This window comes from Ricinus communis, chromosome 5 (assembly GCF_019578655.1).
Source record: "Ricinus communis isolate WT05 ecotype wild-type chromosome 5, ASM1957865v1, whole genome shotgun sequence".
NCBI classification, from domain to species: Eukaryota; Viridiplantae; Streptophyta; class Magnoliopsida; order Malpighiales; family Euphorbiaceae; genus Ricinus; species Ricinus communis.
In genome coordinates this window covers 9,530,676-9,602,764 of record NC_063260.1, presented here as the reverse complement: position 1 = coordinate 9,602,764, position 72,089 = coordinate 9,530,676, and the positions used below count along the sequence as shown (strand labels likewise).

At 29.4% G+C, this 72,089-nt stretch overlaps 2 protein-coding genes and 3 long non-coding RNA genes across 13 annotated transcripts; 2 read left to right on the top strand and 3 right to left on the bottom strand.

Annotated features, from left to right (window-relative positions):
• Positions 1-8,343: 8,343 nt before the first annotated feature.
• Positions 8,344-9,488, bottom strand: LOC125370054. Its single transcript, XR_007215733.1, has 2 exons — positions 9,005-9,488; positions 8,344-8,716 (listed from the first exon to the last, which is right to left on the bottom strand). It is a non-coding gene; the product is annotated as an uncharacterized LOC125370054 (long non-coding RNA).
• Positions 9,489-26,446: 16,958 nt separating this feature from the next.
• Positions 26,447-28,270, top strand: LOC125370057. The gene is made up of 2 exons (XR_007215736.1): positions 26,447-26,583; positions 28,063-28,270. It is a non-coding gene; the product is annotated as an uncharacterized LOC125370057 (long non-coding RNA).
• A 3,376-nt stretch (positions 28,271-31,646) lies between these two features.
• LOC8262013 (receptor-like protein kinase FERONIA) lies at positions 31,647-34,819 on the bottom strand. The gene has a single exon (XM_002534283.4). It carries the CDS (start codon positions 34,698-34,700, stop codon positions 32,004-32,006), a length of 2,697 nt encoding a protein of 898 aa, XP_002534329.3. The 5' UTR covers positions 34,701-34,819; the 3' UTR covers positions 31,647-32,003.
• An 8,166-nt stretch (positions 34,820-42,985) lies between these two features.
• On the bottom strand, positions 42,986-49,213 carry LOC8262012 (probable zinc transporter 10). Its single transcript, XM_048374746.1, is given in 4 exon segments — positions 42,986-43,368; positions 44,572-44,721; positions 48,517-48,644; positions 48,647-49,213. Coding segments are annotated over 4 exon segments (1,050 nt in total). The 5' UTR covers positions 49,113-49,213; the 3' UTR covers positions 42,986-43,062.
• Positions 49,214-52,102: 2,889 nt separating this feature from the next.
• On the top strand, positions 52,103-57,669 carry LOC107262408. Of its 9 annotated transcripts, none has more exons than XR_007216079.1 (8): positions 52,103-52,415; positions 52,772-52,836; positions 53,144-53,238; positions 53,316-53,436; positions 54,621-54,675; positions 56,065-56,866; positions 56,964-57,060; positions 57,154-57,669. It is a non-coding gene; the product is annotated as an uncharacterized LOC107262408 (long non-coding RNA). The 9 variants fall into 9 exon arrangements; XR_007216076.1 differs by having other exon boundaries at positions 53,316-53,970; XR_007216074.1 differs by adding an exon at positions 53,941-53,970 and having other exon boundaries at positions 53,144-53,436.
• Positions 57,670-72,089: the final 14,420 nt, after the last annotated feature.

Genomic DNA, 72,089 nt, shown 5'->3' with positions numbered 1-72,089 from the left:
TTATCTAAATATGCTATATGGATTCCATTTACAAGTGTTCATGTGACTCTGAAGTGTAGAGGTGCCATTCCTTTTGGGATCACAAATTCATAATTGTTTGCCTTTCCCCAGTAATCATACTTGCCCTTTCTTGTACCTTATTCAGTGAATGTCTTAAAATGATCCCACACTTCTAACCTTGGTTTTGAATTCTTCCGCTTCAACTTGGAAGTTGCGTCAGTATTGATTTGGCTTGAAGCAGGAGGTACTGAGGATGCTGCTTGAGTATTGGTTGCATCTTTTTATGAAGTATTGTCCTATTGAAAACAGAAATCAATTTGTTATTGCTAATGCAAATATAGTAGGAACAAGTATAGGTATTGGACCCTTGTCAATTAGTTCTAAACATGCTCATAAAATATTTCAACTTAAGAAATCAACTAAACAATGACGCAAATGAGCAGTCTGTTCCTAATTAGCAACAGTCAGAGTTGTGATGGCTTGTTCAATTGTTCATTATTTAATTATTAGTGATAACATAGCGATAGACAGGTGAGAGTAAAAAGCATAAATCACTGCAAGAATTATTAACAGAAGAGACGGAAATATTTAGGGAGTGCATGTGTTATTAGTAATAATAAGTTGAGATGGTCTTACGGCATGGGGGGATCAATTGGAACTTTGAATTCCCGGTCTAGGCCAAAAGCTAACTATGATTTGTTCATTTTTGTACCCTTTTGAATTTATATTTCCAAATGTTCTACGGAAATATATATATAATATTCATTTTAAAAATTAAATTTGATAATATTTAAAATATAAGTTGATGGTAGATTTTTAAAAATTTAAATTAATAATTGATGATATCCAAAATAATAATGTCGAAAGGATTAATTTTTCATCTAACTGAATCCCTTTGTCAATAAAAAAAAAAAAAAAGACCTGAACTAATGGCTTAGGAGAACCTCCGATATTTAAGTAAGCAATTATGGAGTAAACTGCGATTAGAGAGAAATTATAGTAATTAAAAAATGTGTAAAATCATATTTTTGTTAATGGCAAACTTGTGATATATATTGATATGTAATTATTGTCTCTTGATATGCTCTTAAACCTTCTATTTCTTTTACAATGATCAATAATGACGTTGAGTGTAATTTCCATATTTAAGACTTATTTAAATACTATTTTGTTACGGTCTATTACTTGTAGTCTGTTTGAGTATCTAAATCCGTCAGGATCCTTTCTAGACTTGATCATTATCCCTTATCTTAATAAATGTGAGATTCGTTAAAATGAGACATCATTATTAGTCCTTGAAAGTCTTAGAATATGATATTTTATACGTATCGAATGAAACTTCTCTAATTTTAATCAAAGCAAATTCTTTACAATTGAGACGGATGAACATGTGTCACATTTATAAGACTATTACTTTCTTGAATTGTGGCATTAACTCCCTACTTTTAAAGAGTCCTGCTCTACAAATGACGGTCAAATCATACAATATCCTTAAAAAATTTTAATGTACCATAATAGCTACTGTTTTTTAAATTACTGCGTTAATATTTACTAATAGTATTATTTAATTTGAGTGTTATTTGCTAACAATTATATTCACAGTATATTAAAATAAAAAATAAATAAAATAAACAATAGATTTTAAAATAAAAATATATTAAACCATAAAATAATTTTTTAAAATTTTTCATAAAAAAATAATAAAATAATTATAAAATAATTTTTAGAAAAGATATTAAAAATTCATCAAAATACAAGTTTAATTTTAACTTGCAATTTTAAATAATGATTATGAAGTAGATTTTTTTGTTAAATTTAATAAAATTTTAAAAGGATATGAAGTACAGCTGGCAATTAAAAGATGGCATTCCCGTTGTAGCTGCTTTTTATATATAGAATGGGATTTCTAATTGAAAAAAAGAAAGGAAGAACATAGAAACTTATAATGTAAACAAAATCCGTAGTACTTTTATATGGAGATCTAGATTGTACTAGAAGTGTACTTTTCTCATATATTAAAATTATGATAGTTTAAATTATGAATTCATAATGTATATATAGATGAAATGAATATAAAATATTTATACAAACTACAATTATAAAAAGGCATGCTAGGGTCATTACATAGTGCATGTTATCTTATATATTGGAAATAAATAAAATATAAAATATATATTTGTGAGGTGATTATTAACTGAAGAGATTATATAAATTGAAAATTGGGTATCGTTACTTAGCCTGATCCATCCTTAAAAGGTGAGATTGACTAAGTATTTAATGTATACTATGGCTTTGACTTTAAAAAAATATATTTTGAAAGAACTCTACTCGTGGAGTCCGATCCAATCTTAAATTTTAAAGATAAATAAAAATATAAATTCTAATATAATTATGACGACATATATATATATATATATATGAAGTTCTCACCTAAATAGACTAGAAGACCTTTAAAATCTATATAAGGAATAGAAACGTCACACATCAGATACAAGCAATCTTACACACTTAAACACTTTAACCACCATCACACAAATTATTGACTTTATAATTAGAGTGAGTGGTCGGACAACCCCGTCTGGTGCTTTTTAACTTTTCCTTATAGATACTCCGGAGATCGAGGTCAGCCTTTAAAGATCTTTGTTGGTAGCTCGTCTCGGCCTACCGAGTTATCATAAATACTTAAATTACTTGAGTCATATTCATCAAACAAACATATAATAATATATTTTGAGAAATAAGATTTCAATAATAATTATTAAGATTATTAATGACGATTTTATTAATTTTAATTTAATAATAAATTTATTTTTAATCATGAGATTTATAAGTTTAATTATTTCAAAATTCACAAATTAACTTAGCTAATGCGTTTATCAAAATAACAAATCATATTATAGATGCAATTGTAAAAGTCTTGATAGAATCGTTCTATAGGAATCATCACAGTTCGGAGCCGTTGGCCATTTTTAGAAACTTAACCATATATCAAAATTTAAATTCATTAACCCTAACCCTAAATCATTAGTATCAGTTAATCGGTATTTATAATACAGTTAACCTAATTTTTCAGTTTTAAACCATATTAAATTTTTTAAATTATTCTAAAAGAATTTTTAATTATCTTAGTATATTTCTTGTTTTTTTAATTAGTCAATAAATAAATAATTAATAATGAGAATATAATTAATATATTTTTTAAAATTTGACTTACTTTTTAATAAGAAACTTTGTTATTAATTAATATATTAAATATATTTATATAAATCAATACTAAAGTAATTTCTTAATTAATATATTAATTATATTTATATCAGTGAAGTATATAATGAATATAAACATTACACATAAATAACAAATATAGTAAATAAGATAATTACACATATATATTATGATGTATGTAATTATTACGTACATTTGAGTTGACTTTTAATGATGTGATTGAACATGTTTCTTTTATTAATTTGATTTTCAGTTAATTATATGAGTTGTGCTTATTTTATGTTTTTCTTATTAGCTAGCTTGGTTGCATGTTTACGGGTAAATTAGCCAATAAGAGTTAGGGAAATTTACTAACTTAAGACTCATAGGAGTTAGATCACTTGACCACGAGAGTAGGAGAGCTCTTCGAGAGTAAAATAATTATTAAGGAGCTTAATGAGTTTTGATTAACTTCTTAATCATGGAACTTTAATCTTAATATGCTTAATTAAGCTCGAGAGAGTCTTTAGGTATTCTCGAACAGTTACCCTTAACTGAAGTCATAGTATTTAATAATCTAGATATTCACGATTATATTGGAATAGTGAAACTAAGCCTAAGCTCTAAGCTTTAATTTTTTGAATTTCTTATATATGTTATTTGCTTAGTCATATTTATTCAATTTTCTAGCTAAGAATATAAGTAGGAATATTAGTACTCAATATATAATCCTAGAGGGAAGGATAACTTTTTATATTACAATTTATGATTCATGTGCTTGTGGGTTTAAAACACAATAAGTTTTTAATGCCGTTGTCGGGGATTTGGCAATATCGATATTAATTTAATTTTGACTTCTCTTAGAGTAGTATTTTTCTTTATTGTTTACTTGCTTTATCTATTGATTTTTCAGCCTTTTACTAGTTTATGAACATTCGATCTCAATGAGGAAACTTGGAAGAAGCACCGAAAGGTAAAGTGCAAGAAAGACAAGCAAATTATGGTTGAAGATGAAGAAGCACAGCAAGCAAGAAACCGTGCTCTTCAAGAGTGCACGATGCTTAATTCAGAAGACACTCAAAATAACATTGTGAGACTAACTATAGAGGCCAACAACTTCGAGATCAAACCCGCGATCATTCAAATGGTTTCACAATTTCAGTTTAGAGGTCTATCTAATGAAGATCCTAATGCCCATTTAGCTCAATATTTAGAAATATGTGATACATTCTGAATTAAGTAAAATTTTCCACATGGAGCCATTGAATTCGTAGACAAGCCAAACAAAACCTTAAAGTCAATGAACAACGTCTTAAGCTCTTTGACCCAGTAGAGTATAGCCTAAAGAGTGTCTCTTGCACACTCAATGATTCTGATTAAAATCATAGCAGTTTGGTTAAGCTAATGACTTTAAATTAGCATTAATTGGGAGGCAACCTAATATTTTCTTACTTTTTTTTATTTCTCTTTAATTTTTATGCTTTATTTTTCTATTTTATATTAATTCTCAATGCTTTTTCACTTAGAATCATCAGGCATGAAGAAAGCAAAGCAAAAATATGAGGAAAGCAAGCATAGGAGCTCGACATGCCTAGTCGCACGACCATGTCACTAGCTATGCTCAAGTATGAATCATTTTGTATATTTTTCTGAAAGGCAACATGGTTAGGACATGGTCGTTACCAGACCGTGACATAATAAGCATCATATTCATAAGGCAAAGTCTCTAGTATAGGCATACTCTTACCGTGCTTAAAATTATTGAAATTTTATATTTTGTACTGACCACAACATGTCCTGCAACATGGGCATGACACGACCTTGTCATATAATGCCCAAAATTGACTGAAATTCCAGTGGGCAACATGCCTCACACATGAGCGCAACATGACCTGTCCTTGTTTCTTACTGTTGCCCAATACCCCACATGGCTTGACGCACCAGCTCAACATGGTCGTGTTTCACTGCCAATTACTTTCTCAAATCTCATCACATTTTTTGACACGATTGTCACATAGCCATGTCACGAACCGTATTTACTTTTGTTATTTTTCTTCTAATTTTACAATGGTTTAAACAAAGACAATTGCTCGTAAGGACATTATTCACACCAAAATGATCTCGCATGGGTGGTGATAAACCAGAATATTTTTCTAAAAAAATAGCAAATTAACTATTTTTAAACATTTTTAACTTTTTTTTAAAATTTTAAAATTTTATTGATATAAAAATTAATTAGTTTTAATATTATATAAATTAATAAAGTAATTTAATTGATATTACGATTTCTAGAATTAAAAATTAATTTATTATTTAATATACTATCAAAAATATAATTTAAGATATTATTCTCTAGACTTAAAATTATTATGTAATCAAAAAATTAATTTATTAGTCAATATAATATTAAAATATAATTAAATATACTAATTTTTAAAATAAAACTAGTATTATTATCTGATTAGAAAACTATTAATTAGTTAATATAATATTAAAATATATTTATTATGTTATTTATTAGAATTAGAGTCTGTATTTAGTTAAAATTATAACTTATTAATCAATAAATTAATAAAAAATTATAAAATTATATATAAGCTTAAATATCCTATATGTCAAAAATAGTACACATATCAAAATAAAAAAATCTTACATGTTAAAAATTAAATACACATATCAAAAAATTTAATTTCAAAATTAATATATATATATATATATATATATATATATATATATATATATATATATAGTCAAATACAATTCCAATTAACAACAAAAGGAGTATATAACACGGTCATAGCTTATAGAAGATCAGCAGCGTGCAACACGGTCATAGCTTATAGAAGATCAGCAGCGTGCTCTTATTAATGTATAATTATTAATAAGTAATTATTAATAAGTTTATAGTATAAATTTTTAGTTTAAAATATTTTATTTTAATAAAATTATTATATTATAAAATTAATTTTAATTAATGATTATTTTATTTTAGTAGCATTTGATATTATTATTTTTTATATAATTTTGAAATTTAATAATATAAAAATAATTAAAAAATTTATAATAGATATATAACAAATTAGTGTCATTGTATAATTATTAAATTTATTATATTTAGTTATTATTTTATTTTTAATAGATATTTAATAATATTATTTTATTTATTTTGCTAATGTACAATTATTGATGATTTTATAATTTAAGTTTTTAGTTTAAAGTATTTTATTTTAATAATAATATATTAATATTATAATAAATAATTATATATAGTTATTATTTTATTTTAATAAGTAATTAATGTTACTATTTTATTTTAATAATTTAAAATTTAATATCAGAAAAAATAATAAAAAATAAATATATAATAAATTAATAGCTTTATACAATCACTAATTTTTTATTATATTTAGCTATCATTTTACTGTAATAAGTATTTAATTATATTATTTTATTTAATTAATATTTAATATTAGAATGCATCTAATATTATCATTTTATTTGTTTAATATTTCTAATGTCATGATAAAGTATTATATAACCACATTACAACTATTTCTTTTATTGAAAAATTATATATAATGTAATTCTTTATCAAGTAGAGTCATACAAATTTTTTTGCCTATATATATATTATGAATATTATAAATATGCTCATTTCAACTCTTGAAAATTCTCCACTGGCCATACTTCCCAACTAACCAAAACGTGAGATAACTTCACGTACCTTTCTTTTTATTCCTTAAATTTTTAAAATTTATTATATGCATTGAATGGTTTTATATAAAAAATAAATAAATTTTTAAAATTAAAAGACCATTGTTATACTATATTTTATTTTTTTATAATATTATTTTTATTTTATCAATCTTATATATGTAATATGATAAGATAATATATTTTATTTATGTTTTATATCATTTCATTTATAAAATTAAGTATTAAGTTCAAAAAAAGTTTAATACTCGAACTTTCATTAAATTATAATTTTTTATAGTCATAAATTTATATGATTTTAAGTGTACGATTATAGAGAAGTTTTACTATATATATATTATAGTAAATATTACGATTGCAAAATATTTAGTTGAGTGCTAATGTACTTAAAAAAAATTAGTTTATTCAAAATTTTACTTTATTAAAATTTACAATATAAAAATGAAAAGAATATACTATACTTAAAAAGTGTTTATAAAAGAAACATATTTTTCTTTTGATTTAAAAAATATTTTTATTTTTATTCCTTAAACATAAAAACGTGAAATCACATCTTTTAAACTTTATCCTTAAATTGTTCTCAACTAAACACAACTTTCTTAACCATCATTGCTTCCTCCTCATCCCAAGCTATTTTCCTATATATTTCGACATGTGCATCTCAACTTGCTATTTTTCTTGAAAAAGTTCAAAAAATACACCTGTGGTTTCACATTTTTTCAAACTTTCCTACAAAATATATTTTCCAGTGATGGAATGCAGTTAAATCTTTAGGTCAAAATTACTACTTCAATTAGTGCATATGTTGAAATTACTAATGATTTGAAAGCTATTAATGGTTTGAAACACAAATAGCAGTTTTTTTTTTTTTTTAAAAAAAGCACAAATTTAAAATTGAAAAGGCACAAAATTATAGACTTTATTTTTACATTTAATCCTTTTTTAATTGTAATATTTCTATTAACTTCTAGCAATTTCGGGTGTAATAATGTATTGCTAGTACCAAATCTTTGTACAAACTAGTATCAGCTCTTTAATTTCTTTTGGTACTATTATTTCTATTTTTATTCCAATTTTAGGGTATCTATTATATTTTCAGTCTTATTTTTTTCTAATGTGGCTATTGCAAATGAGATATTGGTGATTGATTTGTCATATCAACAATGTGAATTAACTAATAATTTATTCTAGAGATGACTCCATAAATTTAGTAAAATAAGTTATTAGTGAGTTGGTACTGCTGATGTGATAAATTAATTAAAAATATTACATTTATAATAGTTACGTCGTTAAAAATAGACCAAAAAAGTTATAAATATTTAAATTGAATCATAAAGAGATACATCAATACTAAGAAAATATTAAAATATGAATACTAATTAAATACAAGGTCTATTAAAAAAAATTTAGATGTAAACAGAAGAAAAATAAAGAAATCCGCATATACATATGTAAAACAAAAAAAAAAAAAATAAAAGAAAAAACCCCTTATACATAGTTTGGCACCAAATAATTATCGAGGGAAGCATAAGCTAAGCTTTTCCTCCGTCTGTTTCTTTTTTCCTTGAGCATGGAAGGGTTAATTTTTAAGAAAAACACGAGAAAGAAGAACTCTTGGATACAATAACGCTTGGATAGAACCCATTAAGAAGACAAGAGAAGGAAAGTTCAGCATTCATAAACTGTTTGGCTTCGAACTGATCAATATCACATAGATTTGCAGACATCATTAAATTAACAACCAAAAGCATCTCTCATACTAACCACTGTAGTTTTGATTCAAGCGTAATATCTTCTCATCCTGCAAAATGAATCCACCATTGCGAATAATGATATTTAGCTCTAAAGCGTCAGAGTCAGAAAGTCACTGATATACTTGCTTGACAACATCAAAACAGGCACTAAAATTTGGATAATGAATGACCAAGACACACGGACAAAGACCGAACAGTAATACAGATATATGTGTTCTAGCACTTTGGACGATAGATAGGGCATTTGCAGTGGAAATATGATGGACTCTGACCATCCTTACACACAATTGTTTCGGTAGCAACCTTGGCAACGGAAGTGGCGCTGTCTGACTTACCACCAAGAATTCTGGTGATGTAGGAATCCATCACTAACTCCAACTCCATATCGCTGGCAATGAGGCACTCGTCGAGGTGGCCATGTTCACACCGGAACGTTTTGTTGCTCTTGCTCTTATGATCAGGAGTCGAAGCTTTGCAATAAAATGTGGTGCTGCATACTGTTAAAATTGCCAACAACACAAAAGGGAATCCTCTCTTTCTAATTTTAGCAGCGTACATTTGCTCTTTCAAAATTTCCTCTCCTTTACTAATTCATTACCCGCTCGGTCACTGTATATATATATATATATGTGTGTGTGTGTGTGACTGTGGGTTAGTTCCTCATCATATAGAAATATGGAAAATAGGGTAGCTACAATCGGCAAGTACTGGGTTAGGTAAAAGTAATAATAGCAATGAAGGAAAACCCTCCAGTAAGCCTAAAAGTTCCCTGCCAATCAGAAATAGATTCTAATGAATAATGATCTTTGTTTCGTTGGGGCAAACATATTAAAATATAAGTAATATGCTTTATGTTCTCCATGTGCATATAAAAGTAGAGAATTATATAATCAACCTGATCTTAATGTTTCATTAGTATAAAGATACCTAATAAATTGCATGAGAAGTGGCGTAAATAGCTCTGTTGGTATCAAAAATTTGATAGATGTTTCTAATTGGTATTAATATTTTGATTTTTTTAATAAATTTTAATTTATGTTACAAGCAATGGTATCTATTAGAAATTTGTTTATCTACTAGAAATTTGTTTAATTTTTTATGACGTGGCGCAGAGGTCCATATTAGCATTCCATTCATTGTTCGTGTCAACTTGACTTTAAATAAATTGTCTAGTTGGTACCAAAGCTTTACCATTTATGTCAAAATGGTACAAATTCTTCAATTTGTTTCTTTTTAGTACCATAATCATTATTTTTATTTCAATTTATAGTACCTATTGAGATTCCAATGATTTTTATTAATATCTTAATCAGTGTCATGCTTAGATAAACTTTTGGTTATCCTGTCAGTAAAAAATACTTTGAATCCCAATGAATACTGATGTCACTAAGAGTATAAGGTAACAATAATATGATTCGTTTTAAGCAGGAGTTTAAGGAATATTGCATTAGCATCCATCAATCTTTCTTTGGTGTTTTAGGCTGGTATAGAAGAATTGCTAGTTATTCCACATTGGATGTGGTATTAAAGATTAGGAATTATGATTTTTCAGAAATAGTGCTTTGTGGATATATAAAATGGTGGTTCGCCTATTAAGTATGTTAGTGGTTTAGGTAAACTAGCGAGTATTGACGAGTTCTTAAGTCATATAGGAATTCACTTTTAGGTAGGGGTTAAAAACGAGTCGAGCCGATCTGAACACATTATTATTTAACCTCGATTCGGTAAGAATATATTAGCGATCGAGATCGGTTTGAGTTTGAGATATTTTGAACGAGCCGAGCCCGAGTTAAGCTCAACTTATTCAGAATATTTATATTTTTTAATATTTTACTTGTTTTTATTATATATATGAGAATAATAAAAATAAAATAATTTTTTTATAGAAAAAAACCAAAAAATAATAAGCTCAAAATGATGAAAAAACTCATTTAAAGAACTAAATAAGAATATTCTGCTATATTGAAAATAAAAAAAGAAATAGTTCGTAAAAGAAGATTATTGCATGCCATTTGTTCTTTTCAAATTTAGTTTATAAAAGGAATTACAGATTTATATATGAATGTAAGTGTATAAAAGATATTTTCTAGTTAAATACAAAATCTTCATTGTTAATATAAATAATATATTATCTATTGTTAGCATTAGCTATCTCTTACTGTCAATAGGACTGATTGCTGTAATTATGGAATAAGAATCAATCAGTCTCTAAAATCATGTATTACCATTGTTCTAGCCTAAACTTATATAAACTAGTTGTCTATTTCCATAGTTGGTAGTATTGTATATATATATAAATAGGGAAACATGTATTTTAGAAAATATAATAAATAAAATTAAAAATCATTTTTAACATGGTATCGAAGCAAGAGACTCTAGGACCAGTGTAATTCTTTTTGTGGATTACAAAAAGAAGGAAACGAGTAGGAGGGAAGAATGGGAGATCATACTCCAACAGAAAGTTCCCAAGCAGACCCCTCTATGCTTGAGGACTTCATGACTAAGATATCACAGATGTTGAGTCAGGCACCAACTCCAACGATCCATGAACCTGTTGCTATTCCAATTGGTATTACATTGGATGACACAAACTATGGACTTTGGTCACAAGTTGTAGAGATGTATATCTTTGGAAAAGATAAGTGGGGATACATATATGGGGATTTCTTACAACCATTAGAATCATATCCCAATTTCAGAAAATGAAGAACTGAAAATGCAGTGGTAAAGGGATGGCTAATTAATTATATGGATCCAAAACTGATTGGAAGCTACATCAGATTTCTAATAGCCAAGGTAGTATGGGATGCTATTGCAGCAACATATTTTGATGATATAGATACCTCACAAGTCTATGATCTCAAGAGGAAAGTGACAAGATTCAAACAAGGTGAACCAATTGAGACGTATTACAATACTCTTTAAGGCCTTTGGAGAGAAATCGATTTTCGGTGTCCAAACCCTATGAAGTGCAAAGTCGATATACAAAAATATAACTCTATAATTCAAGAAGATAGAGTTTATACTATTCTAGATGGACTTGATGATCGCTTAGATAAGATTCGAGTTGATATGCTTCAACTACAACGTTTCCTACAATTGAACAAGCCTATGCCCATATTCATCGAAGAGACTTACGGCAAATGGTGATGTTAGCAAAAGCAAAGACAACACCAAGCATGATAATGGTATCAAAGGGAGGATAGAGATCTCAGCCACCTTTTCTTCAAACAATGTCAAATGGGAAGTTAAGCACTTCAACGAAGCCAAAGAATCAAGTTAATGAAGGAGGCTGCACACATTGTGGGAACACGAAGCACACTAAAGAAACTTGCTTCAAGCTTCATGGATACCTAGATTAGTGGCATGAACTCAAGGCAAAGAAAAAGCGTGATGGTGGACGCGTTCCTCTTGCTAACACTGAAAATAGTGCCACCACTGAACTTCACCTTTCTCTTATACCTCAAAATGAATCTTCATCAGCTATAGTAAATTGTTCTTCTACCATAAATGAATCAGGTAATCTATGTTGGATCATTGATTCGGGAGCAACGGATTACATGACTTTTGATCTAAGAGATTTCACTAAAACAACTCAACCGAGGAGAACACACGTAACCAATGCAAGTGGTGCACAATATCTAATTACAGGAGCTGGAACAATGGCCTTCTCTCCTGCCCTTTCTTTATCAAATACTTTGCTTGTTCCTGATCTTTCAAATAAATTGTTATCGATAGGACAAGCCACTGAAGAGCTGAATTATTGTGCACTAATCTATCCTTAATTTTGCTTATCTTAAGATATTCTCACAAAGGAGATTATTAGTCGTGGTACTAAACGAGAAGGGTTGTACTACATGGATGACTTCATCATTGGCCAGATAAATAATGTTGGTCGAAATAGTGATAAAGAATGAGAAATTTGGTTATGGCACCGTCGATTGGGTCACCCATCATTTTCCTACTTGAGACACTTATTTCCAAGTTTGTTTTTCGACTTAGATGATAGAGTATTTAAATGTAAGACTTACATCTTAGCTAAAAGTCATCGAGTCAATTATCCAATAAATTTAAAAAGGTGTGAGACACCATTTCAGCTAATCCATTATGATGTTTAGGAACCAGCCCCTCTGTCAATTTCCTTAGGAATTAGATGGTTCATAATTTTTGTGGATGATTTCACACGTATGACTTGGCTGTACTTAATGAAAAATAAAAATTAAGTAGTTGGAATTTTTCAAGTCTTTCATGCTATGATCCAAACTCAATTTTCTGCAAAAATTCAAATCTTTCACTCAGATAATGGAGGAGAATTTGACAACAGGGACATGTGGGACTATTTTCGAAGCTATAGGATGAATCATGAGACAACGTGTTCTCAAACACGCAGCAGAATGGTGTTGCGGAAAGGAGGAATAGACATATTCTAGAAACAACTTGGGCTATTTTAACTGCAGCAAATGCACCCAAACAATATTGGACAGACGTAGTTACAACAATTGTTTACTTGTTGAATCAGATGCCTTCTAGAGTATTAAATTTTAAGACCCCACTGCAGGCTCTCTCGTATCATGTGGCACTTCCTTTCGTCCTTATGCTTTCACTAAAAATATTTGGTTTGAGTATCATATTTTCATTTTCATAAAAATCAAAGAATAAAACTTGATCCATGTGCAGTTTGGTGCATTCTTTTGGGTTATGCTACACATAAGAAGGGGTACCAGTGCTAGATCCCTCCACCAACCGCCTTTATGTCACCATGGATATTGCTTTTCTTGAAATCTGAATATTTTTTTCAGAACCAAGTTCTCATTCCTTTCTTCAGGGGGAGATGACAAATGAAGATCAGAATTTGAATAATTGGAAGAATTGACCATGTTTTCAAGAAAATATAGAGATAAGTAGAGCTGAAAAAGAAGAAATATTGATAACTGAAGACATGTCTCCAGTAATAGAAGATGAAAAAAGCGATGAAGAGGAGAATGAGCAAGGTTAAATAACATCTTCTTGATTTATTACCAATGAACCAACCTCTTGAGAATAATTCTAAGGTAAAATATTTAGTTCCCTCTCTTAATAATGTTGAAAATACTTTTGTTGGATATAACTTACCTTTCAGGCATAATCGTGGTAAGCCACGAAATCGGTATTCACCGGAGCATAAGGAGGAGAGAAATAAGTATCCTATTGCTAATCATGTCAGTACTCAAAGACTATCACAGCCCTTAAAGACCTTTGTTCACAAGCTTTCCTTTGAGCACATTCTAAATATAGTGCAAGAAGCTTTATATAATCCCAAATGGACCCAAGCAATCAATGAAGAAATGGCAGCTTTAGAGAAGAACAATACGTGAAAACTTGTTCCTTTGCCCAAGGAAAAAAGAATGGTAGGATGCAAATGGGTATTCTCAATCAAACACAAAGCTGATGGAACAATAGATCGGTACAAGGCAAGGCTCGTTGCGAAAGGTTATATAGAATCATACGGTATAGATTATCAAGAAACATTCTTACCGGTGGCAAAATTGAATACAGTCAGGGTATTATTGTCAATCGCTGCAAACTTAGACTGGCCACTTCATCAATATAATGTGAAAAGTGCATTTCTTCATGGGAACCTTGAGGAAAAGGTGCACATGGATATTCCACTAGGCTTTGTTGCACCTGAAAATGTTGTGTGCAAGTTATAAAAGGCGTTATATGGGTTGAAGCAATCACCAAGGGCTTGATTTGAATGATTTACTTTGGCTATGAAAAGATGTGGTTTCAAGCAAAGTAACTCATACCATACTTTATTTTTAAAGCATTGAGAAAAGTTGGTAACCGCTCTTTTGATCTATGTCGATGATATGATAATTACAGGAAATGATGAGGAAGAAATTGCAAGACTCTAAAAGTATTTATCCAATGAATTTGAGTTGAAAAATCTCGGAGGTCTTAAATATTTTTTAAGAATTGAAGTGGCTCGATCAAGTCAGGGAATTTTTCTATCATAGAGAAAATATGTTATTGACTTGTTAGCCGAGATAGGGATGCTAAACTTTAAGCCTGCAGACACACAAATAGTCCACAATCACAAGTTGGGAGAATATCCATACCAGATACTTACCAATAAAGAAAGATATCAGCGTCTTATAGGAAAATTGATTCACTTATGACACACAAGGCCAGATATTGCATATGTTGTTTGTTTGGTAAGTCAATTTATGCACAATTCAAGTAATGAGCATATGGAAGTTGTATTTTGAATTCTCCAATAGTTAAAATCATCTCCAGGTAGAGGGCTCATGTTTAGAAAACATAAGGTTACAATGATACAGATTGGGCTGGTAGCATTACCGATAGAAGGTCTACATTTGGATATTTCACTTTTGTTGGAGGTAACTTGGTCACTTGGAGAAGTAAGAAACAGAAGGTGGTTGCATTATTTAGTGCATAGGCTGAATTTCGTGGTATGACCAAAGGACTTTGTGAACTTCTTTGGTTAAGGGAACTGTTAAAAGAAATCGGTCACTCATCTGGTCCAACTATGAGATTATTTTATGATAATAAAGCAGCTATACAAATTGCACAAAATCCCATTCAATATGATAGGACCAAACATGTTGAAATAGATCGGCATTTTATCAAAGAAAAACTTGAGACAAAGATAGTTCAGTTCCCATTCATAAAATCTAAAGAGCAACTCGCAGATACACTTACAAAAGTTGTTTCAAGTAAGGTGTTCCACAGTTCTCTAGACAAGTTGGGCATTGAAGATATTCATACACCAACCTGAGGGGGAGTGTTAGCATTAGCTGTCTCTTACTATCAATAAGACTGATTGCTGTAATTATGGAATAAGAATCAATCAGTCTCTAAAATCATGTATTACCATTATTTTAGCCTAAACTCGTGTAAACTAGTTTTCTATTTCCATAGTTAATAGTATTGTATATATATATAAATAGGAAAACGTGTATTTAAAAAAATATAATGAATAAAATCGAAAACCATATTCAACATTTATAACAAGCTAAAAAGCTCATAAACATACAGAGTCGAGCTTTTGTCTTTTCAAGCTTGACTTGAATTCTTAAGGGCTTAAAAAGTAAGATCCAGCTCGGATCATTATATTTCATATCATTATACTTTTTGAATGAGCTTTAACGAGATAAAAAACAAGCCGAATCTAAGTCAAACTCGAACCGTGCAGATCATTTTACACCCCTACCTTTAGGCGAGTCTCTATCAGCTATCATCGATTAAAACCAAAATAATAGATTGTAACGGATTCCCAATAAATATGTACCATAGCTTGTAATGGAAGTTAAAATTTTGGTACCAAAAAGAAAAAAGGTATTGCTATCAATTAGAAACATAGGCCAAAGTTTAAGTAATAGCAGGACTATTTATCCAAAATATTATAAATAATTATAAAATATTAAAATTTTATTAAATTTTTTCTATAAATTCGATTTATATTATTACTTTTAATGAAAATAATTATAATGACCATACAACATGCGGGTAAATGACTAATATGTAATTAATTTCTCATTTAAACTAATGTTTTATGTGAAATTTCATATTCATAATATAATTTTTTCAAACTACATTACCAAAATAACAAATCAATTTTTTTATCAATAAATAAGAAATTAAACTTCGTTTATATTGTTTTAAACATACACTAACTATACTAATATAATCCGTTATTTGGGTTCAATTTACTTGGTGGTTAGATGAGTATCCGGACTCTTTGATTAAATATAGTCTTAAAATGTGAGTCTGGCAAATTTTATTTTCATAAATTTTATATTTTTATATAAATACTTAGTTTTCTACTAGCTGTTTAAATCATAAAATTTGTAAGTAAAACAAATCCTTAATGCCAACCATTCTCCTACTTTAATTATAGAAATAAATATGAGAAAATAAATAACTATAAGAAAATATTTTATGATCCACTGTAGGATAAGTTTAAATATGTATTCTTTTACAAAAATCATGTATAATTGTGATAAAAATCAATTTTATTGCTAAAATATCTTTTATCCATAAGAATTTAATTATTATATATTTCGATCGGTCCTAATTATTATATTTTAATAGCTCATGATATCATTTGATTGTTTAATCGATATCACTGAATCTCTAAATTTATATTATCATACCAGAACAACTTAACAATAATAGTAGATAGAAGTCAAAATAATTAAACTCTTATGACAATAATATATTTATTTTTTAACATAATTTATAATAAATTTTCTTTTATTTAAAAACATATACTTAAGATTCTCAAATAAAAGAATTATATGAAAATGTGGTTTTATATTTTTTCATTTTCATCAAAGATTTTGTTGAACACCATGAATTATTACTACCATCTGACGCGATGTCTTCGATAAGCATCAATAATGAACATGGTCCAGACTTTTCCACCGAGTTGATGGAATCTGGTAGGACGAAAGATGTCATGTACATACTACGTAGGACAAGAAATTTATGCTTTGTCGGGGTTTTGTTTTTCATTTGATTAATAGCAAAGCATGTGGACAAGATTTATGGCATTGGTTACAACTTGTAATATAGGGTCCATTTTCTTACTATAATTAAGTACAACCAGGAAGCCTCACATGATTCTAAATAATGAGGAGTAGAAGATTATCTTGGTCCTTCTCTGAGAGGATGTACTTAATAATTTTATAATAATTCTTTCAAAATTCTGGTCTCAGATTAATATGGCATCTTGAATTGCCAGCTGCCTAGAAATAAACTCTTTATGGATGTCAAAAACATCATCAGCAGCATTCATTCATACATCCTACTTGTTATGTCTGGGGAATAACTATGAATTAAAGTACATATGTATACATGCAACCTTTGTGATTGTATATATATTCCATTCGTTCTTCTTATGTTACTATAATTAGCACTTTGCAGTGAGAGATCAGAAGTTGTGTTATTTTTATGGTGTTAGTTTCAACAATTCATGTTCACGTCATACTAGAATCGGGCCAAGTACAATTATTCTAATTTCTACAGTTCATGAATACGTTATTCTAATAGTCGAATATTATAACTTCAAATAATTGAAGCCTAAGAGTTAGGTTTATATGGAAAATGAAAGAATATAGTATTGCGTAACCTGCCAAAAAGAAAAAGACAAAGACAAAGAAATCATGTCTTGTAATTTAGAATTTTGCCCACTGATTTTCCATTAAAATAAGCATTAATTTTCAAGTCTTTTATATGTCCCACTTATCAAGGGTCCAGATTTTGCCGTTACATTTGTAATAAAATAAAATAAAATAGGTGAGTACAGTACGTACGTTCATTAGACTTTAGCTGAAGATTGAAATATGGGGTAGTTTGGTATCCGCAGAAGTCAGGTTGGAGTTATTTTCACTTTGGCTCGTCCAGAATTTAGTTTCTATTTTTATTTTTTAGATAAGCATGATACTTTTATCACTAATTGTGAGGAATTTAACCATTGAATTTCAGATGAATAGTCATGCTTGTTTGGCGTGTCAGCCTGGAGAATACGGAACTGGCGGGAGCATCACCTTTTTAGCCATGCATTCAGGCAGGGTGGCACGGTTCAGGAAATTGATTGTCACTTCAGATGTTCCAAAGTTAATGGAAATCCACGCAATTCACCAAGTAAAGGGTTTGGTTATAAAGGAACTGCTTATTGGACGGAGGCCTCCTAACCCCTAACGGATCGTGTTATGACTAGCTTAGACCTTTGCTAGTGTCTTATTTCATTGGGAGTCCCAAAAGATTAAATGGAGCTTTTGAGTTTTTGGATAATTTTAGCTAACAATTTTACATTTTTGGTTCAAATAGCTCAGATTGTGGAGCGTCAAATTCAGTCTATAAATTTATAATAAAAAATTATTAAAGTAAAAAATTATTAAACTAAAGCTCTTTTTTTCTGAATTCACATCTCTACCTTTTAATATCTTCCTCTTTATTATATTAGAGTCACCATCATTGTTTAAGACCATTGTCAGGCTTGACACGCTCTAAGTTATTTTAAATTATTAGATAAAAAAAACTATTATTACTGATATTTTCTATAATTTCTAAACTCAATTCACAAAAAAAAAATTTCCTAAAAAATAATTTTAAATCAACAAGATTTGTTCAACAATGATGAAGTTCAATAAGTCTTTTTTGTCACCACTTGAAGTTCAAGGTCGGTGATAGATTTCAAATTATGTTCTTCTTTTTTAATTTTAAATCATGTTGTCCTTTTTTTTATATTTCAAATTATGTTTTATGTCGTTAGAAATCATATTTGCTTCCTCTTTTTGATATTTTGTTGCCAATGTGCATTTGAATTTTATTGATGGATTGTGAGTTTAGTCTCGACTTTGAGACAATAGTGTCATGGATGGTTCTTAGGAATGACAATTAGTAGGATATTTGACTATTTAAGAATATTTGAATATGAACTCAATTAAAAGACATATAATAAAAATATTTTCATACTATTCGAATCCTATTAAAATCTATTTAAATTAAATAGCTATTAAATATATTTTATAAATATTTAAGTAGATAACGAATATTTTATCCGTTTATATTAACATTCGAATAATTAAATAGATACTTATTGATAAAATTTAAATTTTAAAATATATTAATAAAAATATAAAATATAAACTAATAAAATCTAAATATTCAACATTATATATTTAATATATTAATACAATCTAAACATAAATTTAATTAAATTTAAAATAATATTTAAAATAATAAAAATATAATAAAATTTAATATAAATCGATTTAAATAGCAAATACATATAAATTCAAATCTAAACTTAATTCGAATTCGATACTAATAATATAATTAAATTTTTAATTCATTTATTATTATTTGAATTTTTTGTATTTGAGTCTGTCATTTTTACTCATTCTAATCAACTAGAATGTCAGTCCCGCTGCCATTCCTATTCCAATTAATTAGCAGTGTTTTTTATGCAGTGTCTTAATTGCAGCGATTTATTAGGTGGCAACAGTGTGTTGGTGGCGGAAAGTGCGGTGGCGGCGGCGGTCAGTTAAACTATGTGTTTGAAGTGGATGGTTTCGATTAATTGATATAAACTGAGGAAAAAAAATAACATAATTACCAGTTATATAGAATTAAGTAAAATTCGTGCTCTTTTTTTAGAAGGTGATGAATACGTGTTGATTAAACAGTTAAAAAGAGGCTATTTGAACCAAAATTGTAAAGTTGTGTGCTAAAATAACCTAAAAAATCAAAAGAGTCGATATGCTTGTTCGCAATAAGTATAGCTGGCTGCAAGTTAATTACCTCTAGTTTGTTCTTTAATTATGTTTTGTTAGAATAATGATATAAATATTTACTAAATTTTATATTTAATTTTATTTTAGTTACAAATTTTAAAAAATATATAATTTAATTATTTAATTTAAATTTAAATAATAAATTAGATATTTTATCAAGTAGAAATGACAATATCACAATCTTAATGTATTATTTTTGTTAAATTGAAACATAATTAATGTTAAATTATTAAAACAAAACAAATTAATCTTCTTGCACTAAATAAAATTAAGTTTATCATAACATACTACCAATGTGTGTAGTTATCTTTCTAGATTGCTTGTGTTAATGACAAACCTTAGTGTCAATGAAATGATTAGCTTTATAGTTGTATATTGCTGGTTTTGTTAATCCAATTAATTAAGTTTTCTAGCCATTCTATATTTTTGTCCTAATTCATTTGCTTTGCATTCTCTAAAGAAACTAACAGACCGATTTATAAGCTGAACATTCATGGAGCTTATAGTGCAAATGCTGCGGTCTTTTACGAGATTACTGTCATTTTCTAACAATAAGGTGAGCAGCTAGTTTTCGTTTGTTTTGAGAACCTTTGTGCCAGATAATAATAATCATAATAATAATATGATTCATGGTCCAGACTTTTCCATCAGCTTTATGGAAAGACAGAGCACTACAGTAAAGATAGCATGTCTGTATCGTGCAGGACAATTTTATGCCTTTCCAAGTTTCTTTGCTCGTTTGTCTTTTGGTATTACCATCAATTTATCAACAAGCTTTTAGCATTTGTTGCAACTTCAAATATTCACGGTCTATTTTTCCGCTAAAATGACAACCAATAAGCTTCACGTGATTCTATATTTTTGAGGATTGCAACATTATTTTAGTTTGGAGGTCTCCTGACCGTATTAAAAAGTTAAACTGAAAATATCCATAATTGAAAATATTTATTAATTATATGATTTTATTTTAATCAAATTGTACCAAAATTTTTTTTTGATGTGATTTTGGATCTGGCTAGTTTTTCATATCGAAAACCGTACCAAACTATCATGTAATAAAAACTGAAACTAGAACCAATTTAAAATTTTATTTATTTATATATATTAATTATTTTTAAAATAAATAAATTCAAATCTTAAACTGAAATTTAAAATCAAATATAAAAAAATCTTATCAAATATAAATCTAACAATTTTATTTAAATTTATTAGCCTAAATATAAAATAAAAGTACTAAATTTTATATTGTATTTTAATTTTAATTATTCAATAAATTTATCTTGATGATTCAGTAAAGTTATAAGTTCACATCATTATTATTTATTTAATTAAAAATATAGGCCTAAATTTTTTAAAATTTAATAATAATAAATTATTTTTGTACCAAATAGATTAACTTATTAACTTATGATGATACAATGTTAATATAATATTAATTGTATTTATAATATAATTCTTACTAGTATAGGTGTCTTTTAATAAAATAATATCATATTGCATTAAAGAAGTCGGATAAAATATAAATATTGTAAATATTCAGTTTGATGAATTAGAATTATTAAATTTATATTTCTTTAATGCACAATTTTTTATTAGCTCAATAAATTGAAAATAAATTTCTTTGTTATATAATTATTAAATACAAATAGAATATGATTGTAGTGTTGATTGATTTAAATTAAAAAAATATTTTTAATTATTTAAAAATAATTTATTTTTTTAACTTTTATTGTCCCATACCTACGATCTTATTATATCCAAATATGTATCGAATTGTTACAAAAAATTTAGTATTGTTCAAGATAGAGGTTTTTATATTACGAAATGAATTTGAAAATTCAATCGTAAACTATCTTCTGGTTTTAGTTTTGCTGAGCGAATTACTTGATAAATTTATAATAATTCTCTTAGAGAGCTCATCTCTGATTTATATGATCTTTAATTTGCCAGCAGCAGCAGCCAGAAAGTGGACAACTCCATCTCCTGTGGATGTCAAAATTATATCATCATCAACATTCTACTTTCTGAGAAAGGATTTGAAGTACATAGACACACATGCAGCCTTATAATTCCATCTTCTCTTGATTCCTTCTTGCATTCGAACTCGGAAATTGTGCTGCTATCTGTTGTTAGTGCTCCAAGAGACTGGGTCTATGGGGGTAGTTACCATTTGACATCTCGGAAATGAGAAACGAGCAACTTATTATTTTATTACTAAACATTTCATATATAATAATTATAATTAAATTTAATGGATCTAACAATTTAAAATATTTATTACTGTTTATTAATAAACGGCAGTTTTGTTAGCCGCCTTAATTTTGCTATTTATTAGGTCATCTCTATGATGTAACGGTGGAGTTTTAACCACTTTTAGGGTGGGGTACTCCATAAGAGTTTCAACCATTATTATGTCTGTTATAGCACGGGACGCAACCGCCTCTATTGTTCTTCATAAATTAAATGTTACATTTTGGTAGGGGAGGCAAGCCAGCCTATATTATTCTTCGTCAATTGCTAGGTTTTGGTATGGGTGGCAAGCAATTTTGTAAGGGCAGGTATAACCACCCAATTCAATCTTTTATATAGAAAAAGGAAATTCATAGAAAAAACTTGGAAACTTAAGAGTTAGGTATAAATAGAAAATCAAAAAAAGAAAAAAAGAAAAATCAACCTTGTAGAGTTTTGCTAGTGACATTAAAGCAAGCAAATAATATTTATATATATCATATTTTAATTCGAAATTAAAATATTGATAACTGGTTCGGTTAGATAATTTTAAATTATAATTTAGAATCAAACGTTTTAATTCTTTGTCGGTTTTAAAATAAAAAAAAAATCTAAAGCTGCCAACTGTTAGTAACCCACTGAGCAATATTAAGAAGAAGAAAAAAAAGATGTCTGGCGGCTTCAAAGCTATTGCCCTTTTTTTTAGTTCCAAACCATTCTAGTCGTAAATTGGACTAGAGAAGTCTCCTTTTTTGCTTCACAATGGAAATTTGGTCTCCGATCCGAGTCTAATTTTTTAATGGCTTGATCTGAACTGTTCAATTAGGAGTTCTTTTTTCTTTTTGCAGTTAAGGTGAGTAAATAAATTTATAATATTTTAGTTTTTAATTAATATTATATGATTTTATTTTATTTAAATTTTTTTATAAGGTAATTCTTTTAAATAGTAAATTTGATTTAGGAAAGTTTAATTATTTTTTATAGAATTTCAAAGTGGATAATGATAGTTTAGAGTTTTAAAATAAATAAAATTTTATACAGTTAGATAAGTGAGTATATACTCATTTATGTAGTCTGTATGATCACACCTTAGATGTATTGTTATTTAAATAATAAAGAAAATATCATAGATTATTTTTGGACTAGAATTCACTGCACAAAAGCTTTTAAGCTTTAGTTTCATTATTACTAGAGATCATTTAAGTAATACCGGTGAGTATATATCGAATTATATTATCTATATTTTTATAATAGTAGTTTGAGACTCGTAAGATGAAAGTTAAGTTCTATATGATTTAAAATCAAATTACTGGACAAATAGTTCCATTCACAACACCTAAAGAAAAATAACAACATCGATATGTGGAGGATGCTGAATCTACAAGTTTATGAAATTTGATAAATTGCGGTAAGGTAATGGCTATACAAATAACAATTACCCAATCTCATCAAGAGGGGAAGAAATCTCATTGGCTATGTAAATAACTAATTTCACTTTCTATAATTAACTATGACTAAGTGCTAGGATCCTTTGCATTTGTTGCACATTTTTCTACATTGCACCTCCTTCCATAGTACTCCCCCTCAAGATGTACATGTATGTTGTACGTATTCATCTTGCTAAAAGAAAAATTAATTTGTCTAGGGTACAGTGCTTTGGTAAAGATGTATGTAATCTGCTATGAAGTTCTAACATGTGCAACTTGTATCAATCTTTCAAGCAAATTCTATCTAACATAGTGATAATCTATTTCAATGTGTTTCGTTCGCTTATGAAATATGGCTTCTTTGCTATGTGTAGTGTTAAAATATTGTCAGAAAACATCAAAACAGGCTCCTTGTATGGCACTCTAAATTCTTTCAATAAGAAGCTTAACCATTCAACTTCACTTGTAGCCATTACCATAACTCTATATTATGTCAGCAGAACTTCTAGATATTGTAGTTTGTTGTCTCAAATTTCAGCTTACAAGTGAGGGACCTAAAAATATAAAATATCCAGTTAAAGACCTCCTACTCTCTTCATAAGCTCCTTAATATAAACCTTAAACTCGAGTCTGACTTGCAAGAGAGAAATATCCACTGTCTAGGAGCTAACTTCAAGTACTTACCAAATTTAACAATTGTAACCATGTCTATATCAACTAGCTTATCCATGAATTTAGTAAGCACATGAACTACATAGACTATGTCAGACCTAGTTAATGTGAGGTACATTAACTTACCTACAAGTTTTCTATATTCGGAAGGATTTTCCATTAGATTTTCATCTGTTTGAGCCAAGTGATGACTCACCTCCATAGGAATGTTTGATGGTTTTGTACCCAGAACACCAACTTCTTACAACAACTCAAAGACATTCTTCATTTGATTGAATATTATACCTTCTTTATTTCTAGCTATCTCTAGTTCTAAAAAATATTTCAATTATCCCAAGTCTTTCAGCTTCAAATTGTTATTAAGCATGACTTTAACTTCTTGAATCAAAATCTGACTATTGCTAATTATAGCAATATCATCCATATATACTAGTAAAGCAACAATATTTGCAGAATCTGATATAGTGAACAAGGAATAGTCTAATTTAGATTGAACAAGTCCATTCTTGATTAAACATTTAGACAACTTCAAATTCCACTATTGTGAAGCTTGCTTTAGACCATATAATGACTTATTGAGCTTGCAAACTAACTATTTATTACTAAACTTACTAGATTCTAATACTGTCTCCCTATGAAGCTGATAACCCTAAAGGGTATCCATGTAAACTTGTTCGAATAAATCCACATTCAAAAAAGCATTATTGATGTCTATTTAGGTTAAAAATCTTGAATTGCAGCCAAAGATAAGAAAATTCTATAATTGTATACTTAACAACTGGATTAAATGTTTCTTCATAGTTAAAACCATATTTCTAAATATAGCTCTTTGCAATAAGCCTAGCTTTATGCTTGTCAAAAGTTTCATTAGAAAGATACTTAGTTTTATAGACTCAGTTACAGCCTATAGGTCTTTTACCAAGGGGCAAAGGAATAATGTCCAATTGTTATTTTATTATAAGACATCCAATCCAAATTTATTGGTTGCTTTCTAGTGATCAAAATCAATAAATTGCTAAAAGATAATAGGATCAGGTTGAGAAAGATAGCACAAATAAAGTTAAAATAAGATGAAAAAACTTTGGAATAGGACAATACAATAAAGAGTGGATAAAGAGTAGAAATAAAACTTACTACATTAGGAGAAGTAGCAACATATGAGATCTTACGATGAAAGTATTTAAGATATGATGGGGTTTTAATGAGTCGAGTACTTCTTGTGAGGTGTTGAAGAGAAGCTAAAGATTGTGAGTCAAATATAGGAAGAATTGAATCTGTAGGCATCCTAAATGAATAAGAAGAATATAATATCTGTAAATTTTTTTAAAATTTTAATTTCAGGGGCAATTCGATAAATTAATATTTTTTGTGAGTAATTGAGCACCATTTAATTTGATTTAATTTAATATTCCAACAAGTTAAATATGTTGATTTTGGGTGAATTTAAAAATCTAGTTTTGTGGTTTTAAATGAGTGAGTCAATTCTTTTTTTTTTTTAGCTTTATCTAAATACTTGTTATTCTATTTAATCGGATTTAATTTACACTAACTATTAATGGCATATATAATTTATAAAGCTACTATTATTATTGTAAGTCTAATTAGCGTCAATTTATGGAAATAATGATTAAGTGAATATATAGTGTACATATGTAAAATAAATAAAAAAATTAGTTGAGGGTGTTGTTGTAGCTAAGTTTTTTTTTTTCTTTGGGGGGGGGGGGGGGGGGGTGCTAACTTTATATTTTAGCAATTTTGGAGAATTGCACAAAGACCCCTGGTGCATATCTCCCTCCTCCCTCTTCTCTTCCCCCTATTGCACACCTCCCTCCTCCCTCTCTTCTTCTCCCTGCTGCACACCTCTCCTCCACCCCTCTCCACCATTCCCAGCCACCATCTTTGCCAACCAGCCACCAAGCTTCCCACCCTCTTCTTTTCCTCGCCGGCGTCGTTCCTCCCTCCTTCCTCTCACCGGTTTTTTTGCTGCAGTAAGGAGGAGAAGGCATCTTTTTTGCTGCCACCACCAGAACAACCACTTGCTGCCGTCTTTTTGCCTATTTGATGCTGGATTTGGGATCCACACCCTCCAAAGCCTATAGGCAGCTCCTCCTCGCTGTTGATCAGCCGTTTTCCAGCTCCTCTAAGCCTTTCCGGAGCTGAAACTTTCCAGCCTCAATCTGATGGCTTCCGACGAGTTTCCAGCAGAATCGTCTGCATATTTGGACTCCTGCAACTCAAGCTTTGTGTGGACCCTTCCAGATTCGAAATCTGACACTATTGGTGGTATCGGCTTTCGGACTCTAGTGTTTCCCGGATGCGCATAAGCTCGGGTTTCAGCTTGATATAATTTTATCTAGACTTTAAAAATTATTTCAAAATTATTAGAACATAATTGGTATATAAGTTGTTTGTTAAATTATTTAATTAATTAGTCGCCCGATTTTAGAATTATTGCTGATTAATTAAAGAAGGAGTTAGTATTCTGCCATGTACATTGAGGCTGTGATTAATTGAATTAAATGTGAGGAGAAATATTTGTGTGATGTATCGTGAATAATATTATTTTGCTGGACTGTTAATTTTTATATTGTGAATTGGATTTTATTGCAGAGTCGGGAAAATAATGCAGTTTTAATGGCCTGACTTCCGTTAAATAAATATAAAATATTTGGAGTATTTCTAGCAGATTCTGGACCTGTTATATGGGGGTAAACGTCCATATTTTAGGGGAGATTCTGCCGAATTTTCGGGAGAATTTTCGAGCAGGAATTTCTTAGGTAGTTTAATCTAAGAGTCTAGGCCTAGAAAAAATAAAGAATATCTTATTAATTGAGTTATTTTCTTGAATAGATAATCCGTCCGTCCAGCCAGCTCCACCCGAGGCGTAGGAGCAAACTGCGGAACGCGGTAGAACTATGAGTTAAAATCATATAATTAACTGTTTTTATGTTATGTCTAAATTAAATGCAATGTTAATTGATTAATAATTATTATGATCATTATTAGTATTATTATTAGTAATTTTATTTGATTAATGATTATTACGATTATTATTAGCATCATTATTATTAATTTTATTTTTTGTTATTATCGATATCATTATTATTATTATTATTATTATTTTTGGTATCATATTTATTATTATTTTATTATTATTATCATTACACATAATTTTCATGTTTGCTATACTCGAGGCTATTCAACTTTAATTCTTAATATGTTATTAAATAATTATGTTTACTTGTGATTTATGCTATTTATAATTATTATCGATGTAATGATTGTAAGTTCGGAATAAGGCGATAGTAGAACATGCCGCCTGATGAAATGCATTAGGATCGCGTGCGAAGAATTTTTTTAGGATTTACCCTGGTCGAGTACAACTCTCTGGGTTATGAGAATGTGATCGCCGAAGGGAAGGTCCCTGGTCGAATGTTGCTCTCTAGTTGCCGACTTTATTGAAAATTAAGTGATCAGACTAGATTTAAGGACCCTGGTCGAACTTTGTTCTCTAGGCGCCAGTCTTATTAGAATAAGAAAGCCAAATAGCTAATAGGATTGGAGTTTAGAATTCTGTTGAGGTACTCGTCCCATACACATTTAAATTATATTTTTTTAAATCATAAAATGACACACGTTTTAATATGATAAAATATTTTATTCTGATTAAATAAATATTTTATTAAGATGGTTGGATTTATTTTTAAATATATGATTTTAACTCACTTCCGATACTGACAGTCTCAATTCTAAATTTTTCAGGTGATAGCTAGGTTCTCCGCCGACATCTTTTGCAGCCCGACTTCCTTTCTCCCTTTGGGTTTATTGTAATTAAATCTTACTTTTGTGTTTTAAATTATTTGAAACTCTAGACTCTATGCAGTAGCGTACTTGGTATTTTATATTTAAATTTAGTCTGTAAAAAAATTATGGGATATTTGCTAGTAATCCAGCTGGAGGATTAATTTAATTATGTGTAGAATGTGAGTGAAATATTGGATTATTTTAATAGTATATAATTATGTATGCATTTAATTGGATTTTTGGCTATCAGGTTTGTTACGGGTTTCGGTGGCCTTAAGTCTACCCATTCTCTAGCACCGGTCATGAGCTTACAAATTGGGTCGTGACAAAAAAAAATGAAAAAGCATGCATAAAATGGGTTTAAAGTAAGGAATTGAGAAAAAATGGTGAGGTAGAGGTAAGGTTATGAGGAGAGAAATGAAAATCAATATGATTAGAAGAATATATATATTTCTTGATAACAAGGTGTAGGAGATGAATGATTAATTACAGACTTCTATAAAGAGAATGGAAAAATGTGTTCATGAAAAGTAACATCTCTGAAAATGAAACATGAATACGTGTCAAGATCATAGAGCTTATAGCCCTTAATACCAACTGATAACTAATGAAAATACACTACCCCTAGCATCAGAGTTAGTTATATGTGTTAGCAAATTGGTTGTAAAATATAGCCAACTAAATGACTTAAGATGATTATAGGAAGGGATTTTGGTATGAAGTAATTCAAAAGGAGACTTGTGAGAAAGCAAAATGGAAGGTGTTCTATTGATAAGATATGTAGCAGTAAGAATGCATCCTCCTAGAATTTAATTAGCAAGTTAGAATGAAAAAGCCAAGCTCTTCCTTCATTTAACACATGTCGATGCTTTCTCTGCATAGTGCCATTCTTTTATGGAGCATAAGCACAAGTCATCCGGTATATGATGTTATTTGTCTGAAAGAATATAAGAAGACTAAACTCAGTTTTTTGATTTGTTCGAATGGTTTTGAAAGTAGTCTAAAATTGATTTTGAACAAACTAAGGAAATATTGAACCCAATTTGCAGTTCAAATTTGTGTTTGATTAAAAAGGTCCAAGTTGCTTTAGAAAATTCATCCATAATGGTAAGAAAGGAATGGTTTTTATTAACATTTAGTTAGGAATAAGGTCCCTATGTATCCATGTGAACAAGCTCAAACAAGTGTGACATATGATCAATTGACTATAGAAAAGACAGTCTTTTATGTTTGGCTTTGAAATAAAAGGTACAAGGTAATAAAGACTGAAATATTACATTGAATCATAGGTCTACGACTACGAAATTTAATAACATCAATACACCATAGTCTATTATGCTAGGTTTCTAAAGACACAACATTACATAGTGTACGGATGAATTTTAAACATTCAAAAAAGAAAAAGAATGTTGTTGTTGAAAATGATAGTCCTTGATTCAACTTAGCTAGTCCAATCGTCATCCATGATGAAATGAATGTAGCAGTATTTAAAAAGAAAAATGAGATAAATGTCCCTAGAAGAGATTAATTTGCTTGCAGATACAAGATTGATAATGAAGGAGGGAATACAAAGCACATTGTTTAAAGTTATGGAAGGAGAAAGAATGATTGTACTAATATGAGTAACTTTGGCTTTCATTTCATTTCGAAGTTGAACATGGCAATTAGTAACAATAGAATATGTATGAAAGAAAGAAAGAGAACAAGAAATGTGATATGTTGCTCTTACATCTAAGATCCATGAATCATTTTTGCAACTATTATTAAGCAAGCAATTAGACATTTGATCATTAGAAGAATATAGAACTAACCATTGGACACCTACAACATTAGACATATGAACTATAGGAGTTCCCGTGGATTGAGCCAAATTAGCAGTAGAAATAAGACTGAGAAGTTTTTTCACTTGCTCTTGAGTGAGATTAAGTTGAGACTCATAATTAGTTGTAATATTAGCAAGGATCTTTTGATTTTCTTTGTGACTGAGTGAGCAAGGATCTTTGATTTTCTTCTTGTATCGCTATGTTATAAGCTTGATCAATAAAAGGAAATGGCTTCATAATGATGATATGAGATCTTACAGCTTGATATGCCATATTGAGCCCATTAAGGAACTTGAATACATCATCCTTTTATTATTGATTAATGAAAGTCTGAAAGCGTTGCTAATTACAAGTTCCATACGAGCAATAAGATACATGCCTAAAGCTTCTTAACTCTTCTCACACACCATTAAGCTTTAAGAAGTATGCATCCATAGATTTGGTTCCTTAAGTTATAGAACACAATATCTGTTGCAAGATAGATCCTTGACTCATATAGCTATGAAAAATGCTTGCTCAACTTATCCCAAATTTATTTGGCTTCATACATATAGAAAATAGTTGAAGCAATAGAAGGTAAGATGGACCTCAAGAGCTAAGCAATTAAAAAATTGTTACAACATTTCCAAGCTTGAAACATTGGATCTTAAGGTGAGGGTATATTGATAATCACATCTAAAAAGCCTTGCTTGTTCTTGATTGAAATAGCAAGAAGGAAAGATCGCCTCCAAGAGAAATAAATTGTGACTATTAATTCAGGTGCCACAATTACAGATTCATGATTCTCTATATAATGCAAGAAATAAGGTGAAGAAGCATCCTCTAAAGATTAATTAAAGTCCTTGACAATGTAGGTGAACTAATAGTAGAATCTAATATTGAAGTTTAAGAAAAACTTTGAGAGTATGAAAAAATAATTGAAAGATGATGAGAAACAGAAGCAATGAAGCTCTAGATCTTCCTAAAGCTCTGATACCATAAGATATAAAAATAAAGAAAGCTCTGCTACCATAAGATATAAAAACAAAGAAAATTTGTTGAAATGATTCTCATGTGTTATTTGATTAACTAATATATATCTATATATACACTGAGCTACAATAACTCCTACTCTAGCTCAGCAGAAAGGGAAGAAATCTCATTTGCTACATATTAACTAATTTGACTTTCTCTAACTAATTACGACTAAGTGCTAGAATCTTATGCATCTGCTGCACGTTCTTCTACGTTGCACCTCCCTCCTTGATACTCAAAGTCAAATTAATATTAAGCCTTCATCCCATTGACCGGCCTCACTTGTAAGCATCATCAGTTGATGTGTATGCTTATATATACCTATAACTATAATCAGCTAAAGAGAAATTCTTACGTAGATCCATATACCACAATTAATAGAAAAATGATATATACATATAAATATTTTATATTTTAGTATTAGATAATTGATATATATTTTATTATTTAAAACTAATAAATATATATATTTAAAAAATTAATAAATGTATTAATCATTTATTGATTTGATGTATAAATATAGATATATATTAGGCGAAATAAGAAATTTTTAAAATTTAATTAGTTCTTAGCATAATACAAATTTAATTGTGAAATATTTACTATTCGACAACCTTAAGAATTTTATAATGTAATACAAAAAGTAAAATATAATTAGAGTTTATAATTTATGTTTAATGTAAAAAATTGTAACATATTACGATATTAATTAAAAATTCAAATTCTTGTTATAAATAACTGAAGTGGAGGACTATTAATAAATAAATAATGTTACACAAGAATCTTTATTTATCTAAATTCTTATCCACTCGGTATCATCTATAATAACTATATTAAACTGTCACCTAATATTTTGAGGGTAAGAAACAATACTATATTCCACCTAGGTGGGTACAAAGACTTCGCTTAGTAAATTTCAGGATAGGAAAGTGGTATTTTTGGAATATCTGGGACTTGAAGCATTTCAAATGCTAAACAAGCAGGTAGTGGACAGTAGTCACACAATTACAAAATGAATCATACAACATATGCAATTTCATTCACTCTATCAATCTGCCCTAGTTAAACCTTAGCAGAGTTGGAGGTCTTGGAGAAGCCATGATTATGCATTGTGCTACTGGATTCAACACTAGTTAAACTCACCCGACTAACATCTGTGTATAGATCTTTTAAGCCACTTGAGTTACTTACATCCAAACCAACTATGTTGGTGTATCGAGAAGCACGGAATGATACAAGTGGATACATATATTGATCACCACCTGGATTCATTTTCTTCTCAGAATCTGCAACTTCTTGTAGTTCCAGTGCAAATGCAAGCTTCTCCATTACATCATGCATAGATGGCCTTTTAGTCCCTTTATCACGAACACAACTCTCTGCAATCTCTACAAATTTATTAAAGCAATCAGGAGATATATTTCCCATTAGATATGGATCAATTATTTGATGAATGGTTCCATTTTCGATACATTTTCTTGCCCAACAGGCTAGATTCTTCTCTTCCTCCTCCAACTTTTGGTTCAGTGGTTTTCGAGCGCACAGCACTTCTAACAACATCACACCAAATGAGTATACATCAGATTTTTCCGTCAATTGATGTCGTCGTGCGTATTCAGGATCCAAATAACCCCATGTACCCTTTACTATGGTGCTAACAGCAGTGTCATTTACACCAATTTTAGACAATCCAAAATCTGAAACTTTAGCAACCCAATTTCCGTCTAACAAGATATTGGTGGTCTTTATGTCTCGGTGGATGATTGTATGCGTTACACCAGCATGTAGGTAGTGCAATCCACGTGCCGCGCCAACGCATATCTCAAGCCTTTTCTTCCATGGAAGTGGAGCGTTGTTAGTTCCGTACAGATGCTGCCGAAGAGTTCCATTGATCATGTAGTCATAGACTAGGAGCATTTCTCCTTCTTCGTGACAATATCCAACCAGAGATACAAGATGCACATGGCGGAGCTGAGATAGCATCTCAATCTCTGTTTTGAATTCTTGAACACCTTGTCTGGACTCTGGATTCAAGCGCTTGATTGCAACGACCATGGCTCCATCGTCCATTTCTCCCTTGTAAACTTTGCCAAAGCCACCTTCTCCGATGATCAAGCTCTCATGAAAGTTATCTGTTGCAACTTTAATCTCGAGCAGTGAAAAGTGGCGGCACAGTTTTTCTGGTAGTGAAGAAGCTTTAGTCCTTGTTGACTGGCCTTTGGAAGAGTTCTTCCCCCAACAACAGCTTAATGATTGGTAATAAGAACCATGGCGATGGTCCTTCCTCTTTCTTAATCGCCAAATCACCATGAAAGCCAACAAAGAAAGTATTATTAGCAGACCAATCACACTCCCAGTCACTGCAATGAGCAGTGTTTTCTTCAGGTGAGACTTATTGGTTCTTTGTGATGGTTGAACCGGTGCGATTGCGGGTGGTGAAGGGACAGCCACTAGAGGGTTGGGTCCGCCAAGGTTGCCATCGGAGTCATTTAACTTGAAAATTTCCATACCATTCAAGAAAGAATCCAGATAAACACTAGACGCATTAGGCCTCAAAGTTATGAAAAGCTTATAATCGTCAGCAGCAGTCCCTCTTTTGTTCCCAGCTTTTAATATGTAGTCGTTGTATATGGGAGTTCGGTTAGCACCACTTGATTCAAGAACGTCAAAACCCAATTCAGCAGTCTGATTGTCTATAAAGATGTTGAAACGCCTCTCATTGACTTTAATCATTAAGACAAATTCACAGAAGTGGAGCCTTACAAGATACCTAAATCCTTGATCGACAGGCACAATCCAAGTTAAATTGGTGGTGCCGCTATCCATTTGCCGAGCGGACAAGTATACATCATCAGGTGCTGTGTAGTTCGGAATTCTTGAATAATTAAGAGACAAAGATGGCTCATTGTTTATAAGACTATCACAATAAATATAAGGAGAGTCACTTTCCCATACTCTGTACATACCAGTGTCAGCTCTTGACGAGAGAGTGTTGCCTCCAACATTCAATCTATACATCTTCTCTAAAACGGTATCATTTGTGATAGAAAACTTCTCCCTTTCACCAATGAAACTGAGGCCTAATCCGTCTTTTGGCGTATAGTAAAGATTGGATGGCATAGACAAAATCTCTATCCCGTTGATGAAAGCATACGAATCAATTGAGTTGCTAATTGGGACAGGAGAGAAAGTTAAACTCAGTTGCTGGTCATCTTTAACATTCAGGCAAAATTCTTTAAGGAAAGACTTGATTTTCCGAGCTTCAGCATAAAGGGAAGCACTGAAATTCCTGAGTAAAGTAAAAGGCCCTACTTTGACATCAAAGAAATCCCGAAATCTTTCAAAACCACCTTGCTCGTATGAAGCAGAATAGAAGTAGAGTCTAATCAGTTTCTGGCCGGCGGTGACTGGAAAAGTGTACATGAACTGGGATTCAGAGATGCGAGCAGTCATGTAAGGAACATAGTTAACATCGCTGCCTTGGCTAGAGGCTGTAGCAGCTACTGATTTGCCATTAGATGTCTCCACCGGACCAGATTTGGAGTTGAAATCACCAGTCCAGTTGCGGCCATCAGGTGAGAGAGTGATACCTGAGGAGCCACAGTTGGAAAGGATGGAATCACTGGGGATGTAAGAAACAGTAATCTTGACGTGATGCAGTAGGAGAAAGAAGAAAAAGGAGAAGGCAGGTTGTAGAACCGAGTTTGAGAGAATATTCATGGTTCTGCGAAAAACAGCTGAGTGCCTGTTACTATGCATACAGATGGAGTGACTTTTCTCAGGCGGATATATATTGATTAAGAAACAAAAGTTCTTTCCCAGGTAGAAATGGAATGTTGATTTTCCCGAGTATAGATATGTGTTTCTCTAATATTCTTCACATTCTTACTTAACCTTACTATATACATCACATCCACTGAAAAGTAATATACATCTATAAATATTTTATATTTTGATATTTAATAGAAGAATGATATATATTTATAAGTGTCTTATATTTTGATATTTAATAATTAATATATATTTTATTATTTAAAACTAATAAATATATATTTTATTTTAAAAAAATTAATAAATATGTATTAATAATTTATCGGTTTGATTTATAAGTAGGAACATACGCCAAACCTATATAAAACTTTTTCCTTAAAGATTTTACTTTAAATAAAATTATCTTTTATTAAATCTTTTGTGTTTGAATAATTAATTTTGAGATTTAAAATTTTTTAATTTAATTTTTTTTTATTCTGACTTTTAATTAAATAGTCAAGTATGTATATGAAAGATAAATTTATAATTTTGTAGGAAAGTTATTTTAAAAATTTCACGCAGCACGTGTATTTTTTCGGTAAATTTTAGGATGTCTTAAGGTATTTTAGTATAATTCCGTAATTAGCTATTTATCATTAGATTATATAAAACTAATCTTGGTTATTAATTTTTTTATAAAATTTGATTTTTTTATTAATCTATAATTAGTAATACAAATTACCTTTTTCTTTTATATTCTAGAAATTGAAATAGGTATAGGATTTTTTTATTTTATTATCTTTTTTTTCTAAAAATCATCAATCATATATTTCATTATCAGTAGTTAAATTAAAGGTCTTAGCTTGTTCAATCATTTAACTAGAACTTCTTTTATATTTAAGTATCCTATTAGTTTCTTTTCTCCTTTGTTGATTTAAAGCAATATATATCTGTTTTAGAATACAATTGAGATTGTTAAGAAATATACATGATTATTAAAAAATATACATATTTTATTTAAATCTTAGGTTTAGATTGATTTAAAAAGTTTAATATCTTTTTCAGATAAGTTTAATATATATTATGTATAAGCTAATTTCATAGTTTTTAGATTATTATATTTTGTTATATATTTTTTTAAATTAATTTTTTTTGCCGCTCGTTTTATATTAGATTAAATTTTTTAAAATCATATTATTTGTTGTAATTAAATATTGTATGAATTATGAATATTTAGGTTTTAACTTGCTTAAAATTGTAATTCAATCAATTAATTGTTTATTTAGCAACATAGGTAGTTGAATGCTACAATATAGTTAAAGTTTGTTAGAGTATTGGTTATTACAATGAATTATTGGTTATTAGACATGATCTACTATTATGCTTCTCATACTATTAGTTAAATTCATAGTTCTCATTTTGTTAGTTTTAATCTGAATAATAGTTGGTTATTACATGCAACCTACTATTTTTTTTATATAAAATGTAACTAATTTAATAAATTTTTAATTAAACTATGTAATTCATTTCCATAATTTTATAAAATTACAAATTTATATTTACCGTAGAGAATAAATTATATAATAAAAAAAGAAATAATATAAATGATATTATGTTTACATAATAATATCTTTTTGTAAATTTTTACTAACTTGTGTAAATTTCTTGTAATATCCGGAATTTTTATATATTTAATAATGAGTTTTTATTTAAAATTAATTTAATTTAATTTTTACTTGGTCTAGTTGGAATAATTTAAATGCAAATTTTTGAATTTTAATATTAGACTAATAAATGAGTCATTCTTTCTATATCCTATTAGTTTGAATTTTTAAGAAATTAATTAAGTAAATTATTTGAGAAATAATTATATTTTGGTTATTCAAATTTTTCCCCAAATGCATATTTATATAAATAAAATTATATATTAAAAAGTTATGGAGAAATTGTAAAGGGTGTTTTTTTTTTATAAAAGGAATTTAGGAAAAATTTGTATTTTAATTAGTTAGTGGTATTAAATTTTAAGTTGGAAATTTATTATTTACATTAATTTTGTGTTGGGACTAAATTGGAAATTTATTTTGGAATAAGGATTAAAAGTATAATTTTATTTTTATGGGGGTTTAATGGGAATTTGTATGTTTGATATTTTTATAAATATTTATGTCGGCAGGGGTATTTAGGTAATTATGTATTTTTCATAATTCTGATTTGGCCCCAATTAATAAGCTAGGGGCTTAACTGAAAGGCTAAAAGAAAGTTTAGGGGTTAAATTAGAATTCTGCTGGATGAAATTGTAAGTAATTAAGAAAGTTGAGGGACCAAATTGTAATAAAAAAAAGTTCAGGGGTCAAATGTCGGTATTGAAAGGAAAGGAATCGGGGAAGAAGGAAAAGGAGAGAGAGAGGTGTCGGGGACAGAGAGTATCGCGCGGGGATGTGGAGATCTGCGTTGCGGGCGTCCCAGAGCTGGCTGGTGCTTTGAGGTCGTTGATCTTTGTGGCGATCGACTCCTCTCGGCCTTGGCTTTATTTTGGCGGCGGCAGTGTCGACAATGGTGGCCAGAGGAGGGAGTTTCGGCGAAGTAGGTGGCAGCCGCATTGTTTCAGCTTTTCCGGCGAGCTCTGGCAAGCTATGGATGATCGGAGGACATATCCCGACTCTCCTCAGCTCAAGCTTCGAAATGGCACCGGTTTCGTGGCGATCGGGCTCCGTTTGCGAATCGACGGCCGCGATCGTCTGCAAATCTCTCCGGATGATCGGGTGTCGGATCGGAAAATCAGAAGCGAAGATCGTCATCAGCGCGTCATTGTGAGTCCGATGGTGTGTTCGGATCGTCGATCGAACTCCGACGGCCGGAGGCGAGTCGATTGTGCGATCAAGCGTTTTGGTAATTTTCTCTGGCCCGTAATTTTGGAAATTCTTTGATTTAATTTGTTTCTATTGGTTTATGTTGAGTATTTGATGATATTTGTGAGTAAAAAATAATTGTTTGTCAGTTTTTCTGCCTCGTGTTTTGTGCTGTGTAGCAGAGTCGGGAAAATAGTGAAGTTTGGGGACCCGACTGCTATTGTTTGGATTGTTGGATATTTGAAGTGTTTTTCTGGCAGGTCTTGGACCCGTTTTACGGGAGGTAAATGTTCGTGTTGTAGGGGGGTTCTGCCGAATTTTCGGTAGAATTTACCCGAGTCGAGATTCTTAAACAATCAATCCTAAGAATCTAGACCTATGGTCAATTGTAATTGTTCAGCGTTTTGATAAATTGTTTTCCATGATTAGATGATCTGTCTGTTCGGCTCGCTTCAACTGAGGCACCGGAGCAGAGCTAGGAGGTCGCCAAATCTATGAGTTAAAGTCACTTAATCGTTGCACTATTGCTAAGCCTGAATTTAATATGCTATTTTAAAAGTTTATACTTAATATGATTATTAGTATCACAACGTAAATAATTTTATTTGGTTATTAATTATTGAAAATAATATAAATATTATTATTAGTAATGTTATAATAATATAAACATTATTATTTTTTCTAACGAATTGCACGTTGCTCTACCCTAAATCTATAATCTTTACTTTGATATGTGTTGAATGATTTCATTAGACAATGATATTTATTAAATGTGATAATTGTGATTTGGAAAATGTGGCTTTGTAGAACAATGTCGTCTGATGGGTTACATCAGGACCGCGTGCGCACCGGTAATGATCATGGACAGGTAATAAAATTATGATGAGTTTTGCCCTGGTCGAGCATGGCTCTATGGGCTGATTTAAGTAAATTGCCGGAGGTAAGGTCCTTAGTCGAGGGATGCTCTCTAGGCGCCGGTTTGGTTGGGATCAAGTGTTCAGGTCGGAGGTAAGGTCCCTAGTCGAGCGATGCTCTCTAGGCGCCAGCTTGGTTGGAATCAAGTGTTCAGGTTGGAGGTAAGGACCCTGGTCGAGCTTTGCTCTTTGGGCGCCAGACCTGTTGGATTAAGAGAGCCGAAAGGCTACTAGAATTTGGGATTAGGGTTATACTGAGCCACTCGTCCCGTAAAAGTAAAAATATATTTTTATTTTTTTATTTATTTATTATGGCATTGATTATAATATGAATTGTATTTACATGCATGGTTTGATATACTGATTTGAATAATTAATATTTTATGTGAGAACTGCAATAGTCTCCAGATTATTTGATTTTAACTTACTCTCGAGACTGACAGTCTCAATTTACTTTTTTTTCAAATTCGTGACTGTTTGTCATCCCGCGACTCTTATTCAGTAACCCGACTCCTTCATCATCGGGTGATGTATTTGACTTGGTATGTAAATTGGTAAATTCTTAGATTCTCGGCAGTAGTAATAGTAGATGTATCAGTTGTAAATTTTATGAGTTTCGGGTCTCGCCTAATTCTTCGGGCAGACCGATTTAATTGTGAGAAATTTAATGTTACTATAAATTGTCGCATTAATAATAGTAAAATTTGAGATGAGATTTGTTTGAGTTAGTGAGTATCAGGCTTAATACGGAATTCGGTGACCTTACGCCTACCCATTCCCTAGTGCTGGTCACAGGCCCACGGATGGGGTCGTGACAGCTTATCTTCAAATAGACTTTTAAACTTAACATTATATAGTATATTCTAAATATATAATAAGTATCTACTACCTTTTTTAAATCAATAAAATCATAAAATTAGTTTTGAAATAATGTGTGATTCATATATAAATTGTACACCACTTTTAAATTGACAATTATACTAATATAAATATAAAAAATAAAACAATAATAGATTATAAAAAAGTGTCAAATAAAATATAAAAGAATTTAAAGCAGATAATAAAAAGTATATTATGAATATATAAAAGTAGACAATAAGTATATATTTTTAAAATCTAAAAAGATTTATTTAAAAATAGATATATTTGATCTATATATATATATATATAGTAAAATATTTGTATATTGATTATAATATTAATATAAATATAAAAAAGTATAAATCAATAGTAGATTAAAAAAAAATTCAAACAAAATATAAAATAAATTTTAAATGAAACAGTAAAAAGTATATAATGAGTATATAACTAGTATAATTTAGATATATCATATTCTAATTGTTATTGATTTTTTCCATTCCAATTTTAAAATCATGTTTTATTTTCTTTTCATTTACAAACATAGACATGATCCTTTTTCTTCACCACAATAGACAATGGGAAGAAAATATCATATACATAAATTTTGATATAAAGAGAGGACATTAGTTTTTCGAACTTCGTGAAAATAATATAAGAACAAATCAAAATCAACATGGATTAAACAAAGACTTTGTTATTGCCATCAGGTTTTTGTTTTTCTTAAGAACTTAACATCTATGTTCTTCTTTAATAAGGAATCATCAATATTCTTCTTACAATCAAAATTTCCATCATTTTTAACAAATTTTTTATTTTATTTTGCCTCTTCTTTTTCAATGTCTGAATCTAATTGAAAAAAGATCTCTTGCATGAACAAGTTAATCACAAAATTTCAAGCAATAGCCAATAGTTTCAAATAGGGCTGGCAATTTGTATCGTATTGTATCTAATCGTGTCGTTTGAGAGACGTGTATTATCAGCACCCATTTTCTAGAATTAAAATCAGGAGAATTATAAAGACTCTATGGTGAAAGTTATTGTCTTTCTCGAGCCTCAAAAAATTGAAAATGGGTGAATTCAAGTTAGGGTTGAGGATAATCGAATCAATTTGGACTCAATTAGCATGAACAATTAAGTTTAAGAGGTGAAACGATAGGTTTTTACAAGTTTGGGGACGAAATTGACTAAATTTTTAGAACTTTTCATATACAGAGCCAATCGGCTTATCATAGAGCCAATTGGCTCTGTGCAGGGATGACCAACTCTACACAATGTCGATTGGCTGGATTTTAAAATTGAACGTTGTTTTATATGTGTTTTTGATTTAAAACGCTAAAATTAATAAATATAAGTTTTTAAAAAGTATTTATGATAATTATTGAGATTTGAAATATATATTTAATGATAATTATTTAAATTATAAGGATTTTAAATTGATTTGTTGGATATTAATCTTAAAAGGTCTATACCTACTAAAATCTTACGGAAATTGAAAAGAATCAAACCCTACCAAAACAAAATCCTACCCACAAACAAAAGAAAATCAAATCCTAGTATTAGGGAAAGAAAACCAAACTCTAGCCAAACCATATCTCAGCCACATAAAAAAATATATCAAATTTATACACAAATTTAAAAAACTAAATCGATAATAGTAGGGGAGACGACGAGTGAGATAATGACAGCGGCGATTGAGGCTGCAACAACTGTGGACAATAATGACGGCGGCGATTGAGGATGCAACAACTGTGGATAATAATGATGGTGGCGGCTGAGGCTGCATGATGAAGATGAAGAATTGGGTCGTATGAGCGAAGTGATGATGGTGGCAACAAGTTGTTTCTTTGATTTTTGGTTTTTTTTTTTCCTTACGATTTATTTTGGAAAATAAATGAAGATGGTAGTGGACAATTTGTGGCTTTGATGGTAGTGATGGTGGTGGTTACAGTGTATCACCAAAAATGAAATTGAGTAAACCCACTATGAAATTGAATAAACCCAATACCACCACCAACGATAGCAATAAGATGTTTCTTTGATTTTTTGGTTCTTTTTCTTTTCAGTTTGTTTCCTTTTCATAAAGTTTTATTTTTTTCTATTTTCATAAATAAAAAATAGAAAGAGATAAGATGGGTATTTAAGTTTCTGAGACTTAGAATGGGGCCCAATATCACTGAAATGTTGCGAATCCTCAATACTCCAACATTCCTAAACATCTAGCCCAAAACAACACATTGTTTTAGCAACCCGACATCTAAATTACACACCATATCTCGCCAAGTAAGGATAAGAGTATTATAGCTCGCAAGGTGAAGATCTTTTACCCAATTATGGGTTAAGAGGTGAGCCATAATAAAATATTCTTGGTGATAAAAGGAAGCTAGAGACTTAGAATGGGGATGTGGAGTCTCAGACAGTTAAGCACATCAAAGAAGAGGAGTTGGTAGACCTTTTTAATCTTAACTTCTAACCTTGGAGGCTGCTAGACTACTCTACCGAGAGCAATGGAAATCTTTAGTTGGAACTATCGCAAGCTTAGGAATCGAGAAACAGTTCGTGTGCTACAGAAGTTCCTACTAGTTAAGAAGCTAGAGTTAGTTTTTTTCTGATGGAAACTAAACTCAAAGTTTTTCAAGTTGATAGGGTGAATAATAGTAGTTTTCATTATTTTGGTTATTTTCCAGTAGATTGTAATGGTAGGTAGGAATAGAAGTGGTGGTATTTGTGTTTTATAAAACAATTCAATTGATGTGTCTTTAATTGCTTATTCACATAATCATATTTTTATGGATGTTAAGTCTTTGTCTGTGGGTATAAGTGGTTTTTTTAAGGGGTATATGGTTGGCTCTAACTTGATCAAAAGTGGAGAACTTGGGAGCTTATCAACCAACTCAATATTGGCTTTGAGAAGCTATAGGTTTGCGCAGGTGACTTTAATAAAACTATATGGCCCTATGAAAAAGAGAAAGGTAATAGGCGCTCATCGGAATCACTGTAAAATTTTAAAAATGCTATACAAGGTTGCGACTTATCTGATTTGAGTTATAAAAATTGCATATATACTTGGACAAATAAGTAATATGGTGACAATAATATTGTAGAGCATCGAGATAGAGCCTTTGCAAATGATATATGGTCCACATTATTTTCACATGTAAAGTTTTAAGACGAATGAAATTTTATGATACCTAAAATTTTCATTTAACTATTAGTTTAAGTTCTAAAATATTGTTATATGCACCTATTTCATAATACTAGTATGGTTCTATTATTTCATAAAAAATAAAATAAAAGATTTGATTCTATTTGCAAATTTTAAAGCTTTGCTTTGATAATGAGAATCATTGTTTATAGATGCTCTTTAAGACTTCCATAGATTATATAATATGCCATACAAATGGATCATATTGCTCTTGCAAGGATTTCATTTATATAACTTGAATTCATGGAGTCTTTGTTTGGATCCTTGTTTCAAGCCCTTGATTGCCATGGTCATTGCTCCATTGATCGATTATCAATATTTTTTCTAAAACAATTGTCAAACCTTCCTATATAATAATAGTATAACCATTTACCTTGTAAATGTAATACGCTTTGAGAGACCAAACTTAATGCAGTCGGTAACTTTGGAATGCATTTACATAAAATAGGAAAATTAACTAGTTATGCTCAAATTATTTGATTGCACTTATTTTAACTACTATATTGAAAAGGGTGAAAAAGTAAGTAATTATTAGAGAGGAGATATCAGGCCCACTTAGCCATAAGAGACATTGCACCAACACCAAGAAGAACAGCAGTATAAGATTTAGCCTGAAGCCAAATGCTAGCTTGAAGCTTTGGAGACATAAAATCAGCAGAAAGAAGATCGACCAAGGCCATGTATATTAAAATTCCTGAAGACGATGAATTAAGTAAACCAACAATTATTGAAGCAGCAGGGGTGTCTTCCTTGTATACTTTTGTCAACAGCATCCCAAGTACTATTCCAAATGGTGTCGTTACTATGAAGAAAAGAGTCATCATCACCTTCTTCAAGAGCTTATAATTGGCCTATGTTTATCAGACTTATATGTTAAACGAAAGAGCTCAAAAGCTATAAATAAGAGACAATGATCATATGAGAAGTGCATAAAAAAAATTAATTAAATTAACGTTGAAATTAGAGAGATAAATCAATTATATGAATATTTCGTATGGAGAAGTCAATTTTTAATTTTAAATAATCTATAAAATGATTCATATTCAAATAACACTTCTTATTATACTGGATATTTTAACTTTTTATAGAAAACCTACAAATTTATTTGTTGTGGACCAACTTTATATTTACAGCAAATTTATAATTGAATTTTTATTAATAGAAATTCATTTAAGAGAAATTTAAAATTTATTAAATTTTAAAAGATAAAATATATGCTTAAAAATTTTAAAAAAAGAAAATTAATTTAAGAATTTGGTGGAGAGTTTGTCTATTATGTACTCTGATCTTTATATTTTTTTTCTCTTACTTTACAAATTGAAAAAGAAAAAGAATCCCTACTAACGTTGTATACAACAGTGAGGTAAAAAGCATAAATGATACTATAATTATATCTTTTATATCTATTTGGTATCTCAATTTAATAATTATAAAAATAGTATCCTAAGTCACTATTAATAAATCAGGTGAGGATACCTTTATACTTTTCGACCATTTTATGTTAATTTGACAGTTGGATTCTTTTTCTAAGTTCTATGCCACCACTGACTTGTACATAATTAATCCTAATAAGCTTAAAACTAATTCCCAAAATGTGATTGCAAGGTGTGAATTTAAGGTAAAGGAGCTGAGAGAATATTTAACGTTTAATTAAAATTAGCTATGTCCAATAAAAGAGATAATGTGGTAGTTAGTGAAAAAAATCAGATTGCCACGTCATTACATAATTGACCAAAAAGTGTAATCTGATTCATTGTTAGTTGGGGTATCATTATTTGTAATTATTGAGTTGAAGTACTAAATGAGTATAATAGCTATAATTATAGTACCATTTATACATTTTACTCCAGAAAGTTGTTGTTTTAAAGAAGCAGATTTAATTGTCAAGAAAAAAATAATTATTTACACTATGTTTAATATATAGAGGAATGCTATGAGTAGACGAGGTAAACACTTAGGATACATGGGAATCATTATAATGAGCACGGTCATACACTTAAATTATTGGGTATAAACAAATTGTATGTTATGCGTAGCACTGAAATGTTATTTACCTGGACAATGCAACCACCAAGGCCCATTCCTTCAAACATTTGATGGAAGCAAAGAGCAGCCACCAGACTTTTTATTGAACAGACGTTGTTGGAGGCTCCTAGAGAGAGACCTATTACGACTGAATGAACTATGATGCCCAGCTCTAGTACCTGCAACCGCACCATTATCAAATTATTTGCACAAGATTAATGGTTTCTTTTTCTTAAAAGAATAAAGATACATCGGAATAGAGATCAGGGCTTCTAAAAATTAATGGACATTTATATAGTGGATGTCCAATGATGTTCCACTATATATATCTGCAACTCTTGGATCATCCTGGTTTAATTAGTTAGCAATTTAGTTGCCAGTAACAACTATTTGAGTAGGAATATAGATTAATGAAAATTGCTTCGTGAGTATGAGAAATGGCTTCATTGTGAACTTAGGGTTTATTGATGGTAGACATGAGATGTCCAATATTAATAGGCTTTTGATAACGGAGCTTTTACCAACAACTAATATAAGGCATGTCCCCTGATACCGAGGGATGAGAAACAGAGACGGATTAGCAATATTGCTCTTAATAGTCGAGAGAATATGATTGTGACAGTATGAAACTCAATTTTCTAATGGTTTGGACTTAACAAGGATTCATCTTGCTTTTCTTTTTCTTTTAGTTGGTTCGAGCTCATTAACAAAATATAACAATTTGAATTTGATCCTCCTTAAAAAATTGAATCAAATTTAAATAAATAAATATTCGATTCAATATTTTGACAAGCTTTTAGGCTCATTATATGCATTAGTTATAATAATAAAATAGTATACATATATATATATATATATATATATATATATATATATTCAAAATAAATTTAATTTATTCATATTGAAAATAAAAAATCATTTTATCTTTTTTGTTTCAATATATAATAGTAGCTTTTAGGATTTTTCTTTTTTATTAGAGATTGAATTCCTTTGTTTATTCTCAAAAGAGTAAGTACCTCCATCTAGTTTTTTAGAGGGGTATTTTTATCATTTTGAGTTTATTATTATTTTTTTTGACTTTTCCTAATCAATTTCAATATTAATAAAATTTGTCCTACTTATATACTCATTTATATAACAATAACAAGTAAAAAGTTAAAGATAATTAAATCCTATGAACGGTTTGAGTAACTATAATTTGACTCATTTATTAATATGTTCAAGCTCGGATATCTCAAACTCGATAATATATTAACTCCTAATAAGAAAGTTTTGAAAGGACGGGCAAATTATATTTTGGACCCAGAAACACAGGGCATCATATTCTTTAATATAAAACGCTGAATTTAATAGAAAGTTACACGTGTGTTCATTTAACCCCTAACAAGAAATTTGATTTTAGAAAAGAAAGAGGAACGCTAACTTTAATCAAAATAAAGTGACATTTCCTTTTTTTATTTATTTATTTATAATACTCACCGGTAAAATTATAGTTATTTTATTTTTAGTATTCAAAAGATAATTAAAATATTATATTAATGGTTGTATTTACTTTATTTATATAATTCTTTTAATTAAAATTATATTAATTTCTCTAAAAAAAGTTATATTGATGGTTGAACTTTTATATTTATTTAATCTTTCTAATGATACTTTTAGTATCATAAATATCAAAACAAGGATAAAAAATATAAAATTTTTAATTATCGATCTTAATATTTTTATGGGTAATTCTTTGAATGGCTTTTAAGGATAATCTTATATTTGTATAAAATATTAAATTTACCTTTTCTATGACATTGATTCTTCATTTTCATACATATTCATATACGATAAATTGTAGATTCATTAAACACAAATTTTATGTTTATTGGTAGTATAGGTTATAAAAAATTTACTGTTAAATATAATTATAAGAAACATTATCATTATGTTCATCAAATATAAAGTTTAGATTCATCATTTGTGAATAGTAAATTTATTAGTTAAAATATAAATCTATTTCTTAATCTATAAATTTTTGAACTATAACATATGAATCACATGTGCACGGATGAAGAATCTATAGTTAATAATTTAAAACTTTTTATTTTTTTATCTATGAATCTGTAGTTTATATTATATTTATGTTTTCTTACAATATTGAATTTTTCACTATTATTCATACTTTTTTGATAAATTATAAATTTATTAAGCATAAATTGTAGGTTTATTGGTAGTATGTTATAGATTCATCAAGAATTTATTGTCAAATATTGTTATAAGCAACGTGATTATTATATTCATCAAATGTAAAGTTTAGATTTATCATTTATTAACTGTAAATTTATTAATTAACATATAATAATATTTTTCAATTATAAATTTTTGAACTATGATAATGAATCTCAAATGTACGTGTGATGAACCTATAATTTATAATTTATGAGCCTTATATTTTTAACCTATGAACCTATATATATTTTTTATAACAAAAATCTTAGACTATAATGTAAGAATTTCAAATATACATATAAGAAACCTACAGTTTATAATTTCTGAACCTATTATTTTTAATCTATGAATATATAGTTTATGATTAATGTTTACAATCTTTATTGGTGAACTTATGTTCATAACCTATCACTGTGTTTTATAATTTATAGTTATGAATTTGGATTCATTAATTTTGATATTTCAATATTTTTATTAAGGTTTTAAGAATTAAAGTATTAATATATTATGATAAAAGATAATTTAAATTGAGATTTTATAAAATAAGATGTAATATAATTAAAAATATAAATATATGCTAAAGTGTAATTAAATTTTATATTTTAATAAAAAATAAATTGTTAATAATGTTTCATGTATTTAAAAATTTAATTTTAATATATGGTACTTTTATTATAAAAATACTAGCACATATTATTAAAAATAAATTCAATACTATAAAAAAGATATGGAACATATTGAAAATATAAATTTAAAATAAAGAGTATAATAATAATATAATAGAAATGAGAATATGAGACATAGTAAAAAGAAAAGTATTATTTATTTGGTATAAACCAACATTTATTATCTTAAAAAAAAGTTTGTCTCCAACATGTATAGGGCACTGAGTATATAAAGAATAATGTACCCGATTCTATGATATAACTATCTTTTAAGGACGTTAGTAGTGATTTTAACTGAGAGGCTAGAAGGGGTCAGCTTAATACAAGAGGTTGAAATAGATAAAAGAGACTTGTTTTTAACACTGATTTCACCTTACCTCGCCTAATCTTAATGTATTTTCTTCTTTATTTCCATTATCATAGACTATCTATACACCAAATTCATAGATAATTGATACATATTTATTAATTTTAAATAATAAAATATGTGTCAATCATTTAATATCAAAATATAAAAAAATTATATATATGTATCAATTTTTTATTTATTATGATGTATACATTAAATCTAGATAAATATTTCTTTTTATTTAATAAGAATTTTATTTATTAAGATAACTATTTTTTTATAAATTTTAAGAAAAAAATCATAAAAGTCAGTCTTTTATCCTACCAACTTGAAACTCTAATCGAGAAAAATTTAAGGGTTAAATACTATTTACTTTCTGGAGTTTAGTTTCATATACAAGTCAGTTTTATATTTTTTTATTACTTGAAAACCGTTTTGAGTTTTAATAAGACTAACTATTACCATTTTCGTATTAGGAGAGATAATTTAATATTATAATTTAATTCTTAAATTTATTATCAAATATCAAATCCGTCTAAAATTAATTTTATTATTAAATTATAATAAAATCTTATTTTTAGTACAAACTAATTTTAATGTCTAATTAAATTAATTAATTAATATTATTTTTTTTGCTGCTAAGTTCAAGGATGAAATTGTGTTTACCCAAAAACTTAATAGATATGAGTATATTATGGACTTGATTAGAACTGCTAAAAAAAGGATGGAGGTCTTGAAAATCTAACCATGGCAATAACCCGGTAACGAAGAAGTTGTTGTTCATCACTTGCAGCTATTGACTCGTGATGGTGACCGTGAACATGTCCATGCCCCACGATTACCGTACCCATCTCTCGATCTTCCTGAACAATTTCTCTTTTTGGGCTTGCCTCGATACTGCATTTCTTGCTGTATATACTATTATCATCAGTGCTAGCGTAGATGATAACATCGACACAAATCCAGCAAAGGGGAAATCATCCCATGGATCTTTCAAGCAACTCTTCGATAACATGTCGAAAGCATCTGGTAAGACATGGACAAAACCAGTAGCAAGAATGATACCAGCTGCAAATCCCTTAATTATAAAAAATATGTTTCTTTCTGGATTTGGAGCTGGAATTGAACGTGTCAAAAGAGGACAGCATACACCTATCATGCTAGTGACCAAGATTGAAGCAATGGCTATAATTTTTAGAGGCAAAGCTTTCGTTTTGTCATGGCATTCCTTTTCCTCTGTTTCGCATTTTTCGTCGGATTCAGATAGAGATTGAGATGTGAAGATGGAGAGGATGATGAAGAAGATGGAAATGAGCCTTAGAATTTTATCGAAAGTAGACATTAGTTTTAACTCTTTGGGTTTTGGCAATGCATTATATGATTAAATTCAAGTAGAATACATAATGTGGCTTAGTATCTTTTCCCTTTTATCAGGATGTGAACTCTCGTAGCAAACATTATCACTTAAGCAAGTTAATGACTTTATACTCATGTGTGAAATTCTTCCTAGATTTTAGGTATACACCACACTAAATAGATGAGTGACACCAATTATAAATGTTTTGGTATTGGATGATTGATATGTATTCTATTATTTAAAACTAATAAGTATCTATAAATTATTTATAATTTAATATATAAATAGGGACAATATATCAAGTCTAAATAAGAATTTTTTTATCTTATATATAATAAATCGTTTAATTCTAGTATAATTACTCATGTGTCTTAGATTTCATGTCAAATCCTTCAACCACAATAACAAATCAATTAACTACTTAGAGTAAAAATGAGTTGAGCCGAGTCAATCTAAATATATCATTGTTCATACTTGGCCAGTAAATTATATTAATAATTAAGACCCATTGAAATTTGAGATACTTTGAACAAATTAAAATTAGTTAAAATGCAAGCTAAATTTTAATCAAGTTCGAATTTTTTAGGATATTAATTTTTTTAGCTTTTTATTTATTACTATATAGGTAAAAATAAATTAAAATAAATTAAATCTTATTAGTATTAAAATTAATTGAGAAAAAAATAAAAAAAGTAATAAATTCAAAATGATGAAAATCCTTTTAAAAAAACTAAATAAAAGTACATAATTTTTATCGAAAATAAAATAAAAACTTGAATCTTTAATAAAAATTTTAAAAGTTAAAAATATATATATATAAAATAAAAGAAATTCATTTAAATTTATTTTTAATAATAAATAAAATTTATTTTAGAAATATATCTTATTCTTGTAGATAATATATATATACATATATGTTTATATAATAGGACTAAAAGGTCATGAACCTACCAAAATAAATATTTATATTTTTAGATTCAGTTTGAAATTTTAACCAACTTAAAAAAGTTATATCAAATTCAAAATTAGTTAAAAATGGAGTCAAAATTGAGTCGATGTCAAATTCACTGAAACTAGTCGTTTAACCATACATTGCACGGCCGTTGTTATTATTTTAATTATAAAATTAAATTTATAAATATGATTTAATAAATTTTTAATATTTAATATTGATTTATAATACTTTAAAAAATAATAGCAAACTAACTATTTTAAATGTTCTTAATTTTTTAAAAAATTTTACTAGTAAAACAATATAAAAATTATTTTTAAAATATTTATTTATTAATTCTAATATTATACAAATTATCAATATAATTGATATTGCTAATTTTTTAGAATTAGAAATGATTAAATAAGTAAAAATTAATTTATTAGTGAATATATATTTAAAAAATATTATTTTCTATAATTATAATAATTATCTAATTAAAGTATTAATTATTAAAATATAATTAGTATGATTTTTTAAATAATTATTATCTAATTAGAAAACTAATCATTATATATTAAAAAACTAATTATTATCTAATTAAAAATTATTTTATTATTAATATATTAATTTTTAAAATTAGAATAAATGTTCAATTAGGAATATGACTTATTAATCAATAAGTTAATAAAAAATTATAAAATTATAAATAATTTTAAATTTCATATGTCAAAAATAATATACATGTTAAAATAAAAATTATATACCAAAAATTAAATATACATCTTAAAAAATTTAAATTTAAAAATATATATATATATAGAGAGAGAGAGAGAGAGAGAGAGAGAGAGAAAGAGAGAGATTGTTTTACAACCCACTAGTAACAGCTTTATTTATAATAATGTAATTGAGGCATAGATATTTTGTCATAATTAGTTTAATTTCTTCATACGAGAAAAACAAGTGGTCTGTAGCAATAGCCAGTTTAGGTCCTATTCTGCTCACAGAGAATCTTGCTCCCAAGAACCCACTCGTTGATAGGGAAAAGAAAACCCCACAACTATGGTTGGGGTCATAAATCGGAGAAATTGGTATATTTTATAGTTTAGCCAAAAGCCAAGATGCTCGACCTATTCTTTTCATATTTTCCAACAAATAAGCCCCACCGATTGCTGATCCCTTCTTTTTCATTTATATAAGAAAAAAAAAAAGTATATTCCTGAAGCATCTAATCCCTTGAAATATGGGCATGTACACGACTTCAAAAGTTATCGGGTTTGTTCCTCTCCACACTTCAAATGCTTCGAAGATTTGAATTTAAAGTATTCAATTATTACAACAATCCAAGTAGATTTCAGCATTCCACTTGGATTTAATTAGTTTTTATTTAAAAATAAATAAAGAAATTTAATATATTTATATATTATCTTTAGAGATTGAAAATTTAAAATTTATTTTACATGTTTTTTATCTGTAAAATTTTTATGTATTGATATATGAAATTTAAATTTATAGATAATTTTATAATTTTTATTAATTTATTGATTAATAAGTTACATTTGTAATTGATATTAATTCTAATTCTAAAAAATAATATATTAATGATAAATGAGTTTTAAAATTATATAATAATTAGTTTTTAATTTAATTATTCTAAAAATTACATATTAATTTTATTTTAATATTATATTAATTAATAAATTAATTTTCTAATTAGATAATAATTTTAATTTTTAAAAAAATTTAAATATTATATTTTACTAATGAATGAAGTTTCTTAACTATACAATAGTTTCTAATTTAAAAAAATAGTAATATTAATTGTATTGATTGTAATATTCAGTATTTTTTATTTTTTCTTAAAAATAAATAATAATATTAATAATAATAATAATAATAAATAAAATAATAATAAAAAAGAAAAAATGATTTCTTTTTTTTCCTCTTTTCTTTCCCCTCCCCTTTTCTCCTCTCCTCTCACTTTCCTCTCCCCCCCCTTTCCTTCCTCCTTCTTTCTCCCTTTCCCCGCCGACTTCAGCCCCTCTCGACCAAAGAAAAAGGGGTTGCCTTTGTCGTTCGACATCTTGCCGGCGTCTTTTTGGCAAACCCCGGGAATGACCTCCCTTGCTGCAAAAATCCCTGCCGGCAGCCTCAAGAAGCTTCACCGGAGCAACATCTTTCTGGCCCCGATCCGGCGACTTCCGGTCACTTTTCGACCGGAATTCTTGTACTTTCAGACTCCTTGCAACTCGAACTTCACGTAGGCGCTTCCGGATTCAAATTCTGACACCGTTGGCAAGACCGGCTTCCAGACCCTGGTGTTTTCCAGACACTCGAAATATTACAATTTTGACTCGGTATAATTTTATTTAGACTCTAAAAACTATATTGTAATTTTAGAAATATATTGTGGCTATCAATTGCATGTGATGGATTATTTAAAAATTAATTGAATTTAATTAATTGTGTTGTGGTGTGTTGCGGAATCGGAAAAAATAATGCAGTTCTGGTGGCCTGGCTCTTGTTATTTAATCACATCATATTTGATGTGTCTTTGGCAGGTTCTAGACCCGTTTTACGGGGTAAATATCCGTAATTTAGGAAAAGTTCTGCCGAGTTCTCGAGTTTAAATTAATTTTAGGCAGTCTAATCTAAGGGTCTAAGCCTAGAAAAAATTTAAGAATGTCTATTAATTGAGTGTTTTCGTGAATAGATAATCCATCTTTCCCGCTAGCTCCACCCGAGGCACAGGAGTGGACTGCGGAGTGCGTTAGAACTGTGAGTTAAAGTCACATAATCTCTGCACTATTATCATATCTAAATTTAATACGATGCTTTAGTAATTTATGTTTAATATGATTATCAGTATTGTATTATAAATAATTTCATTTAATTATTAATTACTAAGAATAATTTTAATATTATTATTAGTGATATTATATTGTTATTTTGATATCATACTTAATGTTATCTTAATACACTATTATTATTTCTACACACAAATTGCATGTTTACTTTTTTCGAATTTCTAAATCTTTATTTCGGTATGTGTTAAATGATTATTTAGACTATGATTAATACATAGGTGTTGATTATGATATTGGGATGAGGCTATAGTAGAACATGTCATTTGATGGGTTATATCATGACCGCGTGCACATCGGTAATGATCAAAGACAGGTAACATGATTATTTTGGATTTTTACCCTAGTCGAGTATAACTCTCTAACCTGTGAAAGTCGACTATCGGAGAAAAGTCTCTGGTCGAACAATGCTCTCTAGGCGCTGGTTTAGTTAGGAATCAAGTGTTCAGGCTGGATGTAAGGACCCTGGTCGAGCTTCGCTTTATTGCCGTCACTAAATATTGGAACTAAAGAGGTAAGAAAGTTTGTCGTCGTTCGTTTTTGTTAGCGCGGAAGACATCATTATTAAGATGTTTCATATAGCGACGGTCTTCCTTTCCATCGCTAGAAGCAATGAATAGCGGTGATTGTTCTTGTTGCTAAAAAGTATCTTAAAAATGCCTATATGCCACCCTATAGTTTAGCGACGGACAACATCTGTCGGTAAATATATTTAAATGAAATAATAATGTTCCAAGTCGTTTTTGTTATACCCTAAAATTTAGCGACGAATGCCGTCCATTGCTAAATTTTAAGGTATTAGTTTGCGACAGTCCACTCCCTTTCTGTTTTTTCTTCTCCTCATCCTCTCTCCCCGTCCCTACTCTCTCCTCCCACTTCTCATCTTCCCCCTCCACCTCCACCTCTCCTTCCCTAGTGCCGTCACCACTGCCATCACTGTTATCCAAGTATGATCGATTTATTACTTTTTTTTAAAATTATTTTTATGTGTTTTTATTTATTTATGTTGAAATTGTAGCCCTTTTGCTGCCATCTTCTCCAGTGGCAGGTAATCTTTAATTTATTTATTATTAAATTTTTATATTTTTTATTTTTCTAAATTATGTAATTTTGTTTTTATGTGAATTATTTAATTTAATGTTTTGTATTTCTTTTCTCTTAAAAATTGTTATGTTAAAAAATGAAATATAAAAAATATTTCTGTAATATTTAATTTAAATTTAAAATTTAAAATTTAAATATTAGGTAAAAAATTTCCATTATATTGTAAAATATTAGATAAAAAATTTACTATTGAAAATTAGGTAAAATTAAATAATTAAATTTATATGTCATATTGAATTAATAAAATATAAAATAAGTTATATTTTAAAAAATTAGATAAAAGAATTAAGTAAAAGAAATTAGGTTAAGTTTATTAAATAAAATTTCTATTATATTTACTTTAATTAAATTACATTTGATTAAGTTTAATTCTTAAAATTAGGTTAAAAATTTAACTAGATAACAAAAATAGGTTAAAAAAATTAAGTTTATTGTAAAATTTATACTATATTTTATTAAGATTTAAGAAAAAATATATGTTATTATTTAAAAAGATGTAGTATTTTTGTTGTTGTAGTTATGATAATTTCTATTAATTATATATTATTAGTTTAATTATTTAATTATTTTTTTATTTTTTATTTTTATTTTCAGATAGTTTTTTGCGGACCATCTGGTGGCCGAAGATGCATATGTGGATTAGCAAGCGGTATGTATAATTTTATTTATTTATTACATAACTTAATAAATATATTAGTAAGCAATATTAATTTAATAATTATTTATGTGGCTATATAGTTATTATTTTTTGGTCTTTTATTAAATAATGATTAATAAAATTTCTTAGTATGACCAACATGTTAACAAACTTAGTTAAATAAGATAACATTTTAAATAAGACTATGTTTTTAGGTGATATGTTAAATAAATGTATTTTTAGGTGTTATGTTAAATAAGATTGTGTTTGATGTACATGATATGTGTTGCTCTGACGTAGATGTTTTTGGTAATTAGGTTTGTATATTGTATATTTGGATTTTTTTTACTTAAGAACTGGATCCATTTTACCAGAAGTATGTCTATACTAGAGGGTAGACTTTGGCAAAATTTCAGTAGAGTTTTAAGGATAAAACAATATCCTTAAAAATAAAAATAACAATTTATATGAAATTATAATTAAATAACTAATTTAGTAATTTTATTATTTTTTAGGATAAAATAATATTAGGAACAAAAGTGATTAAAATATTTTAAAATTAGATTTAAATTTAAAAAATCTAATAACGATAGGGATAAGAGAATATTCTACAGATCGAAAATTGTAGAATTTTCGGTGCTTTTCTCACTAAAGAGTGAAAGGTCATCACTAAATTGTCCAGTGTGGACAATTTGAAAATATATTACCCGTAAAAAGATTATTTGGCGTTTATCCATTTCATATGTAGATTAATCGATAGTATACCCTTTTGTTCTTTGTATGCATATTAGAATATGTGATAACTCGTATTCCATTTAGTGCACTCGAAGAACTAGGTCAAGATGCTGCAATAATTTCTATGAATGTGCGGATAACATTAAATAGTTGAATAGACGATGCATTTATGAATGACATAGGTTCCTACCTTTGAACAGAACACAAGAGTTACAAGAATGTAAAAATTGAAACAAATAATTATAATTATTTAATTAAATTATGTCCAATTATAACAAGTAAAAATGAGTTCAGATTATTAGTGGATGTATTCTAGGTTTACGAAGGGCGTTCTGAACAAAGATTTTTTGGATGGTTTGGAAGAGTTTATTCATTTTACAATCAACCTAGTACATGGATAATGACAAAATTAGGTGTCCTTGTAATCACCGAAAGTGTCAGAACAGGGCTTTCCATGACCTATATACAATCAAATACCATGTGGCGAAGTATGGATTTGTACCTGACTATTATGTGTGAACATAACAAGGTGAAAGGATAGTTAGGATTGACAACATTTCTAAAGTCGATGCTACAAGTGGTGTTGTTAGAGAATAATCATTTGATCCGTATCAAAAGATAGTTATAAATGTAGCGTGTCCTGATTGTAATTTCGATGACATGAAGGAACCTCATAATGTTGAGGCATAAAAGTTTTATGACATGCTAAAGGCAGCAGATAAGGAGTTGTGGCTCAGTTGTAAAAGGCATTCATGGCTATCTCTCGTTGCTAAACTAATGAGCATGAGGTCAGAGAATCACACGTCAGAAAGATGCTTTAATCAAATCTAGTGGAGGATAACTTTTATAGTAATAGAAGTTACTTTGTGGTCTAGGTCTGCCAGTAGAAAAGATCGATTATTGGGCTGGAGATATTAACTCAGTAAGCTATAAGATTTATGGCCATTCGAGGTTCAAGAAATCATATCGGGCCTTAAATTAAAGACAAAAAAGAAGTGTGGTATGCAAAAAGATGTATTATTTTCCTCTAATCTTTAGATTGTAAAGAACGTATGCATCAAATGCTACTACGAAGGATATGAGGTGGCATGCAAAGCATGAGATTGAAGATGGGGTTATGTGTCATCCGTTTGATTCACCAGCTTGGAAGCATTTCAAAGAGATGCATCCAACTTTTGAAGTTGAAAGTTAGAATGTTAGACTGGGTCTTTGCACGGATGGAATGTTAGGCTGCTTGGGATAGACAGGCAGCCGAAAGATACCGCGACATCATATCGAGTAGGAAGAGGAGTGGGAAGCGGTCTCCATGTATCGTAGAGGACACCTAGGCCCACTGGACAGAATATTGGAAGAAGCTCGAGGTGAAGGCAGCCTCTGAGACCCACAGTAAGAACCGTCTCAGCAAGGTTGTCGGCCCTGCTCATCACACTGCTGAGTCAAGGTCGGCATCGACCACCAGCAGGCACTGGTAAGAATGAATATTATGTACTCTATTTACAAGTATAAATTAAATTTGTAACATATAATGATCTTTAATCTAACCATCTTCTTTTTGTCCAAGCTAGGTAGTTAGATTACGAGCCTACCGCCTTTGAGCTGTTCCGCCGGTTGCAAAATAAGATTGACGACCAGTTCATTGATAGCAAGTCCTAGCATATCACTGTAAGTTACTTATAACATATTAAAAAAATTTAATTAATATTCCTACTATTTCAATTTAATATGACAATTAATTTTTATTTTTATTTATTACAGGATATTGTTGAGGCACGGGTATCTACTACATCTCAACCTGGCTAAGGTTCTTATGATCCTCCACCGGTTGATATGTCGCAACTGTTCATCGATATCGTTAGCAGGGAAAGAAGCAGCACACATACGGGCTGGATTTAAAGACGCCCACCTTCATGCAATCACATAGCTCTGATAACCCCAGCAGCATTACCTTTGATCGCTCGTGGGAGGAGCTCAGGCGTGAGATACGAGTAGAGCTGGATCAAGAGTGTGGCGCCCATATAGCATATTTCGAGTGGACGATACAACACATGGTTCGCATATTTAGAGCTGGCTTCATTCCACCACCTTTGCCCACTCCTCTAGTCGGTGCATTTGTGACTTATGGTTGATTTGTATTTTCAAGAAATATTATTAGTAAGAATAGTAAAAATGTGTTAGGTGGCTGAAATTTCTAGTTTAATGTGACAATTAAATATTTTACTTCCTTCAAAAGAATTTAATTGGTGAAAAAAGTATTAATTGCCACTTTTTTAATGTTTTGGAGCCAATATATAGTAAGGAAATGTATGTCTTTTAAATATCTTTTAACTTACAAATAACAATATTAATTACACTATTAATTGATTTGATCTGAATCAAATTGAGCGACAAAGAGTTATCGCTAATCAATTAATTTAATTAAATAAATTACTTAAGTAGTGCATTTTAGCTTAATTAATATAGATAATGCTAAAACTTTATTTGTGGCACAAACAGGTTGCCTTCATGTACCCTTGACAACCCTATTACTTGACTCGGATTATAAGAATAAGTTGAGAAATTGGTGCTTTAAATTGTTATTTTATTTTATATTCTTATGGTTTGGTTCGTGATACTATTGTAGAATAATATTTGCATGTGTTGATGCAAACTAGTAGTGGTAGCGCAATAAAAAGGACTTCCCTATAAACCTTACTCAAGGGAGCCAAGACCCAAAACTATTGAGACTATGATTATTGCATCACCAAAGTCTACTAATAATACATGCCCATGTAGATACTAAAAAGCCCATCTGACTGAAAAATTAACCAAGATTGAACTTAAGAAATTAAGTAATTAACTAAATTGATACTTTTCTTTTAGCTTTTCTTTCAAATCTTTTGATTGTTGTCCTCATTTTTGTTTTTTAATTTTAATGTTAGAAAAATGGCGTATAACCAAAATTCATTGTAATTTTTCACTTTTTTTCATTTGAAGTTTATAAGTTTAAAATGTATTTTTGCCTTTTTTTTTCTAAATCTTAAAATTATGGTTAATTGGCTGAAAATCTAAGAAAAAGGTATTTTAATATAATATGATAAATTAACTGAGGATCTTAATATATTTTTTAAATGTAAAAGACCTATCAGTACAATAAGTCAAAACACAGAGAATAAATTGTAATTATACCTTCAGTTAATCAAGCTAGTAATTATAATATTCCAAGTTGGGGTATAAGAAATTATCAACACATTGAGATTTAATTAAGAATCATTAATTATTTAGTGATGCCAATAATGCAATTTGTCTTATAGTTTAAGGAATCCAAGAAATTTATGAGTAACTGGATAGCACATAAGACATTTTGGGCTTCACATAAATATTGTAGCTAAGATACCATTTGTCTCCTTTCAAAAAAAAAAGAAACAAAAAGATTCCATGTGTGTTTGCTTATTGCTACTCTGAGGTTTTTATACGAATAGCAATTCAAGCGTCATTCTGTAGTGGATTTAGATCACTTCTTTTATCATTATTTAATTTTAGTCTTTTAAATAGGTAAATAAATAAATTTAACTTTGACTGATTTCCTTTTAGTAAGAGATTAAAAAAGAAGTGTTCAAACAATTTTAAAAAAAGTAATTAAATTTTTATGTTTTATTTTATCTCAATTTTATTTTAATATTTTTAAGAAATTTCAATCGAATCTAAATTACTGCCATTAATATTGAGACTCTATATTGTTTTACTAAAATAATAATTAAAATACTGAAAATTAATAATAAATTAAGAAATTATTGAATAATAATTTATGAAATATATCACTTTGAAAAGAAAATATAATAGATTTTTACAAAGTTATTTTTTACTCGTTTAAATGTTTCTTGATGATATTAAATAAATTTTTACAAAATTTTTAAGGAACCAAAAACTGGTGCTTTTTCTTTAAGTTCTTTTAACCCTTTTCTTAAGTGATATTAAATAAATTTTCATTGAACATCAAAAGAGAAGTTTCAAAATAAATTGAATTTGGATCCTCTGATTGGACTACACGTGTTTATATAATCCCTAATTTTCTATATAAATTGAAGAGTCTATACTTGTGATTAATTTGAGAAAAAATAGTTAAAGTATTAAGAAATGATTTGAACACATGAATTTTAAGTGAGTAAATAAAAGTCTTAAATTTGTAGGAGAGGATTTTGAATTTTCAGAAGGTTAGACAATGGTGAGAGTTAGAGAGGAGAGAGCTTTTTAAGATTGGAGTTCTTCGAGTGATGGAAACTCAACTGTGTTTGAGGTTTGAAATCAATCATAGCTTTTTTAGTCTCTTTATACTTTCATTCTAATAAAAGAAAAACCTTTCCAGTCCCTTTGACATTAAGGTAAGGAACAAAATCTTGAAATATTAGGGATAAAGGTAAGAGTTATAGAAAGTAATGCAAACTCAGAATATTTACGCATAAGCTAGGAATCGAAACTAGTACTATATCCTGGAGTTGTTTTATTACGAGAAAGGCAGCAAAAATCAGAAATCTAAATGGCTGATTAAGTATAGTGTCACATATAGATACTTTAAATAAATATAAAAATAAAATATCATTTTCTTAGTCTATTTCAAAAATAACAATTAAAAAAATAAAAAATAGTTAATATTATTCATATTTGATGATTGGAAATGAGTTAAGAGAATAATATAGAATAGTTTGTATTTCTTATGTGTCAGATAAAGGGTATTTATACCCAAACATAAGACAAATGAAAAAGGATTAGTCTAAACCTCTATCACATGGTCAAAGATTACAATAATAAGAATATAATTATAGCATATAACCATGATTATAGAATTATATCAGACAACATCCCCTATGAAATCAAAATGGCAAAATGGCATATGCGATGTGAACTTGAGTTTAGATAAGTTTAGATAATAATTCACTGAAATGTCCCACGGAGTGAGCTTTAGTAAAGATATAAGCAGATTGATCAATAGAGCGAACATAAATAAGATGAAGGTTTCCGTGCAACAAGTGGTGACACACAAAGTGACAATCAATTTCGATGTGCTTAGTACATTCATGAAAAATATCATTATGAGCAATTTGAATTGCACTTTGATTGTCACAATGTAATGGGGTAGAAATAGATATAGGCAACCCAAAATCAGTAAGTAACCGACGAAGCCAGAGTAACTCTGCAGTTGTATGAGTAAATGCGTGATACTCAATTTCTGTACTAGAGTGAACAACAACAAATTGTTTCTTACTTTGCCAAGAAAATCAATCAAATAGTGGTGAAGATCATTAACTAAAAATAATTGAGAATGCAAATGAAAATTAAATTTTAACAAAGAGAATGAAAGTTTGAAAAGATAATGAATGAAAGTTTGAAAAGATAATGAGATAAATTAACCCAATTGGGGATCCTTTTAGCTAGCCGGCTTAAAACAATAAATTATGAATTGATTGATTAAGAATTATGATATGTGGATAATTTCTTAAATGAATTGGCTTCTCTCTCGAGTTAACCAATTCATAATCCTAAAGATCTAAAGTTGGAATCTCTTCCTAATAATTGATTTTAGAATAGCACTAATCTATAAATTACAACTAATAAGAATGTCTAGTTCTTATTCCAGTAAGTTATTGCACTTATCTCTAAGATGCAAATCACTTAATCACACAAACAGTTATTTAAACTCAATTGAATTTCTCAATTATAAAGGAGTTCTCAAATTGATTCAACAATGAAGAAGAAATAATAGATTGTATTATATTTGAAACAAAACTACAATCTTAAGTTAACAATCCAATCACTTAAGCACAAAACAAGTCTAGCATGGCTAAAGATCACCCCCAAATGGGTCTAATAAGATTAGTTACACATGTTCATGATTAAACTAATAAAAGAATCAAATACAAAGTAAACAAGAATCGAAAAGAACATGAACACCCTTTTCTCAAATGGTGGAAATGCTATCCCTTCTTGAATAACTCTGAATCCAATCTCTGCAGCTCAAGATCTCTTTCTTCTTTCCTTTAAATCTTCAATCCAATCTTCAAGAACAGCTATTGGATAATGTTAAAGTGGAATTCTTCTATATTTTCCTCTCCTTGATCGTCTGGAAGGTTGCTCTCAAAGTCTGTCTTGAATATCCCAAAGTTCTCTCTCTAGAATCCCTAGCCTCCTCGAATCTCTCTCTTTTCTCTTTCTTTTTTCTTTTCTTTTAAATTAGGTTTTAAAATCCAATATGGCTTGGATTTGGGCTATGCTGACCAGCACGGCCTGGATCCTTGCCGTGTTGAGCTAACATTGTACATCTAGCCTTCTTCAGCACGGCTTGAAATTAGGTCGTGCTGCTCAGCACGGGCATGCTCCTAGGTCGTGTCACTTTCAAAAAATGTGTTATAAATCACTTCTTCTCGCCATAGGTAAGGCATTTCAATACACCCTCTGACCCTGACCGTGCTCCTCAGCATGGGCATGTTGGCAGGGCGTGTTGACCAGTCTAACGCGCCCGATTCATCCATTTCTTTCCGATTTTAGTTTGATTTCTCTCTAATTTTGATAATGTACCTAGAAAAACACTTGAGACATAAAGCAAACTAAAACAAGGTGATTCTAATACAAAAACACATAATTTACCCTAAAAATAACTCAAAATCAGCATGCAAATATGTGTAATAATAAGGATATCAAAATGAGTGAGTCACCTAGTAAGAAGCAAAAGCTAGTAGTAGAGTGCCTATCTTTTGGATCTCTTGCCCAATCAGTATTAAAATAAGATTGAAGGTTCAAAGAGGAGTTAGAAAAAAAAGGAAGCCCATTGAACAAAGTACCCTTACCATATTGAAGGATGTGTAAGATTGTAGCAAAATGTATTGATCATAGTGCAACCATGAATTGGCTCACAAGATACACTAAATAAGATATGTTAGGCCGAGTGATAATAAGATAGATTAGACTTCCAACCAACTGTTTGTATAAAGTAGCATCAAGAAGTAATTCGCCATCAGTTGATTGAAGTTTAATATTTTGTTCTAATGGTGTATCAAAGATTTTACTATCTATAAGTCTAGCTCGAGAAAAAAAATCTAATGCATACTTAGCTTGAGACAAAAAAATAACCATCAGAACATGAGTTAACTTCGATTCCCAAAAAATGGTTTTAAGGGCCTAAATCCTTCATTTTAAATGTTTGATTAAGAGAATCTTTAAGCTGCTGAATGCCTTGAGGATCATCCCTAGTAATAATCATGTCATCCACATGAAGAAGTAGAATACTAGTAACATGATTTGTTTGACGTAAAAATAATACTGAGTCATAAGGACTAGACCAAAATCCAAGAGCTTGAATAATAGTACTAAATTTGGCAAACCAAGCTCGCGGGGCTTGTTTTAGCCCATATAAAGCTTTGCATAGATGAAAAACTTTATGTGGTGAATGGTTTAATCCAGGAGGTGGCTTCGTATAGACTTTCTCAGAAAGATCACCATTGAGGAAGGCGATTTTAACATCCATTTGGGACAGAGGCCAGTGATGAACTATAATGATAGCAATAAAAGTGCGAACAATGGTAAACTGAGCTACCGAAGCAAATATTTCATCATAATCAATGCTATATTCTTGAGTAAATCCTTTTGCTATGAGTCACACCTTATAGCACTCAATGTCGATTGAGTTTTAATTTTATAAATCTATTTGCACCCTATTATGGATTTGTTTAGAGGCAAGTCAATCAAGTCCCAAGTTCGACTTTGTTGTAATGCTTGAATTTATTTAGCCATCACTTGCTGCTAAAGAGAGTTAAAAGATGCCTCATAAAAGAGTGAGGTTCATGTAAAATAGCAAGAGCAAAATAACAATGATAATCTTTAAATTTAGGAGGTGGAGCTTTAATTCTTGTAGAGTGAGGAGTAATTAGGGGAAGATCATTAGCATGAAGAGAAGTGGGAACTTATTAAGAGGAATCAACCAACCATTCAACATTATTAAAAAGGGTTGTAGAAGCTGGTCGAGAATTTTCAATGCTAGCATTATTATCATGAGTGGTAGGAAACAAATTTGTAAAAGAGTTAGTAGACAAGTGATAACTAATAGAGACATGAAATTTAAAAAGACTTGAGAACATTGTTTTTTCCTAAAAAAATGACATGGCGGGAGATGTGTAAATGACAACTAACAAGATCATAATATCTATAACCTTTATGTTCAATGCCATACCCAAGAAAGCAACACAATCGAGAACGAGGTTCTAGCTTATTATGCTCATGAGGTTGAAGCAACATAAAGCAGGCACACCGAAAAGGTTTAAGATTGGTATAAGAAGGTAGGGTGCCAAAAAGGCATTCATAAGGAGGTTGGTTGTTGGTAACAAGAGATGGAAGTCTATTAATAGTATATACAACAGTAAGAGCAGCTTCTCCCCAAAATTGATCAAGAACAGAAGTAGAGTGAAGTAATGTGCGAACAATATCTAAAATATGTCTATGTTTATACTCTGCATGTCCATTTTATTTAGAGGTTCCAGGACAAGAGAAATGTGAAATGCTTGCTTTATAGATTAAAGCAAGCATCAATGCATTGATTTCATGGAAAACAAAGAAATAGAACACCATCTTTAGGTCTTCTACAGAAGCAGAATACAAAAGCTTAGCAACAACTGTCCATGAACTCCAATACATACATGTCACTCACAGAATGCATATTAATTTTTCGTATGATAATAAAGCAGCTCTTTACATCATAGCAAATCTATTGTTCCATGAGAGGGCAATACACTTGGAAATAGATTGTCATTTAGTGAAAAATGAGTAAAAAAAGGTTTTATTCTTCCACAGTACATACACTCCAAAAACCAACTGGCATGCATTTTTACTTCCAAAAACCAACTAGTAGGCATTTTTACTAAGGCTGTTGTAGCTCCTAAATTCAATTATTTAGTTTCTAACTTGGGCTTGGTTGACTTACACCAAGGTCCACCTTAAGGAAGGGATGAAGAAATATATGAGCAGTATTGAGAAGTTGTTGAGCAAGCTAAAGCTGCAAATTTTCGTGAAGCTTCTTATGAGCTGAGTTGTTGCATTATGCTAGGATGATGGTTACACAATTTCTCTACACATTCCCTCGCGATTCTTTTCTTCTTTTTGACATTCTTTTTTAATCAATGTTGGTAGCTTATATTATTCGTTAATGACTCAGCATAATGAGTCATTAAGTTACTTATCCATTGTAATTTGTAATTAGTTAGGTGTCTTATTCTTATTGGTTAGTTGTGTATATATACTTCATAGATATGTAATCTTTTATTTTTATGAGAGTATTGAGTGACATTTAGTTTTCCCTCATCTTGATTTTGTTCTTCTAAAATTGTTCGGATTCAAGAGTTCAACTGATTTTAGACTATTATAAGAAACCTAGATCTTGTAATTTGTGGCATGCTTTCTAAATCATCCTATGAGAAGCAGCTCTTTCATCTGAAGTTTACTATTATCAATTATATTAATTTATGATTCTACTAATCTGTTATATTAGAAGAAACTCCAATAAATAAAATGGAAACATTCCCATAAGAATACCTTAAATAGCATAAAGAAGATCATCTTCTATATGGATGAATTATTTGAACACTTGTTGAAGAAGCTTTAGGTCTTGTTATTAGCCTCAAATCATTACAATCAGTTTTGAATGCCTTGAAAGAAGATATGCTCAAGTTTCACAAGAATGGGAATTTATTTGTCGATAACTTACATATCTCATAAAAGATCCAAATCAGTCCTTGGTAGAATATTTGAGGAGGTTTAAAAGTATTTGTGATAGTTTTGCAGCCATAGGAAACCTAATACCTAACAAGACAAAATTTTACTCTTTACTTGTCAATCTTGGTCAGAAATATAAATCTTTTATAATGGCAATGATCAAACCACCCACGTCGTCTTATTCAGAAATTATGTCACTCCTACAATGTTTCAATCAACGAAACACATGGGTTGAAGGATCCAACTCACTGTCATATGCCTTTTATAAACAATGCAACTAGACTAACAATAAACTTACAGTAACAAAAATTGTCACAACAATCATTTTTTCTCAAAAGGTAGAGGTTTCCAAGCTACTAACAATAATTTTCAGTATTCAAACCATGCAAGAAATAATTCACTTATCATAAAGATTGAACAATCACACTAAACGACCGCCATCACCTAATAAATGATGAATGACAAGCATAAAATGAGAAATGTACAAGAATGAGCATTATCAGCTTTGCAGAAGACTTGGATATATTACCAAAATCTGCTGGAGCCTACCAAATCAACTAGTGAACAATGAGGATCTTCCTCAAGCTCTTACTACCCTTACCATGGATATTTCAGTCCCAAATGTTGAATGGACGACTAACACTAGAGCCTCAAATCATGTGACAGCACAATCAGGTTTGTTATAAAATCTTAAAAAATATGTTGGTTGATGTGCATAGTTTTACACATATTTTCTTGCATATTATTGCGTATGTTCTTAGCAATTATTGTGCTTTTATTCCCAAATCACCTGTGTTTTGTCTTCTTTTACATTTCAGGAGCATTTATAGGACCGTCATCGGTGCTTAAGCAATTATAGATCAATACAGGCGGAAACGGATGAGAATTCATCAAGATCAGACAAGAGCCCACGTTGCACACATTGAGCAAGGCCTGAGTCAAGGCCGTGCTGACCATCACGGCCTGGACTCTGGTCGTGACCAACCATTGAAACTTGGTCTTCAAAATAATGGTTTGAGCTCGGTTTTCGTAGCCACCACGGCCTCCAGCACGGCCTGTGGTGGCCAGCACGGGGGGCAACACGGCTGTGGTGAAACCCTAGTTGTGTGAGATTCACAATTTCAGCAGTTTCACCACGGCCTGGACTCCGGCCATGCTGACTAGTACGGCCTTGACCACGGCCATGCTAAATTAAATATATAAGAAAAACATATTTTTTAGGGTAAAGAAGAGAAAGAAGGGGAAGGAGTGACATAGAGCCCTTCGCATGATTGAGTGCGAGAGAGTCATAGGAGGAAGAATCCCGGAATCTCAAGGTTCCGAGTGTAAAACAGTAGTGGAGCAATTCAAGAGGCAATTTAGGAGATTAATCAAAGTGTAGATTAAGATTTGGAGCTGTTCATCCAATTCGAGAGAAAATGGTGTACATGTTTCATTTTCATTATTCTTTCATTGTAATTGATTTCCTAGATTGTTTTAAACATGAACATGTTTAGCTAGATTGATTAAATCCATTAGGATTTCTTTACTATGTTGGCTTAATATTATATTGTTGGATTGTTTGAGTTGGTTTTGTATTCTTCTTGCTTTCAGTATTAATAAGATAGCATTATTCATGAGATGTTATGAATTGTAGTGTTTAGATTGCTTTATGTGAATGAGAAGTCCATTTGGCAATTGGAATTTTGAATAGCAAGAACTGGTTAATAATCACTTAGAGATAAGGATAATTAACTCGTCGGATTAAGAATTAACAAAGCTTAATAGAGGCGGATTAAAGCTTAATGCTAATTTAAGAATCAATCGTTAGGAAGAGATTCCAACTTTAGGTTATTAGGTTTAGGAATTCGGTTATCTCGAGAGAGAAACCGAATTCAGTTAAGAATTTATCCACAGGTAGCATAATTGGATTCATCAATCCTTTATCTGTTGTTTGATTACCAACTAGTTTAGGTTCCCTTTGGGTTTGCTTTCTTGTCTTGGTTATTTCATTTATCCATTCATTCCTGCATCACCCTTAGAACTTAGCTTGTAGCAATTAGTTAGTTTATAAATTATTCATCATTCATTTTAGGTTAATATAACAAAGAACAAAGGAGTAACTCTGGGCTTTCACTTTTCCGAGGAATACGACCTTGATACTCGCCATTAGTGCTAGACTGCATCGATAGGTACACTGCTTTAGATTGTAGCTAACACAATTAGCCCATGATTCAATCTTAAAAAAATATGTTGGTCATGATTCAATCTTCATTGGTGATGGTTCTCCTTTAAAGATAGATACAGTTGAGGATGTTTTAGTTTCTGATGGTAAGAATGACTTATTTTTTCATGATGTCCTACATGTACCTTAATTAACTCATTTATTCTCTATTAGTGAATTAACCTCATAATACCCTTTGATTTATGAATTTATTGACAAGTAATTTTGCATTAAGGAATGAGCAATATGTCAAACTCTGATAGTGGATCAACGTAAAGGGACCTTTATGTCCTATCCAAACCTAAGGAAGTACACTTTTCCAAGAGACAACATTTAGGGACTGAAGAGCTGTAGCACCAACGTCTTAGACATCCACAAAAATCAATTGTTAAACTATTACATACTAAGAGTCTAATTCATGTTAGTTTAAATAAAAAGTAGACATTGTATATGAAAGTGGCCAATTAGGCAAAATTAGCAAATTACCTTTTAGTTCATCTCATTCTTCAAGTACTGAAATTTTTTACTAAATTCATTGTGATATTTTGGTACCAGCCCCTATTTTATCTCTTGGCAGATTTCGATACTATGCTTGTTTTATATATGATTATTTTCATTATGTTTGAATAATTCCTCTTCATGCCAAGTCTGATTTTATTGATGTTTATATAGCCTTTGAAAGCTATGTGCAGCATCAATTTGATAGAAAAACTAAGATTTTCTATTTTGATGGTGGCAGTGAATTTGTAAATAAAAGACTTTCTTTACACTTTCAACAACAAGGAATCATTCATCAGCCTTCTTATCTGCATCCACCTAAACAAACAAGTATTATCGAACATCGTCATCATACTATTAGAGAATTCAAGACGACTATAATCTTTCACAATGGAGCACCTATTTTTTTATGGGTTGAAGCCTTCACTACAATAGCTTTTTTAATCAATTGTTTGCCTTCTTCTTCTCTTAATTTAATTCTCCTTATTTTCATTTACATAGTGCTCACCCTAACTACTCTATTTTTATGAAGTTACCTATATACATGGAACACCAAGAAGAACAAGTTTGATCCTAAAATAATTCCTTGTGTGTTTATAGGTTATAATGATAAGCTTAAAAGGTACCAATGTTTCAATTGAAAAACTGATAAAATGTTTGTATCTAAGCATATATCGTGTTTGATGAGAATATATTTCTTTACAAGATAAAAGAGTCCTTTTCACTTTTCAGTGTTAGCATAATAGATTTTCTTGATACCACACTTCCTACCTCAATGTATTTAATATATTCATCCACAACCATGGACTTAACACATATCCCTATAACAACCTATGTTTCAAGCTTGTCATCATTTATACCATAACATATCAACTTAGATATGCCATTTGTGTTGCCATCAAATCATTCCCACGATCACACTTCCAACAATATTAATCTCGATCTCTCACCACACAAATATGACATGGCCTTCTCAACTTCTCTTCCCATTAAAGACAATAATTTGGTGAATATAAATCCTACCACTTCTCATTCTTCTAAACAGGTTTAGTCAACATCTCATTTTATGGTTATGAGAGCAAAACACAGTATCTATAAGACTTAGTGATATATTAATTGAGCCATTATTAGTTAAAGCAGCCATTCAACATGATGGGTGGAGGAAAGTCATGCTCGATACACTTAGTATTTTGTATCAAAATCAAACATGGACCTTAGCTCCTAGAGAATCTTATATGAATATTGTGGGATCAAAATGGGTCTTTAAAAGTTGATGGCACACATAGGCTAAAAGCCAGACTTGTTGCAAAAGGATATCACCAAGTTGACAGTATCGACTATATTAAAACTTTTTCTCCCATCATACAACTAAGTACTATTCGCTTAGTTCTTAGCTTAGCTATGGTTTGAAAATAGGATATTAGACAACTTGATGTTAAAAATTCTTTCCTCTATTGTTACAATAATGAAGACATCTATATGGACCAACCATTAAGTATGCATGATCTGAAGTTTCCATCTTATGTTTATAAATTTTCAAAATAGCCTTAAACAGGCACCAAGAGCTTGGTTTGATAGTTTTAGTGCCTCTTTGTTCAAACATGGTTTCTTTTATTGTCTTGCTGAACCATCTTTATTTATTATGCACTCACTGTTTGACACATTAGTCTTATTCCTTTATGTTGATGATATGTTATTAACATGATTTGATTCAAAGTTACTTGTTCATCTTATAATAATCTTACATTCTAAATCTTCCATGAAAAATCTTTGACCCGTACATCATTTTCTTGGTATAGAAGTTCAACGGTCTACCAACACTCTACATCTTTCTCAGACTTACTATGTCCGAACTATTATTGATAAAGCTCAAATGTTAGATAGCAAACCAAGGGGTATTTCTGATCCTACTTTTTATCGTAGCATTGTTGTGCTTTACAATATTTAATACTTACAAGACTTGATCTTTCCTTTAGTGTGATCTATGTTTCTCAATATATGCAATCACCAACTATTGCTAGTATAAAAATGGTTTGATATATTTTAATATACATTAAAGGCTCTATTACTTTGGGTTTGCATTTAGCTGGAGATATTATAATTAATCTTTTTGCGTTTTCTAATGCAAATTGGGCAAGTTGTCCTACTATTAGACACTCTAGAGTGAGTTTTTGCACCTTTTTAGGTCACAACATTATTTCTTTTTGTGCTAAGAAATAATTAATGATTTCACGCTCAAGTAAGGTCAAATACCATGGTAATACTAACACAGCCATTGAAGTAACATGGCTCACTTTTCTCTTATTTAATCTTTAAGTTCTTTAATCCCAATCACTAATACTCTTTTGTGATAACTTGAGTGCTTTATATATGATTTTCAATCATGTCTTTCATACTCATAGCAAACATATTAAATTAAACTACCATTTTGTTCGTGACAGAGTTTCAATGGGACTCCTTATTAATTGACATATCTCCTATATCCTTCAGCTTGCGAACATTTTCACAAAATCATTATGTAAGGCCACGCTACTTCATTCTGCAACAAACAATGCCTCCAACTTGAGTCAAACTTAAATGATACGGATAACAGAAATAAGATTGATTAGAGTAATAAGGAAGTTGATCAAGTCATGGTTATCATTCCTAATATAGCGGATCATAAGAGTAATTTAAGGGATTGTATTGAGACTCAGTCATGTCAAAATGGTAAGTCAGTAAAAGAGCATTTATTTCCATCAATCAAGAAAAGTGATAGCACATAAATAGGGAATGATTGATTAAAATTTTATCTTTCCTTTCATTACATTATTCTCTTTTGTAAAAATGGCTATAAATATAATAAGACTTTAAACTCTCTTCTCATATTGATAAGAGAAACCACTTCCATAAAAAGTTTATTCAATTTCAAATTTTCTTTAAATACCATAATTAAAAGTTATACATGTAAACAATAAAATTTTGAAAGAGCTAAAAGGTTAAAAATTATCATTTCCAAATGCATATACCATGATATATAGTAAAAGATACGTTAACAAATAGATAACTTATATATAGTTTTCCTTTTGGTATACATATATCTAGAGTTAATCTAGAGCATGTCGGATAGGACCCTTACGGATGGCAAGACACTCCCACAAAAGTTTTAGCACAGCTGCATACTCAAGATTCGAATTTGAGATCTTAATTAAGTTAGAAGAGATCATTACCATCTCATCTATGCGCTCTTGGATTAACTGAAACATTGTTTGTATGTTTTGTTATTAAATATTGAATAATTGACATGTATTTAGATTATTTAATATTAATAAATATTTTTATATTTATCAGCTTGATGTGCAAATAAAAGATATATATGAATTCTTTTCAAAATATTAAAATAAACCTGCATATATAGAAGATTATTATAAACATCAGCTACAGGGATATGGCCTCTCAGACCACCGGCAACACATTCTTTATATATATCATGTTCTTTATTTTAAAGAATATATATATATATATATATATATATATATATATATATATATATATATATATATATATATAAAGAATATCAAGTTTTTCGTGAGACTCCACTTAGCAAAATTTTATAAAGCCATATTATATTATTTTCCAATGAGAAAATAACATATGGTGTGCTCATAAAAATATTAATTATAAATATTTATAAAAAAATTAAATATAATTTTAAATACTAATAAAAAATATCGTGAAATTTTTTATTTATTTAAATATAAAACTATTATATTATTAAAAACATCACAATAAGTATAATAATCATTCTAACTATTAAAAATAAATCTTATTATCTTTATAATAAAATATATATTTACATTTTATATGTAGAAAATAATAATAAAATAATAAAAATATAAAAACAGTTATTAGAAATGTTTGATATGTTGAAAAACTTTTGGTACAATATAATGAATAAAAAATTAATATTATATATATATATATATATATATATATATATATATCTAGTATCAAAAGGTAATAATAATAAAATATAAATAAAAAATTTTAACAATTTAGTTTATTAAAAATAATTATTACATATGAAAAATTATTAGTGTAAGAAATAAATAAAAAATAAAATTGATAAATATAAATACTTTTAATGTGTATTTACTTTAGTATATAATAAACACAAAAATTTTATAAGAATAAATCATAAAAATATTAATATAGATATAAACAAAAATATTACAAAATAAAAATAAACTTTTTTATATTAATATAATTAGAAATCAAA

Bases quoted from the DNA above. Each gene is read 5' to 3' on its own strand.
- LOC8262013 (XM_002534283.4), bottom strand. From the start codon at position 34,700: ATGCATAGTAACAGGCACTCAGCTGTTTTTCGCAGAACCATGAATATT.